Genomic DNA, 72,089 nt, shown 5'->3' with positions numbered 1-72,089 from the left:
ACTATTGGGTTACATGCAAATTCGTTCTCAGGATACAACAGAGCATTGGGCGAGAATCCGCAACCAGCAAAGTTGAAGAGTCTCCAAAGAAACCTTCTGTGAGCCTGTACCAGACCGGACTGAGAGAGAGAGAGAGAGAGTGAATTTCTAAATTGTTTGTTTTGGCGTGTAATTCTTGCTCCTTAAATAATTTGTGAAGATGTATGAAGAAAAGGTAGGTGCTGGTTTAGAGAATGCACCTTAAACAGTCACAATTTCAAACGTTGTAACTGTTTAAGAAGTAGTCAACAGTTAGTGACTGTTAACTTTGAATTGTGCCTCTTGATCACACCCGATCGAATCGTGACCATTGATCTCATCAACGGTGATCAACGGTCAGCAATGCACCAAAACCAAAACAGCCCATCGCGAGCCACGTGGGTTCCCATGCGTTGCGCGATATTGAATCCCCATACTCTCCTCTACTAATTCTAAGGAGTGTAAATCAGCTCCTATTGAAATACTGAAAACAAAACTTATAATTTTCCAATGTGGGACAAGTTCAAAATTCGGTTTTGTAAGAGAAAAATCGAATTTTCAATCAACTGTGCAGGTGCAATTTCTCATGTAATTGACCAATCAAAGTATTCTGTAATAAGATACTTATTCGTACCTGCTTTTTGCACCTTGTATTTGAATTCCAGGGCCTTCTAGATTTCTTTTGGAGATGTAAGTTCCTTGTAGAAGTGGTAGAGCCGGTTTGATAAGGCATTCGGTATGTGTCCTCGGCACAAAAGTGAGTCATTTTCTCATTTTGCCCTTTCTTTCTTTAGTTTTTTGAGTCTTTGTCAGTGGGTTCAGGAACTGTTTCCAAATTCGGGTCTAGCAGATAGTATAGCTTTAGTGTGGTCAGAAAGAAGATCATCTTGTCTTGCCATCGGCTGAAATTTGCTCCATCGAACTGGTTTAGTTGAACAAGATCTTGGTTCGTCATCTTGATTGATGTCATGCTTGCTTCCACCTCCATTGCAGAATAACGTTCTAAAATTGTTGGAGAAAATGGGGTCATTATAACTTTTGAGGAGAAGCTCTGAGGCGTGTGTGAAGACATTGTCTTTGGAACGTTATTTGCCCCCACTCAGTTTTACTGAGTTTACTATTGGGTTACATGCAAATTCGTTCTCAGGATACAACAGAGCATTGGGCGAGAATCCGCAACCAGCAAAGTTGAAGAGTCTCCAAAGAAACCTTCTGTGAGCCTGTAGCAGACCGGACTGAGAGAGAGAGAGAGAGAGTGAATTTCGAAATTGTGTGTTTTGGAGTGTAATTCTTGCTCCTTAAATAATTTGTGAAGATGTATGAAGAAAAGGTAGGTGCTGGTTTAGAGAATGCACCTTGAACAGTCACAATTTAAAACGTTGTAACTGTTTAAGAAGTAGTCAACAGTTAGTGACTGTTAACTTTGAATTATGCCTCTTGATCACACCGGATCAAATCGTGACCATTGATCTCATCAACGGTGATCAACGGTCAGCAATGCACCAAAACCAAAACAGCCCATCGCGAGCCACGTGGGTGCCCGTGCGTTGCGCGGTATCGAATCCCCATACTCTCCTCTACTAATTCTAAGGAGTGTAAATCAGCTCCTATTGAAATACTGAAAACAAAACTTATAATTTTCCAATGTGGGACAAGTTCAAAATTCGGTTTTGTAAGAGAAAAATCGATTTTTCAATCAACTGTGCAGGTGGAATTTCTCATGTAATTGACCAATCAAAGTATTCTGGAATAAGATACTTATTCGTACCTGCTTCTTGCACCTTGTATTTGAATTCAAGGGCCTTCTAGATTTCTTTGGGAGATGTAAGTTCCTTGTAGAAGTGGTAGAGCCGGTCTGATAAGGCATTCGGTATGTGTCCTCGGCACAAAAGTGAGTCCTTTTCTCATTTTGCTCTTTCCTTCTTTAGTTTTTTGAGTCTTTGTCAGTGGGTTCAGGAAGTGATTGCAAATTCGGGTCTAGCAGATAGTATAGCTTCAGTGTGGTTAGAAAGAAGATCATCTTGTCTTGCCATCGGCTGAAATTTGCTCCATCGAACTAGTCTAGTTGAACAAGATCTTGGTTCATCATCTTGATCGAAGTCATGCTTGCTTCCACCTCCATTGCAGAATAACGTTCTAAAATTGTTGGAGAAAATGGGGTCATTATAACTTTTGAGGAGAAGCTCTGAGGCGTGTGTGAAGACATTGTCTTTGGAACGTTATTTGCCCCCACTCAGTTTTACTGAGTTTACTATTGGGTTACATGCAAATTCGTTCTCAGGATACAACAGAGCATTGGGCGAGAATCCGCAACCAGCAAAGTTGAAGAGTCTCCAAAGAAACCTTCTGTGAGCCTGTAGCAGAGCGGACTGAGAGAGAGAGAGAGAGAGTGAATTTCGAAATTGTGTGTTTTGGAGTGTAATTCTTGCTCCTTAAATAATTTGTGAAGATGTATGAAGAAAAGGTAGGTGCTGGTTTAGAGAATGCACCTTGAACAGTCACAATCTCAAACGTTGTAACTGTTTAAGAAGTAGTCAACAGTTAGTGACTGTTAACTTTGAATTGTGCCTCTTGATCACACCCGATCGAATCGTGACCATTGATCTCATCAACGGTGATCAACGGTCAGCAATGCACCAAAACCAAATTAGCCCATCGCGAGCCACGTGGGTTCCCGTGCGTTACGCGATATCGAATCCCCATACTCTCCTCTACTAATTCTAAGGAGTGTAAATCAGCTCCTATTGAAATACTGAAAACAAAACTTATAATTTTCCAATGTGGGACAAGTTCAAAATTCGGTTTTGTAAGAGAAAAATCGAATTTTCAATCAAGTGTGCAGGTGCAATTTCTCATGTAATTGACCAATCATAGTATTCTGGATTAAGATACTTATTCGTACCTGCTTCTTGCACCTTGTATTTGAATTCCAGGGCCTTCTATATTTCTTTTGGAGATGTAAGTTCCTTGTAGAAGTGGTAGAGCCGGTCTGATAAGGCATTCGGTATGTGTCCTCGGCACAAAAGTGAGTCATTTTCTTATTTTGCTCTTTCCTTCTTTAGTTTTTTGAGTCTTTATCCGTGGGTTCAGGAAGTTTTTCCAAATTCGGGTCTAGGAGATAGTATAGCTTCAGTGTGGTCAGAAAGAAGATCATCTTGTCTTGCCATCGGCTGAAATTTGCTCCATCGAACTGGTCTAGTTGAACAAGATCTTGGTTCATCATCTTGATCGAAGTCATGCTTGCTTCCACCTCCATTGCAGAATAACGTTCTCAAATTGTTGGAGAAAATGGGGTCATTATAACTTTTGAGGAGAAGCTCTGAGGCGTGTCTGAAGACATTGTCTTTGGAACGTTATTCGCCCCCACTCAGTTTTACTGAGTTTACTATTGGGTTACAAACAAATTCTTTCTCAGGATACAACAGAGCATTGGGCGAGAATCCGCAAGCAGCAAAGTTGAAGAGTCTCCAAAGAAACCTTCTGTGAGCCTGTAGCAGAGCGGACTGAGAGAGAGAGAGAGAGAGTGAATTTCGAAATTGTGTGTTTTGGAGTGTAATTCATGCTCCATAAATAATTTGTGAAGATGTATGAAGAAAAGGTAGGTGCTGGTTTAGAGAATGCACCTTGAACAGTCACAATTTCAAACCTTGTGACTGTTTAAGAAGTAGTCAACAATTAGTGACTGTTAACTTTGAATTGTGCCTCTTGATCACACCCGATCGAATCGTGACCATTGATCTCATCAACGGTGATCAACGGTCAGCAATGCACCAAAACCAAAACAGCCCATCGCGAGCCACATGGGTGCCCGTGCGTTGCGCGGTATCGAATCCCCATACTCTCCTCTACTAATTCTTAGGAGTGTAAATTAGCTTCTATTGAGATACTGAAAACAAAACTTATAATTTTCCAATGTGGGAGATGTTCAAAATTCGGTTTTGTAAGAGAAAAATCGAATTTTCAATCAAATGTGCAGGTGCAATTTCTCATGTAATTGACCAATCAAAGTATTCTGGAATAAGATACTTATTTGTACCTGCTTCTTGCACCTTATATTTGAATTCCAGGGCCTTCTAGATTTCTTTTGGAGATTTAAGTTCCTTGTAGAAGTGGTAGAGCCGGTCTGATAAGGCATTCGGTATGTGTCCTCGGCACAAAAGTGAGTCCTTTTTCTCATTTTGCTCTTTCCTTCTTTAGTTTTTTGAGTCTTTGTCAGTGGGTTCAGGAAGTGTTTCCAAATTCGTGTCTAGCAGATAGTATAGCTTCAGTGTGGTCAGAAAGAAGATCATCTTGTCTTGCCATCGGCTGAAATTTTCTCCATCGAACTGGTCTAGTTGAACAAGATCTTGGTTCATCATCTTGATCGAAGTCATGCTTGCTTCCTCCTCCATTGCAGAATAACGTTCTAAAATTGTTGGAGAAAATGGGGTCATTATAACTTTTGAGGAGAAGCTCTGAGGCGTGTCTGAAGACATTGTCTTTGGAACGTTATTTGACCCCAATCAGTTTTTCTGAGTTTACTATTGGGTTACATGCAAATTCGTTCTCAGGATACAACAGAGCATTGGGCGAGAATCCGCAACCAGCAAAGTTGAAGAGTCTCCAAAGAAACCTTCTGTGAGACTGTAGCGGACCGGACTGAGAGAGAGAGAGAGAGAGTGAATTTCGACATTGTGTGTTTTGGAGTGTAATTCATGCTCCTTAAATAATTTGTGAAGATGTATGAAGAAAAGGTAGGTGCTGGTTTAGAGAATGCACCTTGAACAGTCACAATTTCAAACCTTGTGACTGTTTAAGAAATAGTCAACAGTTAGTGACTGTTAACTTTGAATTGTGCCTCTTGATCATACCCGATCGAATCGTGACCAATGATCTCATCAACGGTGATCAACGGTCAGCAATGCACCAAAACCAAAACAGCCCATCGCGAACCACGTGGGTTCCCGTGCGTTGCGCGATATCGAATCCCCATACTCTCCTCTACTAATTCTAAGGAGTGTAAATCAGCTGCTATTGAAATACTGAAAACAAAACTTATAATTTTCCAATGTGGGACAAGTTCAAAATTCGGTTTTGTAAGAGAAAAATCGAATTTTCAATCAAGTGTGCAGGTGCAATTTCTCATGTAATTGACCAATCAAAGTATTCTAGAATAAGATACTTATTCGTACCTGCTTCTTGCACCTTGTATTTGAATTCCAAGGCCTTCTAAATTTCTTTTGGATATGTAAGTTCCTTGTAGAAGTGGTAGAACCGGTCTGATAAGGCATTCGGTATGTGTCCTCGGCACAAAAGTGAGTCCTTTTCTCATTTTGCTCTTTCCTTCTTTAGTTTTTTGAGTCTTTGTCAGTGGGTTCTGGAAGTGATTGAAATTCGGGTCTAGCAGATAGTATAGCTTCAGTGTGGTCAGAAAGAAGATCAGCTTGTCTTGCCATCGGCTGAAATTTTCTTCATCGAACTGGTCTAGTTGAACAAGATCTTGGTTCATCATCTTGATCGAAGTCATGCTTGCTTCCACCTCCATTGCAGAATAACGTTCTAAAATTGTTGGAGAAAATGGGGTCATTATAACTTTTGAGGAGAAGCTCTGAGGCGTGTCCGAAGACATTGTCTTTGGAACGTTATTTGACCCCAATCAGTTTTACTGAGTTTACTATTGGGTTAAATGCAAATTCGTTCTCAGGATACAACAGAGCATTGGGCGAGAATCCACATCCAGCAAAGTTGAAGAGTCTCCAAAGAAACCTTCTGTGAGCCTGTAGCAGACCGGACTGAGAGAGAGAGAGAGAGAGTGAATTTTGACATTGTGTGTTTTGGATTGTAATTCATGCTCCTTAAATAATTTGTGAAGATGTATGAAGAAAAGGTAGGTGCTGGTTTAGAGAATGCACCTTGAACAGTCACAATTTCAAACCTTGTGACTGTTTAAGAAGTAGTCAACAATTAGTGACTGTTAACTTTGAATTGTGCCTCTTGATCACACCCGATCGAATCGTGACCATTGATCTCATCAACGGTGATCAACGGTCAGCAATGCACCAAAACCAAAACAGCCCATCGCGAGCCACATGGGTGCCCGTGCGTTGCGCGGTATCGAATCCCCATACTCTCCTCTACTAATTCTTAGGAGTGTAAATCAGCTCCTATTGAAATACTGAAAACAAAACTTATAATTTTCCAATGTGGACAAGTTCAAAATTCGGTTTTGTAAGAGAAAAATCGAATTTTCAATCATGTGTGTAGGTGCAATTTCTCATGTAATTGACCAATCAAAGTATTCTGGAATAAGATACTTATTTGTACCTGATTCTTGCACCTTGTATTTGAATTCCAGGGCCTTCTAGATTTCTTTTGGAGATGTAAGTTCCTTGTAGAAGTGGTAGAGCCGGTCTGATATGGCATTCGGTATGTGTCATCGGCACAAAAGTGAGTCCTTTTTCTCATTTTGCTCTTTCCTTCTTTAGTTTTTTGAGTCTTTGTCAGTGGGTTCAGGAAGTGTTTCCAAATTCGGGTCTAGCAGATAATATAGCTTCAGTGTGGTCAGAAAGAAGATCATCGTGTCTTGCCATCGGCTGAAATTTTCTCCATCGAACTGGTCTAGTTGAACAAGATCTTGGTTCATCATCTTGATCGAAGTCATGCTTGCTTCCACCTCCATTGCAGAATAACGTTCTAAAATTGTTGGAGAAAATGGGGTCATTATAACTTTTGAGGAGAAGCTCTGAGGCGTGTCTGAAGACATTGTCTTTGGAACGTTATTTGCCCCCAATCAGTTTTACTGAGTTTACTATTGGGTTACATGCAAATTCGTTCTCAGGATACAACAGAGCATTGGGCGAGAATCCGCAACCAGCAAAGTTGAAGAGTCTCCAAAGAAACCTTCTGTTAGCCTGTAGCAGACCGGACTGAGAGAGAGAGAGAGAGAGTGAATTTCGACATTGTGTGTTTTGTAGTGTAATTCATGCTCCTTAAATAATTTGTGAAGATGTATGAAGAAAAGGTAGGTGCTGGTTTAGAAAATGCACTTTGAACAGTCACAATTTCAAACCTTGTGACTGTTTAACAAGTAGTCAACAGTTAGTGACTGTTAACTTTGAATTGTGCCTCTTGATCACACCCGATTGAATCGTGACCATTGATCTCATCAACGGTGATCAACGGTCAGCAATGCACCAAAACCAAAACAGCCCATCGCGAACCACGTGGGTGCCTGTGCGTTGCGCGGTATCGAATCCCCATACTCTCCTCTACTAATTCTAAGGAGTGTAAATCAGCTCGTATTGAAATACTGAAAACAAAACTTATAATTTTCCAATGTGGGAGATGTTCAAAATTCGGTTTTGTAAGAGAAAAATCGAATTTTCAATCAAGTGTGCAGGTGCAATTTATCATGTAATTGACCAATCAAAGTATTCTGGAATAAGATACTTATTCGTACCTGCTTCTTGCACCTTGTATTTGAATTCCAGGGCCTTCTAGATTTCTTTTGCAGATGTAAGTTCCTTGTAGAAGTGGTAGAGCCGGTCTGATAAGGCATTCGGTATGTGTCCTCGGCACAAAAGTGAGTCATTTTCACATTTTGCCCTTTCTTTCTTTAGTTTTTTGAGTCTTTGTCAGTGGGTTCAGGAAGTGATTGCAAATTCGGGTCTAGCAGATAGTATAGCTTCAGTGTGGTCAGAAAGAAGATCATCGTGTCTTGCCATCGGCTGAAATTTTCTCCATCGAACTGGTCTAGTTGAACAAGATCTTGGTTCATCATCTTGATCGAAGTCATGCTTGCTTCCACCTCCATTGCAGAATAACGTTCTAAAATTGTTGGAGAAAATGGGGTCATTATAACTTTTGAGGAGAAGCTCTGAGGCGTGTCTGAAGACATTGTCTTTGGAACGTTATTTGCCCCCAATCAGTTTTACTGAGTTTACTATTGGGTTACATGCAAATTCGTTCTCAGGATACAACAGAGCATTGGGCGAGAATCCGCAACCAGCAAAGTTGAAGAGTCTCCAAAGAAACCTTCTGTTAGCCTGTAGCAGACCGGACTGAGAGAGAGAGAGAGAGAGTGAATTTCGACATTGTGTGTTTTGTAGTGTAATTCATGCTCCTTAAATAATTTGTGAAGATGTATGAAGAAAAGGTAGGTGCTGGTTTAGAAAATGCACTTTGAACAGTCACAATTTCAAACCTTGTGACTGTTTAAGAAGTAGTCAACAGTTAGTGACTGTTAACTTTGAATTGTGCCTCTTGATCACACCCGATTGAATCGTGACCATTGATCTCATCAACGGTGATCAACGGTCAGCAATGCACCAAAACCAAAACAGCCCATCGCGAACCACGTGGGTGCCTGCGCGTTGCGCGGTATCGAATCCCCATACTCTCCTCTACTAATTCTAAGGAGTGTAAATCAGCTCGTATTGAAATACTGAAAACAAAACTTATAATTTTCCAATGTGGGAGATGTTCAAAATTCGGTTTTGTAAGAGAAAAATCGAATTTTCAATCAAGTGTGCAGGTGCAATTTATCATGTAATTGACCAATCAAAGTATTCTGGAATAAGATACTTATTCGTACCTGCATCTTGCACCTTGTATTTGAATTCCAGGGCCTTCTAGATTTCTTTTGCAGATGTAAGTTCCTTGTAGAAGTGGTAGATCCGGTCTGATAAGGCATTCGGTATGTGTCCTCGGCACAAAAGTGAGTCATTTTCACATTTTGCCCTTTCTTTCTTTAGTTTTTTGAGTCTTTGTCAGTGGGTTCAGGAAGTGTTTCCAAATTCGGGTCTAACATATAATATAGCTTCAGTGTGGTCAGAAAGAAGATCATCTTGTCTTGCCATCGGCTGAAATTTTCTTCATCGAACTGGTCTAGTTGAACAAGATCTTGGTTCATCATCTTGATCGAAGTCATGCTTGCTTCCTCCTCCATTGCAGAATAACGTTCTAAAATTGTTGGAGAAAATGGGGTCATTATAACTTTTGAGGAGAAGCTCTGAGGCGTGTCCGAAGACATTGTCTTTGGAACGTTATTTGACCCCAATCAGTTTTTCTGAGTTTACTATTGGGTTACATGCAAATTCGTTCTCAGGATACAACAGAGCATTGGGCGAGAATCCGCAACCAGCAAAGTTGAAGAGTCTCCAAAGAAACCTTCTGTGAGACTGTAGCAGACCGGACTGAGAGAGAGAGAGAGAGAGTGAATTTCGACATTGTGTGTTTTGGAGTGTAATTCATGCTCCTTAAATAATTTGTGAAGATGTATGAAGAAAAGGTAGGTGCTGGTTTAGAGATTGCACCTTGAACAGTCACAATTTCAAACCTTGTGACTGTTTAAGAAGTAGTCAACAGTTAGTGACTGTTAACTTTGAATTGTGCCTCTTGATCATACCCGATCGAATCGTGACCAATGATCTCATCAACGGTGATCAACGGTCAACAATGCACCAAAACCAAAACAGCCCATCGCGAGCCACGTGGGTGCCCGTGCGTTGCGCGGTATCGAATCCCCATACTCTCCTCTACTAATTCTAAGGAGTGTAAATCAGCTCCTATTGAAATACTGAAAACAAAACTTATAATTTTCCAATGTGGGACGAGTTCAAAATTCGGTTTTGTAAGAGAAAAATCGAATTTTCAATCAAGTGTGCAGGTGCAATTTCTCATGTAATTGACCAATCAAAGTATTCTGGAATAAGATACTTATTCGTACCTGCTTCTTGCACCTTGTATTTGAATTCCAGGGCCTTCTAGATTTCTTTTGGAGATGTAAGTTCCTTGTAGAAGTGGTAGAGCCGGTCTGATAAGGCATTCGGTATGTGTCCTCGGCACAAAAGTGAGTCCTTTTTCTCATTTTGCTCTTTCCTTCTTTACTTTTTTGAGTCTTTGTCAGTGGGTTCAGGAGGTGTTTCCAAATTCGGGTCTAGCATATAGTATAGCTTCAGTGTGGTCAGAAAGAAGATCATCTTGTCTTGCCATCGGCTGAAATTTGCTCCATCGAACTGGTCTAGTTGAACAAGATCTTGGTTCATCATCTTGATCGAAGTCATGCTTGCTTCCTCCTCAATTGCAGAATAACGTTCTAAAATTGTTGGAGAAAATGGGGTCATTATAACTTTTGAGGAGAAGCTCTGAGGCGTGTCCGAAGACATTGTCTTTGGAACGTTATTTGACCCCAATCAGTTTTTCTGAGATTACTATTGGGTTACATGCAAATTCGTTCTCAGGATACAACAGAGCATTGGGCGAGAATCCGCAAGCAGCAAAGTTGAAGAGTCTCCAAAGAAACCTTCTGTGAGACTGTAGCAGACCGGACTGAGAGAGAGAGAGAGGGTGAATTTCGACATTGTGTGTTTTGGAGTGTAATTCATGCTCCTTAAATAATTTGTGAAGATGTATGAAGAAAAGGTAGGTGCTGGTTTAGAGAATGCACCTTGAACAGTCACAATTTCAAACCTTGTGACTGTTTAAGAATTAGTCAACAGTTAGTGACTGTTAACTTTGAATTGTGCCTCTTGATCATACCCGATCGAATCGTGACCAATGATCTCATCAACGGTGATCAACGGTCAGCAATGCACCAAAACCAAAACAGCCCATCGCGAGCCACGTGGGTGCCCGTGCGTTGCGCGGTATCGAATCCCCATACTCTCCTCTACTAATTCTAAGGAGTGTAAATCAGCTCCTATTGAAATACTGAAAACAAAACATATAATTTTCCAATGTGGGACGAGTTCAAAATTCGGTTTTGTCAGAGAAAAATGGAATTTTCAATCAAGTGTGCAGGTGCAATTTCTCATGTAATTGACCAATCAAAGTATTCTGGAATAAGATACTTATTCGTACCTGCTTCTTGCACCTTGTATTTGAATTCCAGGGCCTTCTAGATTTCTTTTGCAGATGTAAGTTCCTTGTAGAAGTGGTAGAGCCGGTCTGATAAGGCATTCGGTATGTGTCCTCGGCACAAAAGTTAGTCCTTTTCTCATTTTGCTCTTTCCTTCTTTAGTTTTTTGAGTCTTTGTCAGTGGGTTCAGGAAGTGATTGCAAATTCGGGTCTAGCAGATAGTATAGCTTCAGTGTGGTTAGAAAGAAGATCATCTTGTCTTGCCATCGGCTGAAATTTGCTCCATCGAACTGGTCTAGTTGAACAAGATCTTGGTTCACCATCTTGATCGAAGTCATGCTTGCTTCCACCTCCATTGCAGAATAACGTTCTAAAATTGTTGGAGAAAATGGGGTCATTATAACTTTTGAGGAGAAGCTCTGAGGCGTGTCCGAAGACATTGTCTTTGGAACGTTATTTGACCCCAATCAGTTTTACTGAGTTAACTATTGGGTTACATGCAAATTCGTTCTCAGGATACAACAGAGCATTGGGCGAGAATCCGCAACCAGCAAAGTTGAAGAGTCTCCAAAGAAACCTTCTGTGAGCCTGTAGCAGACCGGACTAAGAGAGAGAGAGAGAGAGTGAATTTCGAAATTGTGTGTTTTGGAGTGTAATTCTTGCTCCTTAAATAATTTGTGAAGATGTATGAAGAAAAGGTAGGTGCTGGTTTAGAGAATGCACCTTGAACAGTCACAATTTCAAACGTTGTAACTGTTTAAGAAGTAGTCAATAGTTAGTGACTGTTAACTTTGAATTGTGCCTCTTGATCACACCCGATCGAATCGTGACCATTGATGTCATCAACGGTGATCAACGGTCAGCAATGCACCAAAACCAAAACAGCCCATCGCGAGCCACGTGGGTTCCCGTGCGTTGCGCGATATCGAATCCCCATACTCTCCTCTACTAATTCTAAGGAGTGTAAATCAGCTGCTATTGAAATACTGAAAACAAAACTTATAATTTTCCAATGTGGGACAAGTTCAAAATTCGGTTTTGTAAGAGAAAAATCGAATTTTCAATCAAGTGTGCAGGTGCAATTTCTCATGTAATTGACCAATCAAAGTATTCTGGAATAAGATACTTATTCGTACCTGCTTCTTGCACCTTGTATTTGAATTCCAAGGCCTTCTAAATTTCTTTTGGAGATGTAAGTTCCTTGTAGAAGTGGTAGAGCCGGTCTGATAAGGCATTCGGTATGTGTCCTCGGCACAAAAGTGAGTCCTTTTCTCATTTTGCTCTTTCCTTCTTTAGTTTTTTGAGTCTTTGTCAGTGGGTTCAAGAAGTGATTGCAAATTCGGGTCTAGCAGATAGTATATCTTCAGTGTGGTCAGAAAGAAGATCATCTTGTCTTGCCATCGGCTGAAATTTTCTCCATCGAACTGGTCTAGTTGAACAAGATCTTGGTTCATCATCTTGATCGAAGTCATGCTTGCTTCCACCTCCATTGCAGAATAACGTTCTAAAATTGTTGGAGAAAATGGGGTCATTATAACTTTTGAGGAGAAGCTCTGAGGCGTGTCCGAAGACATTGTCTTTGGAACGTTATTTGACCCCAATCAGTTTTACTGAGTTTACTATTGGGTTAAATGCAAATTCGTTCTCAGGATACAAAAGAGCATTGGGCGAGAATCCGCATCCAGCAAAGTTGAAGAGTCTCCAAAGAAACCTTCTGTGAGCCTGTAGCAGACCGGACTGAGAGAGAGAGAGAGAGAGTGAATTTCGACATTGTGTGTTTTGGATTGTAATTCATGCTCCTTAAATAATTTGTGAAGATGTATGAAGAAAAGGTAGGTGCTGGTTTAGAGAAAGCACCTTGAACAGTTACAATTTCAAACCTTGTGACTGTTTAAGAAGTAATCAACAATTAGTGACTGTTAACTTTGAATTGTGCCTCTTGATCACACCCGATCGAATCGTGACCATTGATATCATCAACGGTGATCAACGGTCAGCAATGCACCAAAACCAAAACAGCCCATCGCGAGCCACATGGGTGCCCGTGCGTTGCGCGGTATCGAATCCCCATACTCTCCTCTACTAATTCTTAGGAGTGTAAATCAGCTCCTATTGAAATACTGAAAACAAAACTTATAATTTTCCAATGTGGGACAAGTTCAAAATTCGGTTTTGTAAGAGAAAAATGGAATTTTCAATCAAGTGTGCAGGTGCAATTTCTCATGTAATTGACCAATCAAAGTATTCTGGAATAAGATACTTATTCGTACCTGCTTCTTGCACCTTGTATTTGAATTCCAGGGACTTTTAGATTTCTTTTGCAGATGTAAGTTCCGTGTAGAAGTGGTAGAGCCGGTCTGATAAGGCATTCGGTATGTGTCCTCGGCACAAAAGTTAGTCCTTTTCTCATTTTGCCCTTTCTTTCTTTAGCTTTTTTAGTCTTTGTCAGTGGGTTCAGGAAGTGTTTCCAAATTCGGGTCTAGCAGATAATATAGCTTCAGTGTGGTCAGAAAGAAGATCATCTTGTCTTGCCATCGTCTGAAATTTTCTCCATCGAACTGGTCTAGTTGAACAAGATCTTGGTTCATCATCTTGATCGAAGTCAGGCTTGCTTCCTCCTCCATTGCAGAATAACGTTCTAAAATTGTTGGAGAAAATGGGGTCATTATAACTTTTGAGGAGAAGCTCTGAGGCGTGTCCGAAGACATTGTCTTTGGAACGTTATTTGACCCCAATCAGTTTTTCTGAGTTTACTATTGGGTTACATGCAAATTCGTTCTCAGGATACAACAGAGCATTGGGCGAGAATCCGCAACCAGCAAAGTTGAAGAGTCTCCAAAGAAACCTTCTGTGAGACTGTAAAAGACCGGACTGAGAGAGAGAGAGAGAGAGTGAATTTCGACATTGTGTGTTTTGGAGTGTAATTCATGCTCCTTAAATAATTTGTGAAGATGTATGAAGAAAAGGTAGGTGCTGGTTTAGAGAATGCACCTTGAACAGTCACTATTTCAAACCTTGTGACTGTTTAAGAAGTAGTCAACAGTTAGTGACTGTTAACTTTGAATTGTGCCTCTTGATCATACCCGATCGAATCGTGAACAATGATCTCATCAACGGTGATCAACGGTCAGCAATGCACCAAAACCAAAACAGCCCATCGCGAGCCACGTGAGTGCCCGTGCGTTGCGCGATATCGAATCCCCATACTCTCCTCTACTAATTCTAAGGAGTGTAAATCAGCTCCTATTGAAATACTGAAAACAAAACTTATAATTTTCCAATGTGGGACGAGTTCAAAATTCGGTTTTGTAAGAGAAAAATGGAATTTTCAATCAAGTGTGTAGGTGCAATTTCTCATGTAATTGACCAATCAAAGTATTCTGGAATAAGATCCTTATTCGTACCTGCTTCTTGCACCTTGTATTTGAATTCCAGGGCCTTCTAGATTTCTTTTGCAGATGTAAGTTCCTTGTAGAAGTGGTAGAGCCGGTCTGATAAGGCATTCGGTATGTGTCATCGGCACAAAAGTTAGTCCTTTTCTCATTCTGCTCTTTCCTTCTTTAGTTTTTTGAGTCTTTGTCAGTGGGTTCAGGAAGTGATTGCAAATTCGGGTCTAGCAGATAGTATAGCTTCAGTGTGGTCAGAAAGAAGATCATCGTGTCTTGCCATCGGCTGAAATTTTCTCCATCGAACTGGTCTAGTTGAACAAGATCTTGGTTCATCATCATAATCGAAGTCATGCTTGCTTCCACCTCCATTGCAGAATAACGTTCTAAAATTGTTGGAGAAAATGGGGTCATTATAACTTTTGAGGAGAAGCTCTGAGGCGTGTCTGAAGACATTGTCTTTGGAACGTTATTTGCCCCCAATCAGTTTTACTGAGTTTACTATTGGGTTACATGCAAATTCGTTCTCAGGATACAACAGAGCATTGGGCGAGAATCCGCAACCAGCAAAGTTGAAGAGTCTCCAAAGAAACCTTCTGTTAGCCTGTAGCAGACCGGACTGAGAGAGAGAGAGAGAGAGTGAATTTCGACATTGTGTGTTTTGTAGTGTAATTCATGCTCCTTAAATAATTTGTGAAGATGTATGAAGAAAAGGTAGGTGCTGGTTTAGAAAATGCACTTTGAACAGTCACAATTTCAAACCTTGTGACTGTTTAACAAGTAGTCAACAGTTAGTGACTGTTAACTTTGAATTGTGCCTCTTGATCACACCCGATTGAATCGTGACCATTGATCTCATCAACGGTGATCAACGGTCAGCAATGCACCAAAACCAAAACAGCCCATCGCGAACCACGTGGGTGCCTGTGCGTTGCGCGGTATCGAATCCCCATACTCTCCTCTACTAATTCTAAGGAGTGTAAATCAGCTCGTATTGAAATACTGAAAACAAAACTTATAATTTTCCAATGTGGGAGATGTTCAAAATTCGGTTTTGTAAGAGAAAAATCGAATTTTCAATCAAGTGTGCAGGTGCAATTTATCATGTAATTGACCAATCAAAGTATTCTGGAATAAGATACTTATTCGTACCTGCTTCTTGCACCTTGTATTTGAATTCCAGGGCCTTCTAGATTTCTTTTGCAGATGTAAGTTCCTTGTAGAAGTGGTAGAGCCGGTCTGATAAGGCATTCGGTATGTGTCCTCGGCACAAAAGTGAGTCATTTTCACATTTTGCCCTTTCTTTCTTTAGTTTTTTGAGTCTTTGTCAGTGGGTTCAGGAAGTGATTGCAAATTCGGGTCTAGCAGATAGTATAGCTTCAGTGTGGTCAGAAAGAAGATCATCGTGTCTTGCCATCGGCTGAAATTTTCTCCATCGAACTGGTCTAGTTGAACAAGATCTTGGTTCATCATCTTGATCGAAGTCATGCTTGCTTCCACCTCCATTGCAGAATAACGTTCTAAAATTGTTGGAGAAAATGGGGTCATTATAACTTTTGAGGAGAAGCTCTGAGGCGTGTCTGAAGACATTGTCTTTGGAACGTTATTTGCCCCCAATCAGTTTTACTGAGTTTACTATTGGGTTACATGCAAATTCGTTCTCAGGATACAACAGAGCATTGGGCGAGAATCCGCAACCAGCAAAGTTGAAGAGTCTCCAAAGAAACCTTCTGTTAGCCTGTAGCAGACCGGACTGAGAGAGAGAGAGAGAGAGTGAATTTCGACATTGTGTGTTTTGTAGTGTAATTCATGCTCCTTAAATAATTTGTGAAGATGTATGAAGAAAAGGTAGGTGCTGGTTTAGAAAATGCACTTTGAACAGTCACAATTTCAAACCTTGTGACTGTTTAACAAGTAGTCAACAGTTAGTGACTGTTAACTTTGAATTGTGCCTCTTGATCACACCCGATTGAATCGTGACCATTGATCTCATCAACGGTGATCAACGGTCAGCAATGCACCAAAACCAAAACAGCCCATCGCGAACCACGTGGGTGCCTGCGCGTTGCGCGGTATCGAATCCCCATACTCTCCTCTACTAATTCTAAGGAGTGTAAATCAGCTCGTATTGAAATACTGAAAACAAAACTTATAATTTTCCAATGTGGGAGATGTTCAAAATTCGGTTTTGTAAGAGAAAAATCGAATTTTCAATCAAGTGTGCAGGTGCAATTTATCATGTAATTGACCAATCAAAGTATTCTGGAATAAGATACTTATTCGTACCTGCTTCTTGCACCTTGTATTTGAATTCCAGGGCCTTCTAGATTTCTTTTGCAGATGTAAGTTCCTTGTAGAAGTGGTAGATCCGGTCTGATAAGGCATTCGGTATGTGTCCTCGGCACAAAAGTGAGTCATTTTCACATTTTGCCCTTTCTTTCTTTAGTTTTTTGAGTCTTTGTCAGTGGGTTCAGGAAGTGTTTCCAAATTCGGGTCTAGCATATAATATAGCTTCAGTGTGGTCAGAAAGAAGATCATCTTGTCTTGCCATCGGCTGAAATTTTCTTCATCGAACTGGTCTAGTTGAACAAGATCTTGGTTCATCATCTTGATCGAAGTCATGCTTGCTTCCTCCTCCATTGCAGAATAACGTTCTAAAATTGTTGGAGAAAATGGGGTCATTATAACTTTTGAGGAGAAGCTCTGAGGCGTGTCCGAAGACATTGTCTTTGGAACGTTATTTGACCCCAATCAGTTTTTCTGAGTTTACTATTGGGTTACATGCAAATTCGTTCTCAGGATACAACAGAGCATTGGGCGTGAATCCGCAACCAGCAAAGTTGAAGAGTCTCCAAAGAAACCTTCTGTGAGACTGTAGCAGACCGGACTGAGAGAGAGAGAGAGAGAGTGAATTTCGACATTGTGTGTTTTGGAGTGTAATTCATGCTCCTTAAATAATTTGTGAAGATGTATGAAGAAAAGGTAGGTGCTGGTTTAGAGATTGCACCTTGAACAGTCACAATTTCAAACCTTGTGACTGTTTAAGAAGTAGTCAACAGTTAGTGACTGTTAACTTTGAATTGTGCCTCTTGATCATACCCGATCGAATCGTGACCAATGATCTCATCAACGGTGATCAACGGTCAACAATGCACCAAAACCAAAACAGCCCATCGCGAGCCACGTGGGTGCCCGTGCGTTGCGCGGTATCGAATCCCCATACTCTCCTCTACTAATTCTAAGGAGTGTAAATCAGCTCGTATTGAAATACTGAAAACAAAACTTATAATTTTCCAATGTGGGAGATGTTCAAAATTCGGTTTTGTAAGAGAAAAATCGAATTTTCAATCAAGTGTGCAGGTGCAATTTATCATGTAATTGACCAATCAAAGTATTCTGGAATAAGATACTTATTCGTACCTGCTTCTTGCACCTTGTATTTGAATTCCAGGGCCTTCTAGATTTCTTTTGCAGATGTAAGTTCCTTGTAGAAGTGGTAGATCCGGTCTGATAAGGCATTCGGTATGTGTCCTCGGCACAAAAGTGAGTCATTTTCACATTTTGCCCTTTCTTTCTTTAGTTTTTTGAGTCTTTGTCAGTGGGTTCAGGAAGTGTTTCCAAATTCGGGTCTAGCAGATAATATAGCTTCAGTGTGGTCAGAAAGAAGATCATCTTGTCTTGCCATCGTCTGAAATTTTCTCCATCGAACTGGTCTAGTTGAACAAGATCTTGGTTCATCATCTTGATCGAAGTCAGGCTTGCTTCCTCCTCCATTGCAGAATAACGTTCTAAAATTGTTGGAGAAAATGGGGTCATTATAACTTTTGAGGAGAAGCTCTGAGGCGTGTCCGAAGACATTGTCTTTGGAACGTTATTTGACCCCAATCAGTTTTTCTGAGTTTACTATTGGGTTACATGCAAATTCGTTCTCAGGATACAACAGAGCATTGGGCGTGAATCCGCAACCAGCAAAGTTGAAGAGTCTCCAAAGAAACCTTCTGTGAGACTGTAGCAGACCGGACTGAGAGAGAGAGAGAGAGTGAATTTCGACATTGTGTGTTTTGGAGTGTAATTCATGCTCCTTAAATAATTTGTGAAGATGTATGAAGAAAAGGTAGGTGCTGGTTTAGAGATTGCACCTTGAACAGTCACAATTTCAAACCTTGTGACTGTTTAAGAAGTAGTCAACAGTTAGTGACTGTTAACTTTGAATTGTGCCTCTTGATCATACCCGATCGAATCGTGACCAATGATCTCATCAACGGTGATCAACGGTCAACAATGCACCAAAACCAAAACAGCCCATCGCGAGCCACGTGGGTGCCCGTGCGTTGCGCGGTATCGAATCCCCATACTCTCCTCTACTAATTCTAAGGAGTGTAAATCAGCTCGTATTGAAATACTGAAAACAAAACTTATAATTTTCCAATGTGGGAGATGTTCAAAATTCGGTTTTGTAAGAGAAAAATCGAATTTTCAATCAAGTGTGCAGGTGCAATTTATCATGTAATTGACCAATCAAAGTATTCTGGAATAAGATACTTATTCGTACCTGCTTCTTGCACCTTGTATTTGAATTCCAGGGCCTTCTAGATTTCTTTTGCAGATGTAAGTTCCTTGTAGAAGTGGTAGATCCGGTCTGATAAGGCATTCGGTATGTGTCCTCGGCACAAAAGTGAGTCATTTTCACATTTTGCCCTTTCTTTCTTTAGTTTTTTGAGTCTTTGTCAGTGGGTTCAGGAAGTGTTTCCAAATTCGGGTCTAGCAGATAATATAGCTTCAGTGTGGTCAGAAAGAAGATCATCTTGTCTTGCCATCGTCTGAAATTTTCTCCATCGAACTGGTCTAGTTGAACAAGATCTTGGTTCATCATCTTGATCGAAGTCAGGCTTGCTTCCTCCTCCATTGCAGAATAACGTTCTAAAATTGTTGGAGAAAATGGGGTCATTATAACTTTTGAGGAGAAGCTCTGAGGCGTGTCCGAAGACATTGTCTTTGGAACGTTATTTGACCCCAATCAGTTTTTCTGAGTTTACTATTGGGTTACATGCAAATTCGTTCTCAGGATACAACAGAGCATTGGGCGAGAATCCGCAACCAGCAAAGTTGAAGAGTCTCCAAAGAAACCTTCTGTGAGACTGTAAAAGACCGGACTGAGAGAGAGAGAGAGAGAGTGAATTTCGACATTGTGTGTTTTGGAGTGTAATTCATGCTCCTTAAATAATTTGTGAAGATGTATGAAGAAAAGGTAGGTGCTGGTTTAGAGAATGCACCTTGAACAGTCACTATTTCAAACCTTGTGACTGTTTAAGAAGTAGTCAACAGTTAGTGACTGTTAACTTTGAATTGTGCCTCTTGATCATACCCGATCGAATCGTGAACAATGATCTCATCAACGGTGATCAACGGTCAGCAATGCACCAAAACCAAAACAGCCCATCGCGAGCCACGTGAGTGCCCGTGCGTTGCGCGATATCGAATCCCCATACTCTCCTCTACTAATTCTAAGGAGTGTAAATCAGCTCCTATTGAAATACTGAAAACAAAACTTATAATTTTCCAATGTGGGACGAGTTCAAAATTCGGTTTTGTAAGAGAAAAATGGAATTTTCAATCAAGTGTGTAGGTGCAATTTCTCATGTAATTGACCAATCAAAGTATTCTGGAATAAGATCCTTATTCGTACCTGCTTCTTGCACCTTGTATTTGAATTCCAGGGCCTTCTAGATTTCTTTTGCAGATGTAAGTTCCTTGTAGAAGTGGTAGAGCCGGTCTGATAAGGCATTCGGTATGTGTCATCGGCACAAAAGTTAGTCCTTTTCTCATTCTGCTCTTTCCTTCTTTAGTTTTTTGAGTCTTTGTCAGTGGGTTCAGGAAGTGATTGCAAATTCGGGTCTAGCAGATAGTATAGCTTCAGTGTGGTCAGAAAGAAGATCATCGTGTCTTGCCATCGGCTGAAATTTTCTCCATCGAACTGGTCTAGTTGAACAAGATCTTGGTTCATCATCTTGATCGAAGTCATGCTTGCTTCCACCTCCATTGCAGAATAACGTTCAAAAATTGTTGGAGAAAATGGGGTCATTATAACTTTTGAGGAGAAGCTCTGAGGCGTGTCTGAAGACATTGTCTTTGGAACGTTATTTGCCCCCACTCAGTTTTACTGAGTTTACTGTTGGGTTACATGCAAATTCGTTCTTAGGATACAACAGAGCATTGGGCAAGAATCCGCAACCAGCAAAGTTGAAGAGTCTCCAAAGAAACCTTCTGTGAGCCTGTAGCAGACCGGACTGAGAGAGAGAGAGAGAGTGAATTTCGAAATTGTGTGTTTTGGAGTGTAATTCATGCTCCTTAAATAATTTGTGAAGATGTATGAAGAAAATGTAGGTGCTGGTTTAGAAAATGCACCTTGAACAGACACAATTTCAAACGTTGTGACTGTTTAAGAAGTAGTCAACAGTTTGTGACTGTTAACTTTGAATTGTGCCTCTTGATCACACCCGATCGAATCGTGACCATTGATCTCATCAACGGTGATCAACGGTCAGCAATGCACCAAAACCAAAACAGCCCATCGCGAGCCACGTGGGTTCCCGTGCGTTGCGCGGTATCGAATCCCCATACTCTCCTCTACTAATTCTTAGGAGTGTAAATCAGCTCCTATTGAAATACTGAAAACAAAACTAATAATTTTCCAATGTGGGAAAAGTTCAAGATTCGGTTTTGTAAGAGAAAAATCGAATTTTCAATCAAGTGTGCAGGTGCAATTTATCATGTAATTGACCAATCAAAGTATTCTGGAATAAGATACTTATTCGTACCTGCTTCTTGCACCTTGTATTTGAATTCCAGGGCCTTCTAGATTTCTTTTGGAGATGTAAGTTCCTTGTAGAAGTGGTAGAGCCGGTCTGATAAGGCATTCGGTATGTGTCCTCGGCACAAAAGTGAGTCATTTTCTCATTTTGCCCTTTCTTTCTTTAGTTTTTTGAGTCTTTGTCAGTGGGTTCAGGATGTGTTTCCAAATTCGGGTCTAGCAGATAGTATAGCTTCAGTGTGGTCAGAAAGAAGATCATCTTGTCTTGCCATCGGCTGAAATTTGCTCCATCGAACTAGTTTAGTTGAACAAGATCTTGGTTCATCATCTTGATTGAAGTCATGCTTGCTTCCACCTCCATTGCAGAATAACGTTCTAAAATTGTTGGAGAAAATGGGGTCATTATAACTTTTGAGGAGAAGCTCTGAGGTGTGTCTGAAGACATTGTCTTTGGAACATTATTTGCCTCCACTCAGTTTTACTGAGTTTACTATTGGGTTACATGCAAATTCGTTCTCAGGATACAATAGAGCATTGGGCGTGAATCCGCAACCAGCAAAGTTGAAGAGTCTCCAAAGAAACCTTCTGTGAGACTGTAGCAGACCGGACTGAGAGAGAGAGAGAGAGAGTGAATTTCGACATTGTGTGTTTTGGAGTGTAATTCATGCTCCTTAAATAATTTGTGAAGATGTATGAAGAAAAGGTAGGTGCTGGTTTAGAGATTGCACCTTGAACAGTCACAATTTCAAACTTTGTGACTGTTTAAGAAGTAGTCAACAGTTAGTGACTGTTAACTTTGAATTGTGCCTCTTGATCATACCCGATCGAATCGTGACCAATGATCTCATCAACGGTGATCAACGGTCAACAATGCACCAAAACCAAAACAGCCCATCGCGAGCCACGTGGGTGCCCGTGCGTTGCGCGGTATCGAATCCCCATACTCTCCTCTACTAATTCTAAGGAGTGTAAATCAGCTCGTATTGAAATACTGAAAACAAAACTTATAATTTTCCAATGTGGGAGATGTTCAAAATTCGGTTTTGTAAGAGAAAAATCGAATTTTCAATCAAGTGTGCAGGTGCAATTTATCATGTAATTGACCAATCAAAGTATTCTGGAATAAGATACTTATTCGTACCTGCTTCTTGCACCTTGTATTTGAATTCCAGGGCCTTCTAGATTTCTTTTGCAGATGTAAGTTCCTTGTAGAAGTGGTAGATCCGGTCTGATAAGGCATTCGGTATGTGTCCTCGGCACAAAAGTGAGTCATTTTCACATTTTGCCCTTTCTTTCTTTAGTTTTTTGAGTCTTTGTCAGTGGGTTCAGGAAGTGTTTCCAAATTCGGGTCTAGCAGATAATATAGCTTCAGTGTGGTCAGAAAGAAGATCATCTTGTCTTGCCATCGTCTGAAATTTTCTCCATCGAACTGGTCTAGTTGAACAAGATCTTGGTTCATCATCTTGATCGAAGTCAGGCTTGCTTCCTCCTCCATTGCAGAATAACGTTCTAAAATTGTTGGAGAAAATGGGGTCATTATAACTTTTGAGGAGAAGCTCTGAGGCGTGTCCGAAGACATTGTCTTTGGAACGTTATTTGACCCCAATCAGTTTTTCTGAGTTTACTATTGGGTTACATGCAAATTCGTTCTCAGGATACAACAGAGCATTGGGCGAGAATCCGCAACCAGCAAAGTTGAAGAGTCTCCAAAGAAACCTTCTGTGAGACTGTAAAAGACCGGACTGAGAGAGAGAGAGAGAGAGTGAATTTCGACATTGTGTGTTTTGGAGTGTAATTCATGCTCCTTAAATAATTTGTGAAGATGTATGAAGAAAAGGTAGGTGCTGGTTTAGAGAATGCACCTTGAACAGTCACAATTTCAAACCTTGTGACTGTTTAAGAAGTAGTCAACAGTTAGTGACTGTTAACTTTGAATTGTGCCTCTTGATCATACCCGATCGAATCGTGAACAATGATCTCATCAACGGTGATCAACGGTCAGCAATGCACCAAAACCAAAACAGCCCATCGCGAGCCACGTGAGTGCCCGTGCGTTGCGCGATATCGAATCCCCATACTCTCCTCTACTAATTCTAAGGAGTGTAAATCAGCTCCTATTGAAATACTGAAAACAAAACTTATAATTTTCCAATGTGGGACGAGTTCAAAATTCGGTTTTGTAAGAGAAAAATGGAATTTTCAATCAAGTGTGTAGGTGCAATTTCTCATGTAATTGACCAATCAAAGTATTCTGGAATAAGATCCTTATTCGTACCTGCTTCTTGCACCTTGTATTTGAATTCCAGGGCCTTCTAGATTTCTTTTGCAGATGTAAGTTCCTTGTAGAAGTGGTAGAGCCGGTCTGATAAGGCATTCGGTATGTGTCATCGGCACAAAAGTTAGTCCTTTTCTCATTCTGCTCTTTCCTTCTTTAGTTTTTTGAGTCTTTGTCAGTGGGTTCAGGAAGTGATTGCAAATTCGGGTCTAGCAGATAGTATAGCTTCAGTGTGGTCAGAAAGAAGATCATCGTGTCTTGCCATCGGCTGAAATTTTCTCCATCGAACTGGTCTAGTTGAACAAGATCTTGGTTCATCATCTTGATCGAAGTCATGCTTGCTTCCACCTCCATTGCAGAATAACGTTCAAAAATTGTTGGAGAAAATGGGGTCATTATAACTTTTGAGGAGAAGCTCTGAGGCGTGTCTGAAGACATTGTCTTTGGAACGTTATTTGCCCCCACTCAGTTTTACTGAGTTTACTGTTGGGTTACATGCAAATTCGTTCTTAGGATACAACAGAGCATTGGGCAAGAATCCGCAACCAGCAAAGTTGAAGAGTCTCCAAAGAAACCTTCTGTGAGCCTGTAGCAGACCGGACTGAGAGAGAGAGAGAGAGTGAATTTCGAAATTGTGTGTTTTGGAGTGTAATTCATGCTCCTTAAATAATTTGTGAAGATGTATGAAGAAAAGGTAGGTGCTGGTTTAGAAAATGCACCTTGAACAGACACAATTTCAAACGTTGTGACTGTTTAAGAAGTAGTCAACAGTTTGTGACTGTTAACTTTGAATTGTGCCTCTTGATCACACCCGATCGAATCGTGACCATTGATCTCATCAACGGTGATCAACGGTCAGCAATGCACCAAAACCAAAACAGCCCATCGCGAGCCACGTGGGTTCCCGTGCGTTGCGCGGTATCGAATCCCCATACTCTCCTCTACTAATTCTTAGGAGTGTAAATCAGCTCCTATTGAAATACTGAAAACAAAACTAATAATTTTCCAATGTGGGAAAAGTTCAAGATTCGGTTTTGTAAGAGAAAAATCGAATTTTCAATCAAGTGTGCAGGTGCAATTTATCATGTAATTGACCAATCAAAGTATTCTGGAATAAGATACTTATTCGTACCTGCTTCTTGCACCTTGTATTTGAATTCCAGGGCCTTCTAGATTTCTTTTGGAGATGTAAGTTCCTTGTAGAAGTGGTAGAGCCGGTCTGATAAGGCATTCGGTATGTGTCCTCGGCACAAAAGTGAGTCATTTTCTCATTTTGCCCTTTCTTTCTTTAGTTTTTTGAGTCTTTGTCAGTGGGTTCAGGATGTGTTTCCAAATTCGGGTCTAGCAGATAGTATAGCTTCAGTGTGGTCAGAAAGAAGATCATCTTGTCTTGCCATCGGCTGAAATTTGCTCCATCGAACTAGTTTAGTTGAACAAGATCTTGGTTCATCATCTTGATTGAAGTCATGCTTGCTTCCACCTCCATTGCAGAATAACGTTCTAAAATTGTTGGAGAAAATGGGGTCATTATAACTTTTGAGGAGAAGCTCTGAGGTGTGTCTGAAGACATTGTCTTTGGAACATTATTTGCCTCCACTCAGTTTTACTGAGTTTACTATTGGGTTACATGCAAATTCGTTCTCAGGATACAACAGAGCATTGGGCGTGAATCCGCAACCAGCAAAGTTGAAGAGTCTCCAAAGAAACCTTCTGTGAGACTGTAGCAGACCGGACTGAGAGAGAGAGAGAGAGAGTGAATTTCGACATTGTGTGTTTTGGAGTGTAATTCATGCTCCTTAAATAATTTGTGAAGATGTATGAAGAAAAGGTAGGTGCTGGTTTAGAGATTGCACCTTGAACAGTCACAATTTCAAACCTTGTGACTGTTTAAGAAGTAGTCAACAGTTAGTGACTGTTAACTTTGAATTGTGCCTCTTGATCATACCCGATCGAATCGTGACCAATGATCTCATCAACGGTGATCAACGGTCAACAATGCACCAAAACCAAAACAGCCCATCGCGAGCCACGTGGGTGCCCGTGCGTTGCGCGGTATCGAATCCCCATACTCTCCTCTACTAATTCTAAGGAGTGTAAATCAGCTCGTATTGAAATACTGAAAACAAAACTTATAATTTTCCAATGTGGGAGATGTTCAAAATTCGGTTTTGTAAGAGAAAAATCGAATTTTCAATCAAGTGTGCAGGTGCAATTTATCATGTAATTGACCAATCAAAGTATTCTGGAATAAGATACTTATTCGTACCTGCTTCTTGCACCTTGTATTTGAATTCCAGGGCCTTCTAGATTTCTTTTGCAGATGTAAGTTCCTTGTAGAAGTGGTAGATCCGGTCTGATAAGGCATTCGGTATGTGTCCTCGGCACAAAAGTGAGTCATTTTCACATTTTGCCCTTTCTTTCTTTAGTTTTTTGAGTCTTTGTCAGTGGGTTCAGGAAGTGTTTCCAAATTCGGGTCTAGCAGATAATATAGCTTCAGTGTGGTCAGAAAGAAGATCATCTTGTCTTGCCATCGTCTGAAATTTTCTCCATCGAACTGGTCTAGTTGAAAAAGATCTTGGTTCATCATCTTGATCGAAGTCAGGCTTGCTTCCTCCTCCATTGCAGAATAACGTTCTAAAATTGTTGGAGAAAATGGGGTCATTATAACTTTTGAGGAGAAGCTCTGAGGCGTGTCCGAAGACATTGTCTTTGGAACGTTATTTGACCCCAATCAGTTTTTCTGAGTTTACTATTGGGTTACATGCAAATTCGTTCTCAGGATACAACAGAGCATTGGGCGAGAATCCGCAACCAGCAAAGTTGAAGAGTCTCCAAAGAAACCTTCTGTGAGACTGTAAAAGACCGGACTGAGAGAGAGAGAGAGAGAGTGAATTTCGACATTGTGTGTTTTGGAGTGTAATTCATGCTCCTTAAATAATTTGTGAAGATGTATGAAGAAAAGGTAGGTGCTGGTTTAGAGAATGCACCTTGAACAGTCACTATTTCAAACCTTGTGACTGTTTAAGAAGTAGTCAACAGTTAGTGACTGTTAACTTTGAATTGTGCCTCTTGATCATACCCGATCGAATCGTGAACAATGATCTCATCAACGGTGATCAACGGTCAGCAATGCACCAAAACCAAAACAGCCCATCGCGAGCCACGTGAGTGCCCGTGCGTTGCGCGATATCGAATCCCCATACTCTCCTCTACTAATTCTAAGGAGTGTAAATCAGCTCCTATTGAAATACTGAAAACAAAACTTATAATTTTCCAATGTGGGACGAGTTCAAAATTCGGTTTTGTAAGAGAAAAATGGAATTTTCAATCAAGTGTGTAGGTGCAATTTCTCATGTAATTGACCAATCAAAGTATTCTGGAATAAGATCCTTATTCGTACCTGCTTCTTGCACCTTGTATTTGAATTCCAGGGCCTTCTAGATTTCTTTTGCAGATGTAAGTTCCTTGTAGAAGTGGTAGAGCCGGTCTGATAAGGCATTCGGTATGTGTCATCGGCACAAAAGTTAGTCCTTTTCTCATTCTGCTCTTTCCTTCTTTAGTTTTTTGAGTCTTTGTCAGTGGGTTCAGGAAGTGATTGCAAATTCGGGTCTAGCAGATAGTATAGCTTCAGTGTGGTCAGAAAGAAGATCATCGTGTCTTGCCATCGGCTGAAATTTTCTCCATCGAACTGGTCTAGTTGAACAAGATCTTGGTTCATCATCTTGATCGAAGTCATGCTTGCTTCCACCTCCATTGCAGAATAACGTTCAAAAATTGTTGGAGAAAATGGGGTCATTATAACTTTTGAGGAGAAGCTCTGAGGCGTGTCTGAAGACATTGTCTTTGGAACGTTATTTGCCCCCACTCAGTTTTACTGAGTTTACTGTTGGGTTACATGCAAATTCGTTCTTAGGATACAACAGAGCATTGGGCAAGAATCCGCAACCAGCAAAGTTGAAGAGTCTCCAAAGAAACCTTCTGTGAGCCTGTAGCAGACCGGACTGAGAGAGAGAGAGAGAGTGAATTTCGAAATTGTGTGTTTTGGAGTGTAATTCATGCTCCTTAAATAATTTGTGAAGATGTATGAAGAAAAGGTAGGTGCTGGTTTAGAAAATGCACCTTGAACAGACACAATTTCAAACGTTGTGACTGTTTAAGAAGTAGTCAACAGTTTGTGACTGTTAACTTTGAATTGTGCCTCTTGATCACACCCGATCGAATCGTGACCATTGATCTCATCAACGGTGATCAACGGTCAGCAATGCACCAAAACCAAAACAGCCCATCGCGAGCCACGTGGGTTCCCGTGCGTTGCGCGGTATCGAATCCCCATACTCTCCTCTACTAATTCTTAGGAGTGTAAATCAGCTCCTATTGAAATACTGAAAACAAAACTAATAATTTTCCAATGTGGGAAAAGTTCAAGATTCGGTTTTGTAAGAGAAAAATCGAATTTTCAATCAAGTGTGCAGGTGCAATTTATCATGTAATTGACCAATCAAAGTATTCTGGAATAAGATACTTATTCGTACCTGCTTCTTGCACCTTGTATTTGAATTCCAGGGCCTTCTAGATTTCTTTTGGAGATGTAAGTTCCTTGTAGAAGTGGTAGAGCCGGTCTGATAAGGCATTCGGTATGTGTCCTCGGCACAAAAGTGAGTCATTTTCTCATTTTGCCCTTTCTTTCTTTAGTTTTTTGAGTCTTTGTCAGTGGGTTCAGGATGTGTTTCCAAATTCGGGTCTAGCAGATAGTATAGCTTCAGTGTGGTCAGAAAGAAGATCATCTTGTCTTGCCATCGGCTGAAATTTGCTCCATCGAACTAGTTTAGTTGAACAAGATCTTGGTTCATCATCTTGATTGAAGTCATGCTTGCTTCCACCTCCATTGCAGAATAACGTTCTAAAATTGTTGGAGAAAATGGGGTCATTATAACTTTTGAGGAGAAGCTCTGAGGTGTGTCTGAAGACATTGTCTTTGGAACATTATTTGCCTCCACTCAGTTTTACTGAGTTTACTATTGGGTTACATGCAAATTCGTTCTCAGGATACAACAGAGCATTGGGCGAAAATCCGCAACCAGAAAAGTTGAAGAGTCTCCTAAGAAACCTTCTGTGATCCTGTAGCAGACCAGACTGAGAGAGAGAGAAAGAGTGTGAATTTCGAAATTGTGTGTTTTGGAGTGTAATTCATGCTCCTTAAATAATTTGTGAAGATGTATGAAGAAAAGGTAGGTGTTGGTTTAGAGAATGCACCTTGAACAGTCACAATTTCAAACGTTGTGACTGTTTAAGAAATAGTCAACTGTTAGTGACTGTAAACTTTGAATTGTGCCTCTTGATCACACCCGATCGAATCGTGACCATTGATCTCATCAACGGTGATCAACGGTCAGCAATGCACCAAAACCAAAACAGCCCATCGCGAGCCACGTGGGTGGCCGTGCGTTGCGAGGTATCGAATCCCCATACTCTCCTCTACTAATTCTAAGGAGTGTAAATCAGCTCCTATTGAAATACTGAAAACAAAACTTATAATTTTCCAATGTGGGACAAGTTCAAAATTCGGTTTTGTAAGAGAAAAATCGAATTTTCAATCAAGTTTGCAGGTGCAATTTCTCATGTAATTAACCAATCAAAGTATTCTGGAATAAGATATTTATTCGTACCTGCTTCTTGCACCTTGTATTTGAAATCCAGGGCCTTCTAAATTTCTTTTGGAGATGTAAGTTCCTTGTAGAATTGGTAGAGCCGGTCTGATAAGGCATTCGGTATGTGTCCTCGGCACAAAAGTGAGTCCTTTTCTCATTTTGCTCTTTCCTTCTTTAGTTTTTTGAGTCTTCGTCAGTGGGTTCAGGAAGTGATTGCAAATTCGGGTCTAGCAGATAGTATAGCTTCAGTGTGGTCAGAAAGAAAATCATCTTGTCTTGCCATCGGCTGAAATTTTCTCCATCGAACTGGTCTAGTTGAACAAGATCTTGGTTCATCATCTTGATCGAATTCCGGCTTGCTTCCACCTCCATTGCAGAATAACGTTCTAAAATTGTTGGAGAAAATGGAGTCATTATAATTTTTGAGGAGAAGCTCTGAGGCGTGTCCGAAGACATTGTCTTTGGAACGTTATTTGACCACAATCAGTTTTACTGAGTTTACTATTGGGTTACATGCATATTCGTTCTCAGGATACAACAGAGCATTGGGCGAGAATCCGCAACCAGCAAAGTTGAAGAGTCTCCAAAGAAACCTTCTGTGAGCCTGTAGCAGACCGGACTGAGAGAGAGAGAGAGAGAGTGAATTTCGACATTGTGTGTTTTGGAGTGTAATTCATGCTCCTTAAATAATTTGTGAAGATGTATGAAGAAAAGGTAGGTGCTGGTTTAGAGAATGCACCTTGAACAGTCACAATTTCAAACCTTGTGACTGTTTAAGAAGTAGTCAACAGATAGTGACTGTTAACTTTGAATTTTGCATCTTGATCACACTCGATCAAATCGTGACCATTGATCTCATCAACGGTGATCAACGGTCAGCAATGCACCAAAACCAAAACAGCCCATCGCGAGCCACGTGGGTGCCCGTGCGTTGCGCGGTATCGAATCCCCATACTCTCATCTACTAATTCTAAGGAGTGTAAATCAGCTCCTATTGAAATACTGAAAACAAAACTTATAATTTTCCAATGTGGGACGAGTTCAAAATTCGGTTTTGTAAGAGAAAAATGGAATTTTCAATCAAGTGTGTAGGTGCAATTTCTCATGTAATTGACCAATCAAAGTATTCTGGAATAAGATCCTTATTCGTACCTGCTTCTTGCACCTTGTATTTGAATTCCAGGGCCTTCTAGATTTCTTTTGCAGATGTAAGTTCCTTGTAGAAGTGGTAGAGCCGGTCTGATAAGGCATTCGGTATGTGTCATCGGCACAAAAGTTAGTCCTTTTCTCATTCTGCTCTTTCCTTCTTTAGTTTTTTGAGTCTTTGTCAGTGGGTTCAGGAAGTGATTGCAAATTCGGGTCTAGCAGATAGCATAGCTTCAGTGTGGTCAGAAAGAAGATCATCGTGTCTTGCCATCGGCTGAAATTTTCTCCATCGAACTGGTCTAGTTGAACAAGATCTTGGTTCATCATCTTGATCGAAGTCATGCTTGCTTCCACCTCCATTGCAGAATAACGTTCAAAAATTGTTGGAGAAAATGGGGTCATTATAACTTTTGAGGAGAAGCTCTGAGGCGTGTCTGAAGACATTGTCTTTGGAACGTTATTTGCCCCCACTCAGTTTTACTGAGTTTACTGTTGGGTTACATGCAAATTCGTTCTTAGGATACAACAGAGCATTGGGCAAGAATCCGCAACCAGCAAAGTTGAAGAGTCTCCAAAGAAACCTTCTGTGAGCCTGTAGCAGACCGGACTGAGAGAGAGAGAGAGAGTGAATTTCGAAATTGTGTGTTTTGGAGTGTAATTCATGCTCCTTAAATAATTTGTGAAGATGTATGAAGAAAAGGTAGGTGCTGGTTTAGAAAATGCACCTTGAACAGACACAATTTCAAACGTTGTGACTGTTTAAGAAGTAGTCAACAGTTTGTGACTGTTAACTTTGAATTGTGCCTCTTGATCACACCCGATCGAATCGTGACCATTGATCTCATCAACGGTGATCAACGGTCAGCAATGCACCAAAACCAAAACAGCCCATCGCGAGCCACGTGGGTTCCCGTGCGTTGCGCGGTATCGAATCCCCATACTCTCCTCTACTAATTCTTAGGAGTGTAAATCAGCTCCTATTGAAATACTGAAAACAAAACTTATAATTTTCCAATATGGGACAAGTTCAAAATTCGGTTTTGTAAGAGAAAAATTGAATTTTCAATCAAGTGTGCAGGTGCAATTTCTCATGTAATTGACCAATTAAAGTATTCTGGAATAAGATACTTATTCGTACCTGCTTCTTGCACCTTGTATTTGAATTCCAGGGCCTTCTAGATTTCTTTTGGAGATGTAAGTTCCTTGTAGAAGTGGTAGAGCCGGTCTGATAAGGCATTCGGTATGTGTCCTCGGCACAAAAGTGAGTCCTTTTTCTCATTTTGCTCTTTCCTTCTTTAGTTTTTTGAGTCTTTGTCAGTGGGTTTAGGAAGTGTTTCCAAATTCGGGTCTAACAGATAGTATAGCTTCAGTGTGGTCAGAAAGAAGATCATCTTCTCTTGCCATCGGCTGAAATTTGCTCCATCGAACTGGTCTAGTTGAACAAGATCTTGGTTCATCATCTTGATCGAAGTCATGCTTGCTTCCACCTCCATTGCAGAATAACGTTCTAAAATTGTTGGAGAAAATGGGGTCATTATAACTTTTGAGGACAAACTCTGAGGCGTGTCTGAAGACATTGTCTTTGGAACGTTATTTGCCCCCACTCAGTTTTACTGAGTTTACTATTGGGTTACATGCAAATTCGTTCTCAGGATACAACAGAGCATTGGGCGAGAATCCGCAACCAGCAAAGTTGAAGAGTCTCCAAAGAAACCTTCTGTGAGCCTGTAGCAGACCGGACTGAGAGAGAGAGAGAGAGAGTGAATTTCGAAATTGTGTGTTTTGGAGTGTAATTCATGCTCCTTAAATAATTTGTGAAGATGTATGAAGAAAAGGTAGGTGCTGGTTTAGAGAATGCACCTTGAACAGTCACAATTTCAAACGTTGTAACTGTTTAAGAAGTAGTCAACAATTAGTGACTGTTAACTTTGAATTGTGCCTCTTGATCACACCCGATCGAATCGTGACCATTGATCTCATCAACGGTGATCAACGGTCAGCAATGCACCAAAACCAAAACAGCCCATCGCGAGCCACGTGGGTTCCCGTGCGTTGCGCGATATCGAATCCCCAAACTCTCCTCTTCTAATTCTAAGGAGTGTAAATCAGCTCCTATTGAAATACTGAAAACAAAACTTATAATTTTCCAATCTGGGACAAGTTCAAAATTCGGTTTTGTAAGAGAAAAATCGAATTTTCAATCAAGTTTGCAGGTGCAATTTCTCATGTAATTAACCAATCAAAGTATTCTGGAATAAGATACTTATTCGTACCTGCTTCTTGCACCTTGTATTTGAATTCCAGGGCCTTCTAAATTTCTTTTGGAGATGTAAGTTCCTTGTAGAAGTGGTAGAGCCGGTCTGATAAGGCATTCGGTATGTGTCCTCGGCACAAAAGTGAGTCCTTTTCTCATTTTGCTCTTTCCTTGTTTAGTTTTTTGAGTCTTCGTCAGTGGGTTCGGGAAGTGATTGCAAATTCGGGTCTAGCAGATAGTATAGCTTCAGTGTGGTCAGAAAGAAGATCATCTTGTCTTGCCATCGGCTGAAATTTGCTCCATCGAACTGGTCTATTTGAACAAGATCTTGGTTCATCATCTTGATCGAAGTCATGCTTGCTTCCACCTCCATTGCAGAATAACGTTCTAAAATTGTTGGAGAAAATGGAGTCATTATAATTTTTGAGGAGAAGCTCTGAGGCGTGTCCGAAGACATTGTCTTTGGAACGTTATTTGACCCCAATTAGTTTTACTGAGTTTACTATTGGGTTACATGCATATTCGTTCTCAGGATACAACAGAGCATTCGGCGAGAATCCGCAACCAGCAAAGTTGAAGAGTCTCCAAAGAAACCTTCTGTGAGCCTGTAGCAGACCGGACTGAGAGAGAGAGAGAGAGAGTGAATTTCGACATTGTGTGTTTTGGAATGTAATTCATGCTCCTTAAATAATTTGTGAAGATGTATGAAGAAAAGGTAGGTGCTGGTTTAGAGAATGCACCTTGAACAGTCACAATTTCAAACCTTGTGACTGTTTAAGAAGTAGTCAACAGTTAGTGACTGTTAACTTTGAATTGTGCCTCTTGATCACACCCGATCAAATCGTGACCATTGATCTCATCAACGGTGATCAACGGTCAGCAATGCACCAAAACCAAAACAGCCCATCGCGAGCCACGTGGGTGCCCGTGCGTTGCGCGGTATCGAATCCCCATACTCTCCTCTACTAATTCTAAGGAGTGTAAATCAGCTCCTATTGAAATACAGAAAACAAAACTTATAATTTTCCAATGTGGGACAAGTTCAAAATTCGGTTTTGTAAATGAAAAATCGAATTTTCAATCAAGTGTGCAGGTGCAATTTCTCATGTAATTAACTAATCAAAGTATTCTGGAATAAGATACTTATTCGTACCTGCTTCTTGCACCTTGTATTTGAATTCCAGGGCCTTCTAAATTTCTTTTGGAGATGTAAGTTCCTTGTAGAAGTGGTAGAGCCGGTCTGATAAGGCATTCGGTATGTGTCCTCGGCACAAAAGTGAGTCCTTTTTCTCATTTTGCTCTTTCCTTCTTTAGTTTTTTGAGTCTTTGTCAGTGGGTTCAGGAAGTGTTTCCAAATTCGGGTCTAGCAGATAGTATAACTTCAGTGTGGTCAGAAAGAAGATCATCTTCTCTTGCCATCGGCTGAAATTTTCTCCATCGAACTGGTCTAGTTGAACAAGATCTTGGTTCATCATCTTGATCGAAGTCATGCTTGCTTCCACCTCCATTGCAGAATAACGTTGTAAAATTGTTGGAGAAAATGGGGTCATTATAACTTTTGAGGAGAAGTTCTGAGGCGTGTCTGAAGACATTGTCTTTGGAACGTTATTTACCCCGAATCAGTTTTACTGAGTTTACTATTGGGTTACATGCATATTCGTTCTCAGGATACAACAGAGCATTGGGCGAGAATCCGCAACCAGCAAAGTTGAAGAGTCTCCAAAGAAACATTCTGTGAGCCTGTAGCAGACCGGACTGAGAGAGAGAGAGAGAGAGTGAATTTCAAAATTGTGTGTTTTGGAGTGTAATTCATGCTCCATAAATAATTTGTGAAGATGTATGAAGAAAAGGTAGGTGCTGGTTTAGAGAATGCACCTTGAACAGTCACAATTTCAAACCTTGTGACTGTTTAAGAAGTAGTCAAGTATTAGTGACTGTTAACTTTGAATTGTTCCTCTTGATCACACCCGATCGAATCGTGACCATTGATCTCATCAACGGTGATCAACGGTCAGCAATGCACCAAAACCAAAACAGCCCATCGCGAGCCACGTGGGTGCCCGTGCGTTGCGCGGTATCGAATCCCCATACTCTCCTCTACTAATTCTTAGGAGTGTAAATCAGCTCCTATTGAAATACTGAAAACAAAACTTATAATTTTCCAATATGGGACAAGTTCAAAATTCGGTTTTGTAAGAGAAAAATTGAATTTTCAATCAAGTGTGCAGGTGCAATTTCTCATGTAATTGACCAATTAAAGTATTCTGGAATAAGATACTTATTCGTACCTGCTTCTTGCACCTTGTATTTGAATTCCAGGGCCTTCTAGATTTCTTTTGGAGATGTAAGTTCCTTGTAGAAGTGGTAGAGCCGGTCTGATAAGGCATTCGGTATGTGTCCTCGGCACAAAAGTGAGTCCTTTTTCTCATTTTGCTCTTTCCTTCATTAGTTTTTTGAGTCTTTGTCAGTGGGTTCAGGAAGTGTTTCCAAATTCGGGTCTAGCAGATAGTATAGCTTCAGTGTGGTCAGAAAGAAGATCATCTTCTCTTGCCATCGGCTGAAATTTGCTCCATCGAACTGGTCTAGTTGAACAAGATCTTGGTTCATCATCTTGATCGAAGTCATGCTTGCTTCCACCTCCATTGCAGAATAACGTTCTAAAATTGTTGGAGAAAATGGGGTCATTATAACTTTTGAGGACAAACTCTGAGGCGTGTCTGAAGACATTGTCTTTGGAACGTTATTTGCCCCCACTCAGTTTTACTGAGTTTACTATTGGGTTACATGCAAATTCGTTCTCAGGATACAACAGAGCATTGGGCGAGAATCCGCAACCAGCAAAGTTGAAGAGTCTCCAAAGAAACCTTCTGTGAGCCTGTAGCAGACCGGACTGAGAGAGAGAGAGAGAGAGTGAATTTCGAAATTGTGTGTTTTGGAGTGTAATTCATGCTCCTTAAATAATTTGTGAAGATGTATGAAGAAAAGGTAGGTGCTGGTTTAGAGAATGCACCTTGAACAGTCACAATTTCAAACGTTGTAACTGTTTAAGAAGTAGTCAACAATTAGTGACTGTTAACTTTGAATTGTGCCTCTTGATCACACCCGATCGAATCGTGACCATTGATCTCATCAACGGTGATCAACGGTCAGCAATGCACCAAAACCAAAACAGCCCATCGCGAGCCACGTGGGTTCCCGTGCGTTGCGCGATATCGAATCCCCATACTCTCCTCTTCTAATTCTAAGGAGTGTAAATCAGCTCCTATTGAAATACTGAAAACAAAACTTATAATTTTCCAATCTGGGACAAGTTCAAAATTCGGTTTTGTAAGAGAAAAATCGAATTTTCAATCAAGTTTGCAGGTGCAATTTCTCATGTAATTAACCAATCAAAGTATTCTGGAATAAGATACTTATTCGTACCTGCTTCTTGCACCTTGTATTTGAATTCCAGGGCCTTCTAAATTTCTTTTGGAGATGTAAGTTCCTTGTAGAAGTGGTAGAGCCGGTCTGATAAGGCATTCGGTATGTGTCCTCGGCACAAAAGTGAGTCCTTTTCTCATTTTGCTCTTTCCTTGTTTAGTTTTTTGAGTCTTCGTCAGTGGGTTCGGGAAGTGATTGCAAATTCGGGTCTAGCAGATAGTATAGCTTCAGTGTGGTCAGAAAGAAAATCATCTTGTCTTGCCATCGGCTGAAATTTGCTCCATCGAACTGGTCTATTTGAACAAGATCTTGGTTCATCATCTTGATCGAAGTCATGCTTGCTTCCACCTCCATTGCAGAATAACGTTCTAAAATTGTTGGAGAAAATGGAGTCATTATAATTTTTGAGGAGAAGCTCTGAGGCGTGTCCGAAGACATTGTCTTTGGAACGTTATTTGACCCCAATCAGTTTTACTGAGTTTACTATTGGGTTACATGCATATTCGTTCTCAGGATACAACAGAGCATTCGGCGAGAATCCGCAACCAGCAAAGTTGAAGAGTCTCCAAAGAAACCTTCTGTGAGCCTGTAGCAGACCGGACTGAGAGAGAGAGAGAGAGAGTGAATTTCGACATTGTGTGTTTTGGAATGTAATTCATGCTCCTTAAATAATTTGTGAAGATGTATGAAGAAAAGGTTGGTGCTGGTTTAGAGAATGCACCTTGAACAGTCACAATTTCAAACCTTGTGACAGTTTAAGAAGTAGTCAACAGTTAGTGACTGTTAACTTTGAATTGTGCCTCTTGATCACACCCGATCAAATCGTGACCATTGATCTCATCAACGGTGATCAACGGTCAGCAATGCACCAAAACCAAAACAGCCCATCGCGAGCCACGTGGGTGCCCGTGCGTTGCGCGGTATCGAATCCCCATACTCTCCTCTACTAATTCTAAGGAGTGTAAATCAGCTCCTATTGAAATACAGAAAACAAAACTTATAATTTTCCAATGTGGGACAAGTTCAAAATTCGGTTTTGTAAATGAAAAATCGAATTTTCAATCAAGTGTGCAGGTGCAATTTCTCATGTAATTAACTAATCAAAGTATTCTGGAATAAGATACTTATTCGTACTTGCTTCTTGCACCTTGTATTTGAATTCCAGGGCCTTCTAAATTTCTTTTGGAGATGTAAGTTCCTTGTAGAAGTGGTAGAGCCGGTCTGATAAGGCATTCGGTATGTGTCCTCGGCACAAAAGTGAGTCCTTTTCTCATTTTGCTCTTTCCTTCTTTAGTTTTTTGAGTCTTTGTCAGTGGGTTCAGGAAGTGATTGCAAATTCGGGTCTAGCAGATAGTATAGCTTCAGTGTGGTTTGAAAGAAGATCATCTTGTCTTGCCATCGGCTGAAATTTGCTCCATCGAACTGGTCTATTTGAACAAGATCTTGGTTCTTCATCTTGATCGAAGTCATGCTTGCTTGCACCTCCATTGCAGAATAACGTTCTAAAATTGTTGGAGAAAATGGGGTCATTATAACTTTTGAGGAGAAGCTCTGAGGCGTGTCTGAAGACATTGTCTTTGGAACGTTATTTACCCCCAATCAGTTTTACTGAGTTTACTATTGGGTTACATGCATATTCGTTCTCAGGATACAACAGAGCATTGGGCGAGAATCCGCAACCAGCAAAGTTGAAGAGTCTCCAAAGAAACCTTCTGTGAGCCTGTAGCAGACCGGACTAAGAGAGAGAGAGAGAGAGTGAATTTCGAAATTGTGTGTTTTGGAGTGTAATTCATGCTACATAAATAATTTGTGAAGATGTATGAAGAAAAGTTAGGTGCTGGTTTAGAGAATACACCTTGAACAGTCACAATGTCAAACCTTGTGACTGTTTAAGAAATAGTCAACTATTAGTGACTGTTAACTTTGAATTGTTCCTCTTGATCACACCCGATCGAATCGTGACCATTGATCTCATCAACGGTGATAAACGGTCAGCAATGCACCAAAACCAAAACAGCCCATCGCGAGCCACGTGGGTGCCCGTGCGTTGCGCGGTATCGAATCCCCATACTCTCCTCTACTGATTCTTAGGAGTGTAAATCAGCTGCTATTGAAATACTGAAAACAAAACTTATAATTTTCCAATGTGGGACAAGTTCAAAATTCAGTTTTGTAAGAGAAAAATCGAATTTTCAATCAAGTGTGCTGGTGCAATTTCTCATGTAATTGACCAATCAAAGTATTCTGGAATAAGATACTTATAAGTACCTGCTTCTTGCACCTTGTATTTGAATTCCAGGGCCTTCTAGATTTCTTTTGGAGATGTAAGTTCCTTGTAGAAGTGGTAGAGCCGGTCTGATAAGGCATTCGGTATGTGTCCTCGGCACAAAAGTGAGTCCTTTTTCTCATTTTGCTCTTTCCTTCTTTAGTTTTTTGAGTCTTTGTCAGTGGGTTCAGGAAGTGTTTCCAAATTCGGGTCTAGCAGATAGTATAGCTTCAGTGTGGTCAGAAAGAAGATCATCTTGTCTTGCCATCGGCTGTAATTTGCTCCATCGAACTGGTCTAGTTGAACAAGATTTTGGTTCAACATCTTGATCGAAGTCATGCTTGCTTCCACCTCCATTGCAGAATAACGTACTAAAATTGTTGGAGAAAATGGGGTCATTATAACTTTTGAGGAGATGCTCTGAGGCGTGTCTGAAGACATTGTCTTTGGAACGTTATTTGCCCCCACTCAGTTTTACTGAGTTTACTATTGGGTTACATGCAAATTCGTTCTCAGGATACAACAGAGCATTGGAAAAGAATCCGCAACCAGCAAAGTTGAAGAGTCTCCAAAGAAACCTTCTGTGAGCCTGTAGCAGACCGGACTGAGAGAGAGAGAGAGAGAGTGAATTTCGAAATTGTGTGTTTTGGAGTGTAATTCTTGCTCCTTAAATAATTTGTGAAGATGTATGAAGAAAAGGTAGGTGCTGGTTTAGAGAATGCACCTTGAACAGTCACAATTTCAAACATTGTAACTATTTAAGAAGTAGTCAACAGTTAGTGACTGTTAACTTTGAATTGTGCGTCTTGATCATACCCGATCGAATCGTGACCATTGATCTCATCAACGGTGAACAACGGTCAGCAATGCACCAAAACCAAAACAGCCCATCGCGAGCCACGTGGGTTCCCGTGCGTTGCGCGATATCGAATCCCCATACTCTCCTCTTCTAATTCTAAGGAGTGTAAATCAGCTCCTATTGAAATACTGAAAACAAAACTTATAATTTTCCAATGTGGGACAAGTTCAAAATTCGGTTTTGTAAGAGAAAAATCGAATTTTCAATCAAGTGTGCAGGTGCAATTTCTCATGTAATTGACCAATCAAAGTATTCTGGAATAAGATACTTATTCGTACCTGCTTCTTGCACCTTGTATTTGAATTCCAGGGCCTTCTAAATTTCATTTGGAGATGTAAGTTCCTTGTAGAAGTGGTACAGCGGGTCTGATAAGGCATTCGGTATGTGTCCTCGGCACAAAAGTGAGTCCTTTTTCTCATTTTGCTCTTTCCTTCTTTAGTTTTTTGAGTATTTGTCAGTGGGTTCAGGAAGTGTTTCCAAATTCGGGTCTAGCAGATAGTATAGCTTCAGTGTGGTCAGAAAGAAGATCATCTTGTCTTGCCATCGACTGAAATTTGCTCCATCGAACTGGTCTAGTTGAACAAGATCTTGGTTCATCATCTTGATCGAAGTCATGCTTGCTTCCACCTCCATAGCAGAATAACGTTCTAAAATTGTTGGAGAAAATGGGGTCATTATAAGTTTTGAGGAGAAGCTCTGAGGCGTGTCCGAAGACATTGTCTTTGGAACGTTATTTGACCCCAATCTGTTTTACTGAGTTTACTATTGGGTTAAATGCAAATTCGTTCTCAGGATACAACAGAGCATTGGGCGAGAATCCGCATCCAGCAAAGTTGAAAAGTCTCTAAAGAAACCTTCTGTGAGCCTGTAGCAGACCGGACTGAGAGAGAGAGAGAGAGAGTGAATTTCGACATTGTGTGTTTTGGATTGTAATTCATGCTCCTTAAATAATTTGTGAAGATGTATGAAGAAAAGGTAGGTGCTGGTTTAGAGAATGCACCTTGAACAGTCACAATTTCAAACCATGTGACTGTTTAGGAAGTAGTCAACAATTAGTGACTGTTAACTTTGAATTGTGCCTCTTGATCACACCTGATCGAATCGTGACCATTGATCTCATCAACGGTGATCAACGGTCAGCAATGCACCAAAACCAAAACAGCCCATCGCGATCCAGGTGGGTGCCCGTGCGTTGCGCGGTATCGAATCCCCATACTCTCCTCTACTAATTCCTAGGAGTGTAAATCAGCTCCTATTGAAATACTGAAAACAAAACTTATAATTTTCCAATGTGGGACAAGTTCAAAATTCGGTTTTGTAAGAGAAAAATCGAATTTTCAATCAAGTGTGCAGGTGCAATTTCTCATGTAATTGACCAATCAAAGTATTCTGGAATAAGATACTTATTCGTACCTGCTTCTTGCACCTTGTATTTGAATTCCAGGGCCTTCTAGATTTCTTTTGGAGATGTAAGTTCCTTGTAGAAGTGGTAGAGCCGGTCTGATAAGGCATTCGGTATGTGTCCTCGGCACAAAAGTGAGTCCTTTTTCTCATTTTGCTCTTTCCTTCTTTAGTTTTTTGAGTCTTTGTCAGTGGGTTCAGGAAGTGTTTCCAAATTCGGGTCTAGCAGATAGTATAGCATCAGTGTGGTCAGAAAGAAGATCATCTTCTCTTGCCATCGGCTGAAATTTGCTCCATCGAACTGGTCTAGTTGAACATGATCTTGGTTCATCATCTTGATCGAAGTCATGCTTGCTTCCACCTCCATTGCAGAATAACGTTGTAAAATTGTTGGAGAAAATGGGGTCATTATAACTTTTGAGGAGAAGCTCTGAGGCGTGTCTGAAGACATTGTCTTTGGAACGTTATTTGCCCCCACTCAGTTTTACTGAGTTTACTATTGGGTTACATGCAAATTCATTCTCAGGATACAACAGAGCATTGGGCGAGAATCCGCAACCAGCAAAGTTGAAGAGTCTCCAAAGAAACCTTCTGTGAGCCTATAGCAGACCGGACTGAGAGAGAGAGAGAGAGTGAATTTCGAAATTGTGTGTTTTGGAGTGTAATTCTTGCTCCTTAAATAATTTGTGAAGATGTATGAAGAAAAGGTAGGTGCTGGTATAGAGAATGCACCTTGAACAGTCACAATTTCAAACGTTGTAACTGTTTAAGAAGTAGCCAATAGTTAGTGACTATTAACTTTGAATTGTGCCTCTTGATCACACCCGATCGAATCGTGACCATTGATCTCATCAACGGTGATCAACGGTCAGCAATGCACCAAAACCAAAACAGCCCATCGCGAGCCACGTGGGTTCCCGTGCGTTGCGCGATATCGAATCCCCATACTCTCCTCTACTAATTCTAAGGAGTGTAAATCAGCTCCTATTGAAATACTGAAAACAAAACTTATAATTTTCCAATGTGGGACAAGTTCAAAATTCGGTATTGTAAGAGAAAAATCGAATTTTCAATCAAGTGTGCAGGTTCAATTTCTCATGTAATTGACCAATCAAAGTATTCTGGAATAAGATACTTATTCGTACCTGCTTCTTGCACCTTGTATTTGAATTCCAAGGCCTTGTAAATTTCTTTTGGAGATGTAAGTTCCTTGTAGAAGTGGTAGAGCCGGTCTGATAAGGCATTCGGTATGTGTCCTCGACACAAAAGTGAGTCCTTTTCACATTTTGCTCTTTCCTTCTTTAGTTTTTTGAGTCTTTGTCAGTGGGTTCAGGAAGTGATTGCAAATTCGGGTCTAGCAGATAGTATAGCTTCAGTGTGGTCAGAAAGAAGATCATCTTGTCTTGCCATCGGCTGAAATTTTCTCCATCGAACTGGTCTAGTTGAACAAGATCTTGGTTCATCATCTTGATCGAAGTCATGCTTGCTTCCACCTCCATTGCAGATAAACGTACTAAAATTGTTGGAGAAAATGGGGTCATTATAACTTTTGAGGAGAAGCTCTGAGGCGTGTCTGAAGACATTGTCTTTGGAACGTTATTTGCCCCCAATCAGTTTTACTGAGTTTACTATTGGGTTACATGCAAATTCGTTCTCAGGATACAACAGAGCATTGGGCGCGAATCCGCAACCAGCAAAGTTGAAGAGTCTCCAAAGAAACCTTCTGTTAGCCTGTAGCAGACCGGACTGAGAGAGAGAGAGAGAGAGAGTGAATTTCGAAATTGTGTGTTTTGGAGTGTAATTCATGCTCCATAAATAGTTTGTGAAGATGTATGAAGAAAAGGTAGGTGCTGGTTTAGAGAATGCATCTTGAACAGTCACAATTTCAAACCTTGTGACTGTTTAAGAAGTAGTCAACAATTAGTGACTGTTAACTTTGAATTGTGCCTCTTGATCACACCCGATCGAATCGTGACCATTGATCTCATCAACGGTTATCAACGGTCAGCAATGCACCAAAACCAAAACAGCCCATCGCGAGCCACGTGGGTGCCCGTGCGTTGCGCGGTATCGAATCCCCATACTCTCCTCTACTAATTCTTAGGAGTGTAAATCAGCTCCTATTGAAATACTGAAAACAAAACTTATAATTTTCCAATGTGGGACAAGTTCAAAATTCGGTTTTGTAAGAGAAAAATCGAATTTTCAATCAAGTGTGCAGGTGCAATTTCTCATGTAATTGACCAATCAAAGTATTCTGGAATAAGATACTTATTCGTACCTGCTTCTTGCACCTTGTATTTGAATTCCAGGGCCTTCTAAATTTCTTTTGGAGATGTAAGTTGCTTGTAGAAGTGGTACAGCGGGTCTGATAAGGCATTCGGTATGTGTCCTCGGCACAAAAGTGAGTCCTTTTTCTCATTTTGCTCTTTCCTTCATTAGTTTTTTGAGTCTTTGTCAGTGGGTTCAGGAAGTGTTTCCAAATTCGGGTCTAGCAGATAGTATAGCTTCAGTGTGGTCAGAAAGAAGATCATCTTGTCTTGCCATCGGCTGAAATTTGCTCCATCGAACTTGTCTAGTTGAACAAGATCTTGGTTCATCATCTTGATTGAAGTCATGCTTGCTTCCACCTCCATAGCAGAATAACGTTCTAAAATTGTTGGAGAAAATGGGGTCATTATAACTTTTGAGGAGAAGCTCTGAGGCGTGTCCGAAGACATTGTCTTTGGAACGTTATTTGACCCCAATCTGTTTTACTGAGTTTACTATTGGGTTAAATGCAAATTCGTTCTCAGGATACAACAGAGCATTGGGCGAGAATCCGCATCCAGCTAAGTTGAAGAGTCTCCAAAGAAACCTTCTGTGAGCCTGTAGCAGACCGGACTGAGAGAGAGAGAGAGAGAGTGAATTTCGACATTGTGTGTTTTGGATTGTAATTCATGCTCCTTAAATAATTTGTGAAGATGTATGAAGAGAAGGTAAGTGCTGGTTTAGAGAATGCACCTTGAACAGTCACAATTTCAAACCTTGTGACTGTTTTGGAAGTAGTCAACAATTAGTGACTGTTAACTTTGAATTGTGCCTCTTGATCACACCTGATCGAATCGTGACCATTGATCTCATCAACGGTGATCAACGGTCAGCAATGCACCAAAACCAAAACAGCCCATCGCGAGCCAGGTGGGTGCCCGTGCGTTGCGCGGTATCGAATCCCCATACTCTCCTCTACTAATTCTTAGGAGTGTAAATCAGCTCCTATTGAAATACTGAAAACAAAACTTATAATTTTCCAATGTGGGACAAGTTCAAAATTCGGTTTTGTAAGAGAAAAATCGAATTTTCAATCAAGTGTGCAGGTGCAATTTCTCATGTAATTGACCAATCAAAGTATTCTGGAATAAGATCCTTATTCGTACCTGCTTCTTGCACCTTGTATTTGAATTCCAGGGCCTTCTAGATTTCTTTTGGAGATGTAAGTTCCTTGTAGAAGTGGTAGAGCCGGTCTGATAAGGCATTCGGTATGTGTCCTCGGCACAAAAGTGAGTCCTTTTTCTCATTTTGCTCTTTCCTTCTTTCGTTTTTTGAGTCTTTGTCAGTGGGTTCAGGAAGTGTTTCCAAATTCGGGTCTAGCAGATAGTATAGCTTCAGTGTGGTCAGAAAGAAGATTATCTTGTCTAGCCATCGGCTGAAATTTGCTCCATCGAACTGGTCTAGTTGAACAAGATCTTGGTTCATCATCTTGATCGAAGTCATGCTTGCTTCCACCTCCATTGCAGAACAACGTTGTAAAATTGTTGGAGAAAATGGGGTCATTATAACTTTTGAGGAGAAGCTCTGAGGCGTGTCTGAAGACATTGTCTTTGGAACGTTATTTGCCCCCACTAAGTTTTACTGAGTTTACTATTGGGTTACATGCAAATTCGTTCTCAGGATACAACAGAGCATTGGGCGAGAATCCGCAACCAGCAAAGTTGAAGAGTCTCCAAAGAAACCTTCTGTGAGCCTGTAGCAGACCGGACTGAGAGAGAGAGAGAGAGAGTGAATTTCGAAATTGTGTGTTTTGGAGTGTAATTCTTGCTCCTTAAATAATTTGTGAGGATGTATGAAGAAAAGGTAGGTGCTGGTTTAGAGAATGCACCTTGAACAGTCACAATTTGAAACGTTGTAACTGTTTAAGAAGTAGTCAACAGTTAGTGACTGTTAACTTTGAATTGTGCCTCTTGATCACACCCCATCGAATCGTGACCATTGATCTCATCAACGGTGATCAACGGTCAGCAATGCACCAAAACCAAAACAGCCCATCGCGAGCCACGTGGGTTCCCGTGCATTGCGCGATATCGAATCCCCATACTCTCCTCTACTAATTCTAAGGAGTGTAAATCAGCTCCTATTGAAATACTGAAAACAAAACTTATAATTTTCCAATGTGGGACATGTTCAAAATTCGGTTTTGTAAGAGAAAAATCGAATTTCAATCAAGTGTGCAGGTGCAATTCCTCGTGTAATTGACCAATGAAAGTATTCTGGAATAAGATACTTATTCGTACCTGCTTCTTGCACCTTGTATTTGAATTCCAAGGCCTTCTAAATTTCTTTTGGAGATGTAAGTTCCTTGTAGAAGTGGTAGAGCCGGTCTGATAAGGCATTCGGTATGTGTCCTCGGCACAAAAGTGAGTCCTTTTTCTCATTTTGCTCTTTCCTTCTTTAGTTTTTTGAGTCTTTGTCAGTGGGTTCAGGAAGTGATTGCAAATTCAGGTCTAGCAGATAGTATAGCTTCAGTGTGGTCAGAAAGAAGATCATCTTGTCTTGCCATCAGCTGAAATTTGCTCCATCGAACTGGTCTAGTTGAACAAGATCTTGGTTCATCATCTTGATCGAAGTCATGCTTGCTTCCACCTCCATTGCAGAATAACGTTGTAAAATTGTTGGAGAAAATGGGGTCATTATAACTTTTGAGGAGAAGCTCTGAGGCGTGTCTGAAGACATTGTTTGGAACGTTATTTGCCCCCACTCAGTTTTACTGAGTTTACTATTGGGTTACATGCAAATTCGTTCTCAGGATACAACAGAGCATTGGGCGAGAATCCGCAACCAGCAAAGTTGAAGAGTCTCGAAAGAAACCTTCTGTGAGCCTGTAGCAGACCGGACTGAGAGAGAGAGAGAGAGAGTGAATTTCGAAATTGTGTGTTTTGGAGTGTAATTCTTGCTCCATAAATAATTTGTGAAGATGTATGAAGAAAAGGTAGGTGCTGGTTTAGAGAATGCACCTTGAACAGTCACAATTTCAAACGTTGTAACTGTTTAAGAAGTAGTCAACAGTTAGTGACTGTTAACTTTGAATTGTGCCTCTTGATCACACCCGATCGAATCGTGACCATTGATCTCATCAACGGTGATCAACGGTCAGCAATGCACCTAAACCAAAACAGCCCATCGCGAGCCACGTGGGTTCCCGTGCGTTGCGCGGTATCGAATCCCCATACTCTCCTCTACTAATTCTAAGGAGTGTAAATCAGCTCCTATTGAAATACTGAAAATAAAACTTATAATTTTCCAATGTGGGACAAGTTCAAAATTCGGTTTTGTAAGAGAAAAATCGAATTTTCAATCAAGTGTGCAGGTGCAATTTCTCATGTAATTGACCAATCAAAGTATTCTGGAATGAGATACTTATTCGTACCTGCTTCTTGCACCTTGTATTTGAATTCCAAGGCCTTGTAAATTTCTTTTGGAGATGTAAGTTCCTTGTAGAAGTGGTAGAGCCGGTCTGATAAGGCATTCGGTATGTGTCCTCGGCACAAAAGTGAGTCCTTTTCTCATTTTGCTCTTTCCTTCTTTAGTTTTTTGAGTCTTTGTCAGTGGGTTCAGGAAGTGATTGCAAATTTGGGTCTAGCAGATAGTATAGCTTCAGTGTGGTCAGAAAGAAGATCATCTTGTCTTGCCATCGGCAGAAATTTTCTCCATCGAACTGGTCTAGTTGAACAAGATCTTGGTTCATCTTCTTGATCGAAGTCATGCTTGCTTCCACCTCCATTGCAGAATAACGTTCTAAAATTGTTGGATAAAATGGGGTCATTATAACTTTTGAGGAGAAGCTCTGAGGCGTGTCCGAAGACATTGTCTTTGGAACGTTATTTGACCCCTATCAGTTTTACTGAGTTTACTATTGGGTTAATTGCAAATTCGTTCTCAGGATACAACCGAGCATTGGGCGAGAATCCGCATCCAGCAAAGTTGAAGAGTGTCCAAAAAAACTTTCTGTGAGCCTGTAGCAGACCGGACTGAGAGAGAGAGAGAGAGAGTGAATTTCGACATTGTGTGTTTTGGAATGTAATTAATGCTCCTTAAATAATTTGTGAAGATGTATGAAGAAAAAGTAGGTGCTGGTTTAGAGAATGCACCTTGAACAGTCACAATTTCAAACCTTGTGACTGTTTAAGAAGTAGTCAACAGTTAGTGACTGTTATCTTTGAATTTTGCCTCTTAATCACACCCGATCGAATCGTGACCATTGATCTCATCAACGGTGATCAACGGTCAACAATGCACCAAAACCAAAACAGCCCATCGCAAGCCACGTGGGTGCCCGTGCGTTGCGCGGTATCGAATCCCCATACTGTCCTCTACTAATTCTAAGGAGTGTAAATCAGCTCCTATTGAAATACTGAAAACAAAACTTATAATTTTCCAATGTGGGACAAGTTCAAAATTCGGTTTTGTAAGAGAAAAATCGAATTTTCAATCCAGTGTGCAGGTGCAATTTCTCATGTAATTGACCAATCAAAGTATTCTGGAATAAGATACTTATTCGTACCTGTTTCTCGCACCTTGTATTTGAATTCCAGGGCCTTCTAGATTTCTTTTGGAGATGTAAGTTCCTTGTAGAAGTGGTAGAGCCGGTCTGATAAGGCGTTCGGTATGTGTCCTCGGCACAAAAGTGAGTCCTTTTCTCATTTTGCTCTCTCCTTCTTTAGTTTTTTGAGTCTTTGTCAGTGGGTTCAGGAAGTGATTGCAAATTCGGGTCTAGCAGATAGTATAGCTTCAGTGTGGTCAGAAAGAAGATCATCTTGTCTTGCCATCGGCTGAAATTTTCTCCATCGAACTGGCCTAGTTGTACAATATCTTGGTTCATCATCTTGATCGAAGTCATGCTTGCTTCCACCTCCATTGCAGAATAACGTTCTAAAATTGTTGGAGAAAATGGGGTCATTATAACTTTTGAGGAGAAGCTCTGAGGCGTGTCTGAAGACATTGTCTTTGGAACGTTATTTGCCCCCAATCAGTTTTACTGAGTTTACTATTGGGTTACATGCAAATTCGTTCTCGGGATACAACAGAGCATTGGGCGAGAATCAGCAACCAGCAAAGTTGAATAGTCTCCAAAGAAATCTTCTGTGAGCCTGTAGCAGACCGGACTGAGAGAGAGAGAGAGAGAGTGAATTTCGAAATTGTGTGTTTTGGAGTGTAATTCTTGCTCCTTAAATAATTTGTGAAGATGTATGAAGAAAAGGTAGGTGCTGGTTTAGAGAATGCACCTTGAACAGTCACAATTTCAAACGTTGTAACTGTTTAAGAAGTAGTCAACAGTTAGTGACTGTTAACATTGAATTGTGCCTCTTGATCACACCCGATCGAATCGTGACCATTGATCTCATCAACGGTGATCAACGGTCAGCAATGCACCAAAACCAAAACAGCCCATCGCGAGCCACCTGGGTTCCCGTGCGTTGCGCGGTATCGAATCCCCATACTCTCCTCTTCTAATTCTAAGCAGTGTAAATCAGCTCCTATTGAAATACTGAAAATAAAACTTATAATTTTCCAATGTGGGACAAGTTCAAAATTCGGTTTTGTAAGAGAAAAATCGAATTTTCAATCAAGTGTGCAGGTGCAATTTCTCATGTAATTGACCAATCAAAGTATTCTGGAATAAGATACTTATTCGTACCTGCTTCTTGCACCTTGTATTTGAATTCCAAGGCCTTCTAAATTTCTTTTGGAGATGTAAGTTCCTTGTAGAAGTGGTAGAGCCGGTCTGATAAGGCGTTCGGTATGTGTCCTCGGCACAAAAGTGAGTCCTTTTCTCATTTTGCTCTCTCCTTCTTTAGTTTTTTGAGTCTTTGTCAGTGGGTTCAGGAAGTGATTGCAAATTCGGGTCTAGCAGATAGTATAGCTTCAATGTGGTCAGAAAGAAGATCATCTTGTCTTGCCATCGGCTAAAATTTGCTCCATCGAACTGGTCTAGTTGAACAAGATCTTGGTTCATCATCTTGATCGAAGTCATGCTTGTTTCCACCTCCATTGCAGAATAACGTTGTAAAATTGTTGGAGAAAATCGGGTCATTATAACTTTTGAGGAGAAGCTCTGAGGCGTGTCAGAAGACATTGTTTGGAACGTTATTTGCCCCCACTCAGTTTTACTGAGTTTACTATTGGGTTACATGCAAATTCGTTCTCAGGATACAACAGAGCATTGGGCGTGAATCCGCAACCAGCAAAGTTGAAGAGTCTCGAAAGAAACCTTCTGTGAGCCTGTAGCAGACCGGACTGAGAGAGAGAGAGAGAGAGTGAATTTCGAAATTGTGTGTTTTGGAGTGTAATTCTTGCTCCATAAATAATTTGTGAAGATGTATGAAGAAAAGGTAGGTGCTGGTTTTGAGAATGCACCTTGAACAGTCACAATATCAAACCTTGTGACTGTTTAAGAAGTAGTCAACAATTAGTGACTGTTAACTTTGAATTGTGCCTCTTGATCACACCCGATCGAATCGTGACCATTGATCTCATCAACGGTGATCAACGGTCAGCAATGCACCAAAACCAAAACAGCCCATCGCGAGCCACGTGGGTGCCCGTGCGTTGCACGGTATCGAATCCCCATACTCTCCTCTACTAGCTCTTAGGAGTGTAAATCAGCTCCTATTGAAATACTGGAAACAAAACTTATAATTTTCCAATGTGGGACAAGTTCAAAATTCGGTTTTGTAAGAGAAAAATCGAATTTTCAATCAAGTGTGCAGGTGCAATTTCTCATGTAATTGACCAATCAAAGTATTCTGGAATAAGATACTTATTCGTACCTGCTTCTTGCACCTTGTATTTGAATTCCAGGGCCTTCTAGATTTCTTTTGGAGATGTAAGTTCCTTGTAGAAGTGGTAGAGCCGGTCTGATAAGGCATTCGGTATGTGTCCTCGGCACAAAAGTGAGTCCTTTTTCTCATTTTGATCTTTCCTTCTTTAGTTTTTTGAGTCTTTGTCAGTGGGTTCAGGAAGTGTTTCCAAATTCGGGTCTAGCAGATAGTATAGCTTCAGTGTGGTCAGAAAGAAGATCATCTTGTCTTGCCATCGGCTAAAATTTGCTCCATCGAACTGGTCTAGTTGAACAAGATCTTGGTTCATCATCTTGATCGAAGTCATGCTTGTTTCCACCTCCATTGCAGAATAACGTTGTAAAATTGTTGGAGAAAATCGGGTCATTATAACTTTTGAGGAGAAGCTCTGAGGCGTGTCAGAAGACATTGTTTGGAACGTTATTTGCCCCCACTCAGTTTTACTGAGTTTACTATTGGGTTACATGCAAATTCGTTCTCAGGATACAACAGAGCATTGGGCGAGAATCCGCAACCAGCAAAGTTGAAGAGTCTCGAAAGAAACCTTCTGTGAGCCTGTAGCAGACCGGACTGAGAGAGAGAGAGAGAGAGTGAATTTCGAAATTGTGTGTTTTGGAGTGTAATTCTTGCTCCATAAATAATTTGTGAAGATGTATGAAGAAAAGGAAGGTGCTGGTTTAGAGAATGCACCTTGAACAGTCACAATTTCAAACGTTGTAACTGTTTAAGAAGTAGTCAACAGTTAGTGACTGTTAACTTTGAATTGTGCCTCTTGATCACACCCGATCGAATCGTGACCATTGATCTCATCAACGGTGATCAACGGTCAGCAATGCACCAAAACCAAAACAGCCCATCGCGAGCCACGTCGGTTCCCGTGCGTTGCGCGGTATCGAATCCCCATACTCTCCTCTACTAATTCTAAGGAGTGTAAATCAGCTCCTATTGAAATACTGAAAATAAAACTTATAATTTTCCAATGTGGGACAAGTTCAAAATTCGGTTTTGTAAGAGAAAAATCGAATTTTCAATCAAGTGTGCAGGTGCAATTTCTCATGTAATTGACCAATCAAAGTATTCTGGAATGAGATACTTATTCGTACCTGCTTCTTGCACCTTGTATTTGAATTCCAAGGCCTTGTAAATTTCTTTTGGAGATGTAAGTTCCTTGTAGAAGTGGTAGAGCCGGTCTGATAAGGCATTCGGTATGTGTCCTCGGCACAAAAGTGAGTCCTTTTCTCATTTTGCTCTTTCCTTCTTTAGTTTTTTGAGTCTTTGTCAGTGGGTTCAGGAAGTGATTGCAAATTTGGGTCTAGCAGATAGTATAGCTTCAGTGTGGTCAGAAAGAAGATCATCTTGTCTTGCCATCGGCAGAAATTTTCTCCATCGAACTAGTCTAGTTGAACAAGATCTTGGTTCATCATCTTGATCGAAGTCATGCTTGCTTCCACCTCCATTGCAGAATAACGTTCTAAAATTGTTAGATAAAATGGGGTCATTATAACTTTTGAGGAGAAGCTCTGAGGCGTGTCCGAAGACATTGTCTTTGGAACGTTATTTGACCCCTATCAGTTTTACTGAGTTTACTATTGGGTTAATTGCAAATTCGTTCTCAGGATACAACCGAGCATTGGGCGAGAATCCGCATCCAGCAAAGTTGAAGAGTGTCCAAAAAAACTTTCTGTGAGCCTGTAGCAGACCGGACTGAGAGAGAGAGAGAGAGAGTGAATTTCGACATTGTGTGTTTTGGAATGTAATTAATGCTCCTTAAATAATTTGTGAAGATGTATGAAGAAAAAGTAGGTGCTGGTTTAGAGAATGCACCTTGAACAGTCACAATTTCAAACCTTGTGACTGTTTAAGAAGTAGTCAACAGTTAGTGACTGTTAACTTTGAATTTTGCCTCTTAATCACACCCGATCGAATCGTGACCATTGATCTCATCAACGGTGATCAACGGTCAACAATGCACCAAAACCAAAACAGCCCATCGCGAGCCACGTGGGTGCCCGTGCGTTGCGCGGTATCGAATCCCCATACTGTCCTCTACTAATTCTAAGGAGTGTAAATCAGCTCCTATTGAAATACTGAAAACAAAACTTATAATTTTCCAATGTGGGACAAGTTCAAAATTCGGTTTTGTAAGAGAAAAATCGAATTTTCAATGCAGTGTGCAGGTGCAATTTCTCATGTAATTGACCAATCAAAGTATTCTGGAATAAGATACTTATTCGTACCTGTTTCTCGCACCTTGTATTTGAATTCCAGGGCATTCTAGATTTCTTTTGGAGATGTAAGTTCCTTGTAGAAGTGGTAGAGCCGGTCTGATAAGGCATTCGGTATGTGTCCTCGGCACAAAAGTGAGTCCTTTTCTCATTTTGCTCTTTCCTTCTTTAGTTTTTTGAGTCTTTGTCAGTGGCTTCAGGAAGTGTTTCCAAATTCAGGTCTAGCAGATAGTATAGTTTCAGTGTGGTCAGAAAGAAGATCATCTTGTCTTGCCATCGGCAGAAATTTTCTCCATTGAACTGGTCTAGTTGAACAAGATCTTGGTTCATCATCTTGATCGAAGTCATGCTTGCTTCCACCTCCAGTGCAGAATAACGTTCTAAAATTGTTGGAGAAAATGGGGTCATTATAACTTTTGAGGAGAAGCTCTGAGGCGTGTCCGAAGACATTGTCTTTGGAACGTTATTTGACCCCTATCAGTTTTACTGAGTTTACTATTGGGTTAAATGCAAATTCGTTCTCAGGATACAACAGAGCATTGGGTGAGAATCCGCATCCAGCAAAGTTGAAGAGTCTCCAAAGAAACTCTCTGTGAGCCTGTAGCAGACCGAACTGAGAGAGAGAGAGAGAGAGTGAATTTCGACAATGTGTGTTTTGGAATGTAATTAATGCTCCTTAAATAATTTGTGAAGATGTATGAAGAAAAAGTAGGTGCTGGTTTAGAGAATGCACCTTGAACAGTCACAATTTCAAACCTTGTGACTGTTTAAGAAGTAGTCAACAGTTAGTGACTGTTAACTTTGAATTGTGCCTCTTAATCACACCCGATCGAATCGTGACCATTGATCTCATCAACGGTGATCAACGGTCAGCAATGCACCAAAACCAAAACAGCCCATCGCGAGCCACGTGGGTGCCCGTGCGTTGCGCGGTATCGAATCCCCATACTCTCCTCTACTAATTCTTAGGAGTGTAAATCAGCTCCTATTGAAATACTGAAAACAAAACTAATAATTTTCCAATGTGGGACAAGTTCAAAATTCGGTTTTGTAAGAGAAAAATCGAATTTTCAATCAAGTGTGCAGGTGCAATTTCTCATGTAATTGACCAATCAAAGTATTCTGGAATAAGATACTTATTCGTACCTGCTTCTTGCACCTTGTATTTGAATTCCAGGGCCTTCTATATTTCTTTTGGAGATGTAAGTTCCTTGTAGAAGTGGTAGAGCCGGTCTGATAAGGCATTCGGTATGTGTCCTCGGCACAAAAGTGAGTCCTTTTTCTCATTTTGATTTTTCCTTCTTTAGTTTTTTGAGTCTTTGTCAGTGGGTTCAGGAAGTGTTTCCAAATTCGGGTCTAGCAGATAGTATAGCTTCAGTCTGGTCAGAAAGAAGATCATCTTGTCTTGCCATCGGCTGAAATTTGCTCCGTCGAACTGGTCTAGTTGAACAAGATCTTGGTTCATCATCTTGATCGAAGTCATGCTTGCTTCCACCTCCATTGCAGAATAACGTTGTAAAATTGTTGGAGAAAATGGGGTCATTATAACTTTTGAGGAGAAGCTCTGAGGCGTGTCTGAAGACATTGTTTGGAACGTTATTTGCCCCCACTCAGTTTTTCTGAGTTTACTATTGGGTTACATGCAAATTCGTTCTCAGGATACAACAGAGCATTGGGCGAGAATCCGCAACCAGCAAAGTTGAAGCGTCTCCAAATAAACCTTCTGTGAGCCTGTAGCAGACCGGACTGAGAGAGAGAGAGAGAGAGTGAATTTCGAAATTGTGTGTTTTGGAGTGTAATTCTTGCTCCTTAAATAATTTGTGAAGATGTATGAAGAAAAGGTAGGTGCTGGTTTAGAGAATGCACCTTGAACAGTCACAATTTCAAACGTTGTAACTGTTCAAGAAGTAGTCAACAGTTAGTGACTGTTAACTTTGAATTGTGCCTCTTGATCACACCCGATCGAATCGTGACCATTGATCTCATCAATGGTGATCAACGGTCAGCAATGCACCAAAACCAAAACAGACCATCGCGAGCCACGTGGGTTCCCGTGCGTTGCGCGATATCGAATCCCCATACTCTCCTCTACTAATTCTAAGGAGTGTAAATCAGCTCCTATTGAAATACTGAAAATAAAACTTATAATTTTACAATGTGGGACAAGTTCAAAATTCGGTTTTGTAAGAGAAAAATCGAATTTTCAATCAAGTGTGCAGGTGCAATTTCTCATGTAATTGACCAATCAAAGTATTCTGGAATAAGATACTTATTCGTACCTGCTTCTTGCACCTTGTATTTGAATTCCAAGGCCTTCTAAATTTCTTTTGGAGATGTAAGTTCCTTGTAGAAGTGGTAGAGCCGGTCTGATAAGGCATTCGGTATGTGTCCTCGGCACAAAAGTGAGTCCTTTTCTCATTTTGCTCTTTCCTTCTTTAGTTTTTTTAGTCTTTGTCAGTGGGTTCAGGAAGTGATTGCAAATTCGGGTCTAGCAGATAGTATAGCTTCAGTGTGGTCAGAAAGAAGATCATCTTGTCTTGCCTTCGGCTGAAATTTTCTCCATCGAACTGGTCTAGTTGAACAAGATCTTGGTTCATCATCTTGATCGAAGTCATGCTTGCTTCCACCTCCAATGCAGAATAACGTTCTAAAATTGTTGGAGAAAATGGGGTCATTATAACTTTTGAGGAGAAGCTCTGAGGCGTGTCCGAAGACATTGTCGTTGGAACGTTATTTGACCCCTATCAGTTTTACTGAGTTTACTATTGGGTTAAATGCAAATTCGTTCTCAGGATACAACAGAGCATTGGGCGAGAATCCGCATCCAGCAAAGTTGAAGAGTCTCCAAAGAAACTTTCTGTGAGCCTGTAGCAGACCGGACTGAGAGAGAGAGAGAGAGAGTGAATTTCGACAATGTGTGTTTTGGAATGTAATTAATGCTCCTTAAATAATTTGTGAAGATGTATGAAGAAAAAGTAGGTGCTGGTTTAGAGAATGCACCTTGAACAGTCACAATTTCAAACCTTGTGACTGTTTAAGAAGTAGTCAACAGTTAGTGACTGTTAACTTTGAATTGTGCCTCTTAATCACACCCGATCGAATCGTGACCATTGATCTCATCAACGGTGCTCAACGGTCAGCAATGCACCAAAACCAAAACAGCCCATCGCGAGCCACGTGGGTGCCCGTGCGTTGCGCGGTATCGAATCCCCATACTCTCCTCTACTAATTCTTAGGAGTGTAAATCAGCTCCTATTGAAATACTGAAAACAAAACTTATAATTTTCCAATGTGGGACAAGTTCAAAATTCGGTTTTGTAAGAGAAAAATCGAATTTTCAATCAAGTGTGCAGGTGCAATTTCTCATGTAATTGACCAATCAAAGTATTCTGGAATAAGATACTTATTCGTACCTGCTTCTTGCACCTTGTATTTGAATTCCAGGGCCTTCTATATTTCTTTTGGAGATGTAAGTTCCTTGTAGAAGTGGTAGAGCCGGTCTGATAAGGCATTCGGTATGTGTCCTCGGCACAAAAGTGAGTCCTTTTTCTCATTTTGATCTTTCCTTCTTTAGTTTTTTGAGTCTTTGTCAGTGGGTTCAGGAAGTGTTTCCAAATTCGGGTCTAGCAGATAGTATAGCTTCAGTGTGGTCAGAAAGAAGATCATCTTGTCTTGCCATCGGCTGAAATTTGCTCCGTCGAACTGGTCTAGTTGAACAAGATCTTGGTTCATCATCTTGATCGAAGTCATGCTTGCTTCCACCTCCATTGCAGAATAACGTTGTAAAATTGTTGGAGAAAATGGGGTCATTATAACTTTTGAGGAGAAGCTCTGAGGCGTGTCTGAAGACATTGTTTGGAACGTTATTTGCCCCCACTCAGTTTTTCTGAGTTTACTATTGGGTTACATGCAAATTCGTTCTCAGGATTCAACAGAGCATTGGGCGAGAATCCGCAACCAGCAAAGTTGAAGCGTCTCCAAATAAACCTTCTGTGAGCCTGTAGCAGACCGGACTGAGAGAGAAAGAGAGAGAGAGTGAATTTCGAAATTGTGTGTTTTGGAGTGTAATTCTTGCTCCTTAAATAATTTGTGAAGATGTATGAAGAAAAGGTAGGTGCTGGTTTAGAGAATGCACCTTGAACAGTCACAATTTCAAACGTTGTAACTGTTTAAGAAGTAGTCAACAGTTAGTGACTGTTAACTTTGAATTGTGCCTCTTGATCACACCCGATCGAATCGTGACCATTGATCTCATCAATGGTGATCAACCGTCAGCAATGCACCAAAACCAAAACAGACCATCGCGAGCCACGTGGGTTCCCGTGCGTTGCGCGATATCGAATCCCCATACTCTCCTCTACTAATTCTAAGGAGTGTAAATCAGCTCCTATTGAAATACTGAAAATAAAACTTATAATTTTCCAATGTGGGACAAGTTCAAAATTCGGTTTTGTAAGAGAAAAATCGAATTTTCAATCAAGTGTGCAGGTGCAATTTCTCATGTAATTGACCAATCAAAGTATTCTGGAATAAGATACTTATTCGTACCTGCTTCTTGCACCTTGTATTTGAATTCCAAGGCCTTCTAAATTTCTTTTGGAGATGTAAGTTCCTTGTAGAAGTGGTAGAGCCGGTCTGATAAGGCATTCGGTATGTGTCCTCGGCACAAAAGTGAGTCCTTTTCTCATTTTGCTCTTTCCTTCTTTAGTTTTTTTAGTCTTTGTCAGTGGGTTCAGGAAGTGATTGCAAATTCGGGTCTAGCAGATAGTATAGCTTCAGTGTGGTCAGAAAGAAGATCATCTTGTCTTGCCTTCGGCAGAAATTTTCTCCATCGAACTGGTCTAGTTGAACAAGATCTTGGTTCATCATCTTGATCGAAGTCATGCTTGCTTCCACCTCCATTGCAGAATAACGTTCTAAAATTGTTGGAGAAAATGGGGTCATTATAACTTTTGAGGAGAAGCTCTGAGGCGTGTCCGAAGACATTGTCTTTGGAACGTTATTTGACCCCTATCAGTTTTACTGAGTTTACTATTGGGTTAAATGCAAATTCGTTCTCAGGATACAACAGAGCACTGGGCGAGAATCCGCAACCAGCAAAGTTGAAGAGTCTCCAAAGAAACCTTCAGCGAGCCTGTAGCAGACCGGACTGAGAGAGAGAGAGAGGGAGTGAATTTCGAAATTGTGTGTTTTGGAGTGTAATTCATGCTTGTTGGAGAAAATGGGGTCATTATAACTTTTGAGGAGAAGCTCTGAGGCGTGCCTGAAGATATTGTCTTTGGAACGTTGTTTGCCCCCACTCAGTTTTACTGAGTTTACTATTGGGTTACATGCAAATTCGTTCTCAGGATACAACAGAGCATTGGGCGAGAATCCGCAACCAGCAAAGTTGAAGAGTCTCCAAAGAAAACTTCTGTGAGCCTGTAGCAGACCGGACTGAGAGAGAGAGAGAGAGTGAATTTCGAAATTGTGTTTTGGAGTGTAATTCATGCTCCTTAAATAATTTGTGAAGATGTATGAAGAAGAGGTAGGTGCTGGTTTAGAGAATGCACCTTGAACAGTCACCATTTCCAACCTTGTGACTGTTTAAGAAGTAGTCAACAGTTAGTGATTGTTAATTTTGAATTGTGCCTCTTGATCACACCCGATCGAATCGTGACCATTGATCTCATCAACGGTGATCAACGGTCAGCAATGCACCAAAACCAAAACAGCCCATCGCGAGCCACGTGGGTGCCCGTGCGTTGCGCGGTATCGAATCCCCATACTCTCCTCCACTAATTCTAAGGAGTGTAAATCAGCTCCTATTGAAATACTGAAAACAAAACTTATAATTTTCCAATGTGGGACAAGTTCGAAATTCGGTTTTGTAAGAGAAAAATTGAATTTTCAATCATGTGTGCAGGTGCAATTTCTCATGTAATTCACCAATCAAACTATTCTGGAGTAAGATACTTATTCGTACCTTTTTCTTGCACCTTGTATTTGAATTCCAAGGCCTTCTAGGTGTCTTTTGGAGATGTAAGTTCCTTGTAGAAGTGGTAGAGCTGGTCTGATAAGGCATTCGGTATGTGTCCTCGGCACAAAAGTGAGTCCTTTTCTCAATTTGCTCTTTCCTTCTTTAGTTTTTTGAGTCTTTGTCAGTGGGTTCTGGAAGTGTTTCCAAATTTGGGTCTAGCAGATAGTATAGCTTCAGTGTGGTCAGAAAGAAGATCATCTTGTCTTGCCATCGGCTGAAATTTTCTCCATCGAAATGGTATAGTTTAACAAGATCTTGGTTCATCATCTTGATCAAATTCATGCTTGCTTCCACTTCCATTGCAGAATAACGTTCTAACATTGTTGGAGAAATTGGGGTCATTATAACTTTTGAGGAGAAGGTCAGAGGCGTGTCTAAAGACATTGTCTTTGGAACGTTATTTGCCCCCGCTCAGTTTTACTGATTTTACTATTGGGTTACATGCAAATTCGTTCTCAGGATACAACAGAGCATTGGGCGATAATCCGCAACCAGCAAAGTTGAAGACTCTCCAAAGAAACCTTTTGTGAGCCTGTAGCAGACCGGACTGAGAGAGAGAGAGAGAGAGAGTGAATTTCGAAATTGTGTGTTTTGGAGTGTAATTCATGCTCCTTAAATAATTTGTGAAGATGTATGAAGAAAAGGTTGGTGCTGGTTTAGATATTGCACCTTGAACAGTCACAATTTCAACACTTGTGACAGTTTAAGAAGTAGTCAACAGTTAGTGACTGTTAATTTTGAATTGTGCCTCTTGATCACACCCGATCGAATCGTGACCATTGATCTCATCAACGGTGATCAACGGTCAGCAATGCACCAAAACCAAAACAGCCCATCGCGAGCCACGTTGGTGCCCGTGCGTTGCGCGGTATCGAATCCCCATACTCTCCTCCACTAATTCTAAGGAGTGTAAATCAGCTCCTATTGAAATACTGAAAATAAAACTTATAATTTTCCAATGTGGGACAAGTTCAAAATTCGGTTTTGTAAGAGAAAAATCGAATTTTCAATCATGTGTGCAGGTGCAATTTCTCATGTAATTGACCAATCAAAGTATTATGGAATAAGATACTTATTCGTACCTGCTTCTTGCACCTTGTATTTGAATTCCATGGCCTTCTAGATGTCTTTTGGAGATGTAAGTTCCTTGTAGAAGTGGTAGAGCCGGTCTGATATGGCATTCGGTATGTGTCCTCGGCACAAAAGTGAGTCCTTTTCTCATTTTGCTCTTTCCTTCTTTAGTTTTTTGAGTCTTTGTCAGTGGGTTTAGGAAGTGATTGCAAATTCGGGTCTAGCAGATAGTATAGCTTCAGTGCGGTCAGAAAGAAGATCATCTTGTCTTGCCATCGGCTGAAATTTGCTCCATCGAACTGGTCTAGTTGAATAAGATCTTGGTTCATCATCTTGATCGAAGTCATGCTTGCTTCCACCTCCATTGCAGAATAACGTTCTAAAATTGTTGGAGAAAATGGGGTTATTATAACTTTTGAAGAGAATCTCTGAGGCGTGTCTGAAGACATTGTCTTCGGAACGTACTTTGCCCCCACTCAGTTTTACTAAGTTTACTATTGGGTTACATGCAAATTCGTTCTCAGGATACAACAGAGCATTGGGCGAGAATCCGCAACCAGCAAAGTTGAAGAGTCTCCAAAGAAACCTTCTGTGAGCCTGAAGTAGACCGGACTGAGAGAGAGAGAGAGAGAGAGTGAATTTCGAAATTGTGTGTTTTGGAGTGTAATACATGCTCCTTAAATAATTTGTGAAGATGTATGAAGAAAAGGTAGGTGCTGGTTTAGAGAATGCACCTTGAACAGTCACAATTTCCAACCTTGTGACTGTTTAAGAAGTTGTCAACAGTTAGTGACTGTTAATTTTGAATTGTGCCTCTTGATCACACCCGATCGAATCATGACCATTGATCTCATCAACGGTGATCAACGGTCAGCAATGCACCAAAACCAAAACAGCACATCACGAGCCACGTGGGTGCCGGTGCGTTGCGCGGTATCGAATCCCCATACTCTCCTCCACTAATTCTAAGGAGTGTAAATCAGCTCCTATTGAAATACTGAAAACAAAACTTATAATTTTCCAATGTGGGACAAGTTCGAAATTCGGTTTTGTAAGAGAAAAATCAAATTTTCAATCATGTGTGCAGGTGCTATTTCTCATGTAATTGACCAATCAAAGTATTCTGGAATAAGATACTTATTCGTACCTGCTTCTTGCACCTTGTATTTGAATTCCAGGGCCTTCTAGATGTCTTTTGGAGATGTAAGTTCCTTGTAGAAGTGGTAGAGCCGGTCTGATAAGGCATTCGGTATGTGTCCTCGGCACAAAAGTGAGTCCTTTTCTCATTTTGCTCTTTCCTTCTTTAGTTTTTTGAGTCTTTGTCAGTGGGTTCAGGAAGTGTTTCCAAATTCGGGTCTAGCAGATAGTATAGCTTCAGTGTGGTCAGAAAGAAGATCATCTTGTCTTGCCATCGGCTGAAATTTTCTCCATCGAACTGGTCTAGTTGAACATGATCTTGGTTCATCATCTTGATCAAATTCATGCTTGCTTCCACCTCCATTGCAGAATAACGTTCTAACATTGTTGGAGAAAATGGGGTCATTATAACTTTTGAGGAGAAGCTCTGAGGCGTGTCTAAAGACATTGTCTTTTGAACGTTATTTGCCCCCACTCAGTTTTACTGATTTTACTATTGGGTTACATGCAAATTCGTTCTCAGGATACAACAGAGCATTGGGTGAGAATCCGCAACCAGCAAAGTTGAAGAGTCTCCAAAGAAACCTTCTGTGAGCCTGTAGCAGACCGGACTGAGAGAGAGAGAGGGAGAGAGTGAATTTCGAAATTGTGTGTTTTGGAGTGTAATTCATGCTCCTTAAATAATTTATGAAGATGTATGAAGAAAAGGTAGGAGCTGGTTTAGAGAATGCACCTTGAACAGTCACAATTTCAAACGTTGTGACTGTTTAAGAAGTAGTCAATAGTTAGTGACTGTTAACTTTGAATTGTGCCTCTTGATCAAACCCGATCGAATCATGACCATTGATCTCATCAACGGTGATCAACGGTCAGCAATGCACCAAAACCAAAACAGCCCATCGCGAGCCACGTGGGTGCCTGTGCGTTGCGCGGTATCGAATCCCCATACTCTCCTCCACTAATTATAAGGAGTGTAAATCAGCTCCTATTGAAATACTAAAAACAAAAATTATAATTTTCCAATGTGGGACAAGTTCGAAATTCGATTTTGTAAGAGAAAAATCAAATTTTCAATCATGTGTGCAGGTGCAATTTCTCATGTAATTGACCAATCAAAGTATTCTGGAATAATATACTTATTCGTACCTGCTTCTTGCACCTTGCATTCGAATTCCAGGGCCTTCTAGATGTCTTTTGGAGATGTAAGTTCCTTGTAGAAGTGGTAGAGCCGGTCTGATAAGGCATTCGGTATGTGTCCTCGGCACAAAAGTGAGTCCTTTTCTAATTTCGCTCTTTCCTTCTTTAGTTTTTTGAGTCTTTGTCAGTGGGTTCAGGAAGTGATTGGAAATTCGGGTCTAGCAGATAGTATAGCTTCAGTGTGGTCAGAAAGAAGATCATGTTGTCTTGCCATCGGCTGAAATTTGCTCCATCGAACTGGTCTAGTTGAACAAGATCTTGGTTCATCATCTTGATCGAAGTCATGCTTGCTTCCACCTCCATTGCAGAATAACGTTCTAAAATTGTTGGAGAAAATGGGGTTATTATAACTTTTGAGGAGAAGCTCTGAGGCGTGTCTGAAGACATTGTCTTCGGAACGTTCTTTGCTCCCACTCAGTTTTACTGAGTTTACTATTGGGTTACATGCAAATTCGTTCTCAGGATACAACAGAGCATTGGGCGAGAATCCGCAACCAGCAAAGTTGAAGAGTCTCCAAAGAAACCTTCTGTGAGCCTGAAGTAGACCGGACTGAGAGAGAGAGAGAGAGAGTGAATTTCGAAATTGTGTGTTTTGGAGTGTAATACATGCTCCTTAAATAAATTGTGAAGATGTATTAAGAAAAGGTAGGTGCTGGTTTAGAGAATGCACCTTGAACAGTCACAATTTCCAACCTTGTGACTGTTTAAGAAGTAGTCAACAGTTAGTGACTGTTAACTTTGAATTGTGCCTCTTGATCACACCCGATCGAATCGTGACCATTGATCTCATCAACGGTGATCAACGGTCAGAAATGCACCAAAACCAAAACAGCCCATCGCGAGCCACATGGGTGCCCGTGCGTTGCGCGGTATCGAATCCCCATACTCTCCTCCACTAATTCTAAGGAGTGTAAATCTGCTCCTATTGAAATACTGAAAACAAAACTTATAATTTTCCAATGTGGGACAAGTTCAAAATTCGGTTTTGTAAGAGAAAAATCGAATTTTCAATCAAGTGTGCAGGTGCAATTTCTCATGTAATTGACCAGTCAAAGTATTCTGGAATAAGATACTTATTCATACCTGCTTCTTGCACCTTGTATTTGAATTCCAGGGCCTTCTAGATTTGTTTTGGAGATGTAAGTTCATTGTAGAAGTGGTAGAGCCGGTCTGATAAGGCATTCGGTATGTGTACTCGGCACAAAAGTGAGTCCTTTTCTCATTTTGCTCTTTCCTTCTTTAGTTTTTTGAGTCTTTGTCAGTGGGTTCAGGAAGTGATTGCAAATTCGGGTCTAGCAGATAGTATCGCTTCAGTGTGGTCAGAAAGAATATCATCTTGTCTTTCCATCGGCAGAAATTTGCTCCATCGAACTGGTCTAGTTGAACAAGATCTTGGTTCATCATCTTGATCGAAGTCATGCTTGCTTCCACCTCCATTGCAGAATAACGTTCTAAAATTGTTGGAGAAAATGGCGTTATTATAACTTTTGAGGAGTAGCTCTGAGGCTCGTCTGAAGACATTGTCTTTGGAATGTTATTTGCCCCCACTCAGTTTTACTGAGTTTACTATTGGGTTACATGCAAATTCGTTCTCAGGATACAACAGAGCATTGGGTGAGAATCCGCAACCAGCAAAGTTGAAGAGTCTCCAAAGAAACCTTCTGTGAGCCTGTAGCAGACCGGACAGAGAGAGAGAGAGAGAGAGTGAATTTTGAAATTGTGTGTTTTGGAGTGTAATTCATGCTCCTTAAATAATTTGTGAAGATGTATGAAGAAAAGGTAGGTGCTGGTTTAGAGAATGGACCTTGAACAGTCACAATTTCAAACCTTGTGACTGTTTAAGAAGTAGTCAACAGTTAGTGACTATTTACTTTGAATTGTGCCTCTTGATCACACCCGATCGAATCGTGACCATTGATCTCATCAACGGTGATCAACGGTCATCAATGCACCAAAACCAAAACAGCCCATCGCGAGCCACGTGGGTGCCCGTGCGTTGCGCGGTATCGAATCCCCATACTCTCCTCTACTAATTCTAAGGAGTGTAAATCAGCTCCTATTGAAATACTGAAAACAAAACTTATAATTTTCCAATGTGGGACAAGTTCGAAATTTGGTTTTGTAAGAGAAAAATTGAATTTTCAATCATGTGTGCAGGTGCAATTTCTCATGTAATTCACCAATCAAACTATTCTGGAGTAAGATACTTATTCGTACCTGCTTCTTGCACCTTGTATTTTAATTCCAGGGCCTTCTAGGTGTCTTTTGGAGATGTAAGTTCCTTGTAGAAGTGGTAGAGCTGGTCTGATAAGGCATTCGGTATGTGTCCTCGGCACAAAAGTGAGTCCTTTTCTCATTTTGCTCTTTCCTTCATTAGTTTTTTGAGTCTTTGTCAGTGGGTTCAGGAAGTGATTGCAAATTCGGGTCTAGCAGATAGTATAGCTTAAATGTGGTCAGAAAGAAGATCATCCTGTCTTGCCATCGGCTGAAATTTGCTCCATCGAACTGGTCTAGTTGAACAAGATCTTGGTTCATCATCTTGATCGAAATCATGCTTGCTTCCACCTCCATTGCAGAATAACGTTCTAAAATTGTTGGAGAAAATGGGGTTATTATAACTTTTGAGGAGAAGCTCTGAGGCATGTCTGAAGACATTGTCTTTGGAACGTTATTTACCCCCACTCAGTTTTACTGAGTTTACTATTGGGTTACATGCAAATTCGTTCTCAGGATACAACAGAGCATTGGGCGAAATCCGCAACCAGCAAAGTTGAAGAGTCTCCAAAGAAACCTTCTATGAGCCTGTTGCAGACCGGACTGAGAGAGAGAGAGAGAGAGAGAGTGAATTTCGAAATTGTGTGTTTTGCAGTGTAATACATGCTCCTTAAATAATTTGTGAAGATGTATGAAGAAAAGGTAGGTGCTGGTTTAGAGATTGCACCTTGAACAGTCACAATTTCCAACCTTGTGACTGTTTAAGAAATAGTCAACAGTTAGTGACTGTTAACTTTGAATTGTGCCTCTTGATCACACCCGATCGAATCGTGACCATTGATCTCATCAACGGTGATCAACGGTCAGCAATGCACCAAAACCAAAACAGCCCATCGCGAGCCACGTGGGTGCCCGTGCGTTGCGCGGTATCGAATCCCCATACTCTCCTCCACTAATTCTAAGGAGTGTAAATCAGCTCCTATTGAAATACTGAAAACAAAAACTTATAATTTTCCAATGTGGGACAAGTTCGAAATTCGGTTTTGTAAGAGAAAAATCGAATTTTCAATCATGTGTGCAGGTGAAATTTCTCATGTAATTGACCAATCAAGGTATTCTGTAGTAAGATACTTATTCGTACCTGCTTCTTGCACCTTGTATTTGAATTCCAGTGCCTTCTAGATGTATTTTGGAGATGTAGGTTCCTTGTAGAAGTGGTAGAGCCGGTCTGATAAGGCATTCAGTATGTGTCCTCGGCACAAAAGTTAGTCCTTTTCTCAATTTGCTCTTTCCTTCTTTAGTTTTTTGAGTCTTTGTCAGTGGGTTCAGGAAGTTATTGCAAATTCGGGTCTAGCAGATAGTATAGCTTCAGTATGGTCAGAAAGAAGATCATCTTGTCTTGCCATCGGCTGAAATTTTCTCCATCGAACTGGTCTAGTTGAACAAAATCTTGGTTCATCATCTTGATCAAATTCATGCTTGCTTCCACCTCCATTGCAGAATAACGTTCTAACATTGTTGGAGAAAATGGGGTCTTTATAACTTTTGAGGAGAAGCTCTGAGGCGTGTCTAAAGACATTGTCTTTGGAACGTTATTTGCCCCCACTCAGTTTTACTGATTTTACTATTGGGTTACATGCAAATTCGATCTCAGGATACAACAGAGCATTGGGCGAGAATCCACAACCAGAAAAGTTGAAGAGTCTCCAAAGAAATCTTTTGTGAGCCTGTAGCAGACCGGACTGAGAGAGAGAGAGAGAGAGAGTGAATTTCGAAATTGTGTGTTTTGGAGTGTAATTCATGCTCCTTAAATAATTTGTGAATATGTATGAAGAAAAGGTAGGTGCTGGTTTAGAGAATGCACCTTGAACAGTCACAATTTCAAACCTTGTGACTGTTTAAGAAGTAGTCAACAGTTAGTGACTGTTAACTTTGAATTGTGCCTCTTGATCACACCCGATCGAATCGTGACCATTGATCTCATCAACGGTGATCAACGGTCAGCAATGCACCAAAACCAAAACAGCCCATCGCGAGCCACGTGGGTGCCCGTGCGTTGCGCGGTATCGAATCCCCATACTCTCCTCTACTAATTCTAAGGAGTGTAAATCAGCTCCTATTGAAATACTGAAAACAAAACTTATAATTTTCCAATGTGGGACAAGTTCGAAATTTGGTTTTGTAAGAGAAAAATTGAATTTTCAATCATGTGTGCAGGTGCAATTTCTCATGTAATTCACCAATCAAACTATTCTGGAGTAAGATACTTATTCGTACCTGCTTCTTGCACCTTGTATTTTAATTCCAGGGCCTTCTAGGTGTCTTTTGGAGATGTAAGTTCCTTGTAGAAGTGGTAGAGCTGGTCTGATAAGGCATTCGGTATGTGTCCTCGGCACAAAAGTGAGTCCTTTTCTCATTTTGCTCTTTCCTTCATTAGTTTTTTGAGTCTTTGTCAGTGGGTTCAGGAAGTGATTGCAAATTCGGGTCTAGCAGATAGTATAGCTTAAATGTGGTCAGAAAGAAGATCATCCTGTCTTGCCATCGGCTGAAATTTGCTCCATCGAACTGGTCTAGTTGAACAAGATCTTGGTTCATCATCTTGATCGAAATCATGCTTGCTTCCACCTCCATTGCAGAATAACGTTCTAAAATTGTTGGAGAAAATGGGGTTATTATAACTTTTGAGGAGAAGCTCTGAGGCATGTCTGAAGACATTGTCTTTGGAACGTTATATACCCCCACTCAGTTTTACTGAGTTTACTATTGGGTTACATGCAAATTCGTTCTCAGGATACAACAGAGCATTGGGCGAAATCCGCAACCAGCAAAGTTGAAGAGTCTCCAAAGAAACCTTCTATGAGCCTGTTGCAGACCGGACTGAGAGAGAGAGAGAGAGAGAGAGTGAATTTCGAAATTGTGTGTTTTGTAGTGTAATACATGCTCCTTAAATAATTTGTGAAGAAGTATGAAGAAAAGGTAGGTGCTGGTTTAGAGATTGCACCTTGAACAGTCACAATTTCCAACCTTGTGACTGTTTAAGAAGTAGTCAACAGTTAGTGACTGTTAACTTTGAATTGTGCCTCTTGATCACACCCGATCGAATCGTGACCATTGATCTCATCAACGGTGATCAACGGTCAGCAATGCACCAAAACCAAAACAGCCCATCGCGAGCCACGTGGGTGCCCGTGCGTTGCGCGGTATCGAATCCCCATACTCTCCTCCACTAATTCTAAGGAGTGTAAATCAGCTCCTATTGAAATACTGAAAACAAAAACTTATAATTTTCCAATGTGGGACAAGTTCGAAATTCGGTTTTGTAAGAGAAAAATCGAATTTTCAATCATGTGTGCAGGTGAAATTTCTCATGTAATTGACCAATCAAGGTATTCTGTAGTAAGATACTTATTCGTACCTGCTTCTTGCACCTTGTATTTGAATTCCAGTGCCTTCTAGATGTATTTTGGAGATGTAGGTTCCTTGTAGAAGTGGTAGAGCCGGTCTGATAAGGCATTCAGTATGTGTCCTCGGCACAAAAGTTAGTCCTTTTCTCAATTTGCTCTTTCCTTCTTTAGTTTTTTGAGTCTTTGTCAGTGGGTTCAGGAAGTTATTGCAAATTCGGGTCTAGCAGATAGTATAGCTTTAGTATGGTCAGAAAGAAGATCATCTTGTCTTGCCATCGGCTGAAATTTTCTCCATCGAACTGGTCTAGTTGAACAAAATCTTGGTTCATCATCTTGATCAAATTCATGCTTGCTTCCACCTCCATTGCAGAATAACGTTCTAACATTGTTGGAGAAAATGGGGTCTTTATAACTTTTGAGGAGAAGCTCTGAGGCGTGTCTAAAGACATTGTCTTTGGAACGTTATTTGCCCCCACTCAGTTTTACTGATTTTACTATTGGGTTACATGCAAATTCGATCTCAGGATACAACAGAGCATTGGGCGAGAATCCACAACCAGAAAAGTTGAAGAGTCTCCAAAGAAATCTTTTGTGAGCCTGTAGCAGACCGGACTGAGAGAGAGAGAGAGAGAGAGTGAATTTCGAAATTGTGTGTTTTGGAGTGTAATTCATGCTCCTTAAATAATTTGTGAATATGTATGAAGAAAAGGTAGGTGCTGGTTTAGAGAATGCACCTTGAACAGTCACAATTTCAAACCTTGTGACTGTTTAAGAAGTAGTCAACAGTTAGTGACTGTTAACTTTGAATTGTGCCTCTTGATCACACCCGATCGAATCGTGACCATTGATCTCATCAACGGTGATCAACGGTCAGAAATGCACCAAAACCAAAACAGCCCATCGCGAGCCACGTGGGTGCCCGTGCGTTGCGCGGTATCGAATCCCCATACTCTCCTCCAGTAATTCTAAGGTGTGTAAATCAGCTCCTATTGAAATACTGAAAACAAAACTTATAATTTTCCAATGTGGGACAAGTTCGAAATTCGGTTTTGTAAGAGAAAATTCGAATTTTCAATCATGTGTACAGGTGCAATTTCTCATGTAATTGACCAATCAAAGTATTCTGGAATAAGATACTTTTTCGTATCTGCTTCTTGCACCTTGTATTTGAATTCCAGGGCCTTCTAGATGTCTTTTGGAGATGTAAGTTCCTTGTAGAAGTGGTAGAGCCGGTCTGATAAGTCCTTCGGTATGTGTCCTCGGCACAAAAGTGTGTCCTTTTCTCATTTTGCTCTTTCCTTCATTAGTTTTTTGAGTCTTTGTCAGTGGGTTCAGGAAGTGTTTCCAAATTTGGGTCTAGCAGATAGTATAGCTTCAGTGTGGTCAGAAAGAAGATCATCTTGTCTTGCCATCGGCTGAAATTTGCTCCATCGAACTGGTCTAGTTGAACAAGATTTTGGTTCATCATCTTGATCGAAGTCATGTTTGCTTCCACCTCCATTGCAGAATAACGTTCTAAAATTGTTGGAGAAAATGGGGTCATTATAACTTTTGAGGAGAAGCTTTGAAGCGTTTCTGAAGACATTGTCTTTGGAATGTTATTTGCCCCCACTCAGTTTTACTGAGTTTACTATTGGGATACATGCAAATTCATTCTCAGGATACAACAGAGCATTGGGCGAGAATCCACAACCAGCAAAGTTGAAGAGTCTCCAAAGAAACCTTCTGTGAGCATGTAGCAGACCGGACTGAGAGAGAGAGAGAGAGTGAATTTCGAAATTGTGTTTTGGAGTGTAATTCATGCTCCTTAAATAATTTGTGAAGATGTATGAAGAAAAGGTAGGTGCTGGTTTAGATAATGCACCTTTAACAGTCACAATTTGAAACCTTGTGACTGTTTAAGAAGTAGTCAACAGTTAGTGACTGTTAACTTTGAATTGTGCCTCTTGATCACACCCGATCGAATCGTGACCATTGATCTCATCAACGGTGATCAACGGTCAGCAATGCACCAAAACCAAAATAGCCCAGCGCGAGCCACGTGGGTGCCCGTGCGTTGCGCGGTATCGAATCTCCATACTCTCCTCTACTAATTCTAAGGAGTGTAAATCAGCTCCTATTGAAATACTGAAAACAAAACTTATAATTTTCCAATGTGGGACAAGTTCAAAATTCGGTTTTGTAAGAGAAAAATCGAATTTTCAATCATGTGTGCAGGTGCAATTTCTCATGTAATTGACCAATCAAAGTATTATGGAATAAGATACTTATTCGTACCTGCTTCTTGCACCTTGTATTTGAATTCCAGGGCCTTCTAGATGTCTTTTGGAGATGTAAGTTCCTTGTAGAAGTGGTAGAGCCGGTCTGATATGGCATTCGGTATGTGTCCTCGGCACAAAAGTGAGTCCTTTTCTCATTTTGCTCTTTCCTTCTTTAGTTTTTTGAGTCTTTGTCAGTGGGTTTAGGAAGTGATTGCAAATTCGGGTCTAGCAGATAGTATAGCTTCAGTGTGGTCAGAAAGAAGATCATCTTGTCTTGCCATCGGCTGAAATTTGCTCCATCGAACTGGTCTAGTTGAATAAGATCTTGGTTCATCATCTTGATCGAAGTCATGCTTGCTTCCACATCCATTGCAGAATAACGTTCTAAAATTGTTGGAGAAAATGGCGTTATTATAACTTTTGAGGAGTAGCTCTGAGGCTCGTCTGAAGACATTGTCTTTGGAATGTTATTTGCCCCCACTCAGTTTTACTGAGTTTACTATTGGGTTACATGCAAATTCGTTCTCAGGATACAACAGAGCATTGGGTGAGAATCCGCAACCAGCAAAGTTGAAGAGTCTCCAAAGAAACCTTCTGTGAGCCTGTAGCAGACCGGACTGAGAGAGAGAGAGAGAGAGTGAATTTCGAAATTGTGTGTTTTGGAGTGTAATTCATGCTCCTTAAATAATTTGTGAAGATGTATGAAGAAAAGGTAGGTGCTGGTTTAGAGAATGGACCTTGAACAGTCACAATTTCAAACCTTGTGACTGTTTAAGAAGTAGTCAACAGTTAGTGACTATTTACTTTGAATTGTGCCTCTTGATCACACCCGATCGAATCGTGACCATTGATCTCATCAACGGTGATCAACGGTCATCAATGCACCAAAACCAAAACAGCCCAACGCGAGCCACGTGGGTGCCCGTGCATTGCGCGGTATCGAATCCCCATACTCTCCTCTACTAATTCTAAGGAGTGTAAATCAGCTCCTATTGAAATACTGAAAACAAAACTTATAATTTTCCAATGTGGGACAAGTTCGAAATTCGGTTTTGTAAGAGAAAAATTGAATTTTCAATCATGTGTGCAGGTGCAATTTCTCATGTAATTCACCAATCAAACTATTCTGGAGTAAGATACTTATTCGTACCTGCTTCTTGCACCTTGTATTTGAATTCAAGGGCCTTCTAGGTGTCTTTTGGAGATGTAAGTTCCTTGTAGAAGTGGTAGAGCTGGTCTGATAAGGCATTCGGTATGTGTCCTCGGCACAAAAGTGAGTCCTTTTCTCATTTTGCTCTTTCCTTCATTAGTTTTTTGAGTCTTTGTCAGTTGGTTCAGGAAGTGATTGCAAATTCGGGTCTAGCAGATAGTGTAGCTTAAATGTGGTCAGAAAGAAGATCATCCTGTCTTGCCATCGGCTGAAATTTGCTCCATCGAACTGGTCTAGTTGAACAAGATCTTGGTTCATCATTTTGATCGAAATCATGCTTGCTTCCACATCCATTGCAGAATAACGTTCTAAAATTGTTGGAGAAAATGGGGTTATTATAACTTTTGAGGAGAAGCTCTGAGGCATGTCTGAAGACATTGTCTTTGGAACGTTATTTGCCCCCACTCAGTTTTACTGAGTTTACTATTGGGTTACATGCAAATTCGATCTCAGGATACAACAGAGCATTGGGCGAGAATCCACAACCAGAAAAGTTGAAGAGTCTCCAAAGAAATCTTCTATGAGCCTGTAGCAGACCGGACTGAGAGAGAGAGAGAGAGAGAGTGAATTTCGAAATTGTGTGTTTTGGAGTGTAATTCATGCTCCTTAAATAATTTGTGAATATGTATGAAGAAAAGGTAGGTGCTGGTTTAGAGAATGCACCTTGAACAGTCACAATTTCAAACCTTGTGACTGTTTAAGAAGTAGTCAACAGTTAGTGACTGTTAACTTTGAATTGTGCCTCTTGATCACACCCGATCGAATCGTGACCATTGATCTCATCAACGGTGATCAACGGTCAGCAATGCACCAAAACCAAAACAGCCCATCGCGAGCCACGTGGGTGCCCGTGCGTTGCGCGGTATCGAATCCCCATACTCTCCTCCAGTAATTCTATGGTGTGTAAATCAGCTCCTATTGAAATACTGAAAACAAAACTTATAATTTTCCAATGTGGGACAAGTTCGAAATTCGGCTTTGTAAGAGAAAATTCGAATTTTCAATCATGTGTACAGGTGCAATTTCTCATGTAATTGACCAATCAAAGTATTCTGGAATAAGATACTTTTTCGTATCTGCTTCTTGCACCTTGTATTTGAATTCCAGGGCCTTCTAGATGTCTTTTGGAGATGTAAGTTCCTTGTAGAAGTGGTAGAGCCGGTCTGATAAGTCCTTCGGTATGTGTCCTCGGCACAAAAGTGAGTCCTTTTCTCATTTTGCTCTTTCCTTCTTTAGTTTTTTGAGTCTTTGTCAGTGGGTTCAGGAAGTGTTTCCAAATTCGGGTCTAGCAGATAGTATAGCTTCAGTGTGGTCAGAAAGAAGATCATCTTGTCTTGCCATTGGCTGAAATTTGCTCCATCGAACTGGTCTAGTTGAACAAGATCTTGGTTCATCATCTTGATCGAAGTCATGCTTGCTTCCACCTCCATTGCAGAATAACGTTCTAAAATTGTTGGAGAAAATGGGGTCATTATAACTTTTGAGGAGAAGCTCTGAAGCGTGTCTGAAGACATTGTCTTTGGAATGTTATTTGCCCCCACTCAGTTTTACTGAGTTTACTATTGGGATACATGCAAATTCATTCTCAGGATACAACAGAGCATTGGGCGAGAATCCGCAACCAGCAAAGTTGAAGAGTCTCCAAAGAAACCTTCTGTGAGCCTGTAGCAGACCGGACTGAGAAAGAGAGAGAGAGAGAGTGAATTTCGAAATTGTGTGTTTTGGAGTGTAATACATGCTCCTTCAATAATTTGTGAAGATGTATGAAGAAAAGGTAGGTGCTGGTTTAGAGAATGCACCTTGAACAGTCACAATTTCCAACCTTGTGACTGTTTAAGAAGTAGTCAACAGTTAGTGACTGTTAATTTTGAATTGTGCCTCTTGATCACACCCGATCGAATCATGACCATTGAT

Source organism: Nelumbo lutea, chromosome 3, assembly GCF_056320005.1.
Source record: "Nelumbo lutea isolate HS-2025 chromosome 3, American lotus-T2T, whole genome shotgun sequence".
Classification (NCBI taxonomy): domain Eukaryota; kingdom Viridiplantae; phylum Streptophyta; class Magnoliopsida; order Proteales; family Nelumbonaceae; genus Nelumbo; species Nelumbo lutea.
This window is presented reverse-complemented; position numbering follows the sequence as displayed.